Source organism: Balaenoptera ricei, chromosome 1, assembly GCF_028023285.1.
Source record: "Balaenoptera ricei isolate mBalRic1 chromosome 1, mBalRic1.hap2, whole genome shotgun sequence".
In the NCBI taxonomy this organism is placed as follows: domain Eukaryota; kingdom Metazoa; phylum Chordata; class Mammalia; order Artiodactyla; family Balaenopteridae; genus Balaenoptera; species Balaenoptera ricei.
In genome coordinates, this window is record NC_082639.1 from 114960232 (window position 1) to 115032320 (window position 72089).

Consider the following 72089-nt stretch of genomic DNA (forward strand, 5'->3'; position numbering starts at 1 on the left):
ACTAGGAAATAAATAATTTTTTTAAAAGGCAGCGTTTGTCATCAGTTTGTACTAACATTTCCAATTCAAATTTAGGTTTTTGGGGTTACTTAAAGTTACTTACTTAACTTTTTAATTTTATATTTGTATTTCTTGTCTCCAGTGTTAAAAACTTTGTCCCTAATAACATTAACGTAATTAGCTTTTGCTTTTGGAAACCTAGTCTAGAGCCTGCTTCTTCAACTCTTCTAATGATTTTCCGAAGTAGTTAATATAAACTTTTAAATTCCTTTATCTGTAAACCACTTGGAATGAATTCTTCTGTCTGCAACTGAATCTTGACAGTGTAAACAGTGTAAGCAGGAGGGATGGGGTTATGCATTGCTTGTAAAGTATACATGCAGTCACTCATAGTGAAACTAATTGATGCAGCTGATTCCCCAGTGGGAGAATTGTTGAAGATGTATTAAACAGAGACCTGAGTCACTTGGTCCTTTCTGTCTAGATGCAAATCCCAGTTCTCCAAAATTTGTGCTTCTGTTTTTCAGCAGCAGTCCTTCTGCCTCCTTATTCCTTTCCCCTAAATCACACCCTAGGGAACACATTAGGTTAGGCTCAGAGCAGGTACACAGGCTCTTCTTTAACCATGGACCCTGGTCATTTCAGTGACGTCTCTGAGGGGCTTTCCCATCACGGCATCAGAGTGGGTGAATCAGAAGTCCTGGGAGTGAATGCACATGGGCAAGAAGAACCGGAAAGTTGGAACTAGTTGGTCACTCTAGAGACCTCAAGGACTGCACTGAGTTGGGTCTTGGGATCAGGGACAAGTCACATTAGTAGGACACCCTTGTGATTTTCCATGATATCTTCATCTTTAGAGCTGACCTTTCCAGTTGAATCATCTTGGAGCTGTGTCTTCACCTCAGAGTAGACAATTGAGGCATTCTGGGGTGGAAAGAAGATAGAAGAAGAACTGGAAGGAGAAGGCGTATGGGGCTATAAGCAGTAGTGGGAGAGAAAACAGTCAGAAAATGAAACTCACCTGGTCCTCTAGAGATGTTCTGAAGGTATTTCCTGTGGAAGAAAAGGAAACCACTGAACTATGAGTATTTATTTGGATCCACTCAGAACTCAGTCTTATAGCTTATTTCCCAGAATCTGGGAGTCACTGGGCCTTTTGCATTGATTGTCATGTTTTCTCCTCCCTGACCCCCAACATGTCCTACAACACGTGTGACTTTGTTTTACCATTTCTTAACCCAGCCCTCTGCATGTCCTTGTCAGGCTCCCTTGATCTATAATGTTCTCCCTCAATACCACAGAAAGGAACCTCACTCCCTTCCTTTACCAGATGTTAAGAGATAATTTCTCTCTTAGTTACAATTCTTGCCTCTCTTAACTTCCATCTTACCGACCTTGAAGTCCAACCCCTGCTTGTTCTGCAAGTTCCCACTAGACCTCTTCAAATGTATGCCCTGTGAGAAAAATTCTCTTACATTAGCATGTTCTGGTTATTGATTTTATTGCCAAAGTTTCTTAGAGATGGAGCCATAGTGAGAGAAAAGTTTAGCAGGTGTGATTTGTCACATCCTGCATATTAGAAATTAAGAATCTCAGAGAAGTTAGAATCATGAGAGCTATATATAGTAATTTTATGGAGAGATAGAGCTTGGGAAAAAAGGTACATCCTGGAACTCTCTCTTTTTCATTATATTTTTACCGTAGACCTTTTGGGTTTACAGATCTTTTTAATGACCTGATGGAAGCTATATACTCCCTCCCCAGAACAATAGACATATGCACGGAAATTTGCATACAATTTCAGGGGCTTCATGCAAACACTGAGGCACTGGTGAAGAAATCTTGCTACAGATCATCAACACATAAAGTGCCTAAAATAGAACTCGTCCACCAACAGAGTGCTCAGCTTCAGTGGTGTTTTGACAAATATGTCAAGGACAGAATGTGAAGAGCAGCAACTGATCAAGGTGACTCTATAAGATGTACCCAATTAACCCAATCAAATTGATGGCAGTTCTAATTCTATCATTCAAAATGTCCTGATTAGTGGGGATGGCTGAGAAATCAAAGTAACAGACAAAGCAGGTGTTCAGATGATGCATGTTAGTCAAATATAGCAATAGGCACTTTATGCAGCAAATATTATAGCAAAACAGAAGACTTAGTCTTTTACTGGCTTATGACCTTGTAAAAGTCCTTAACCTCATTTGTAAACCAAGTTCAGGATCAAGTTACAACTGAAATTTCTACTAGGCACAAAAATACTGGAGAGGTGCTACAGGTGGAAAAGGCAGCTTACAAAATACTTGCAAACCATATATCAGATAAGGGTTTCATACGCAAAATATATAAGGAATTCGTACGACTCAATAGCTAAAATAACAACAATAACAATAACCCAATTTTATAATGGGCAAAGGTTCTGAATAGATGTTTCTATAAAGAAGACGTACAAATGGCCAACAGTTATTGAAGAGGTGCTCAACATCAGTAATCACACAAATCAAAACCACAGTGAGATATCACCTCGCACCTGTTAGGATAGCTATCATTAAAAAGACAAAAGATAACAAGTGTTGGCAAGGATGTGGAGAAAAAGAAATTCTGGTACACTTTTGGTGGGAGTGTAAATTGGTACTGCTACTATGGAAAACTGTATGGAGGTTTCTTAAAAATTTAAAAATAAAACTCTCATGTGATCCAGCAATCCCACTTCTGAGTACATATCCAAGGGAATTGAAATCAGGATCTTGAAGAGATCACAGCACTATTCATAATAACCAAGATATGGAAACAACTTAAATGTTTATTGATGGATGAATGCATAAAGGAAGTATGATACACACAGACACACACAGAGACACACAGACACACACACACAACGGAATATTGTTCCACCTTAAAAAAGAAGGAAATCCTGTCTTTCGTGACAACACAGATGGACCTGGAGGACATTATTCTAAGAAAAATAAGCCAGTTACAGAAAGACAAATACTGTCTGTTCTCAAACACATAGAAGCAGAGAGTAGAATGGTGGTTCCAAGGGGCTGAGGGAAAGGAGGCTAGAGGTATTGCTCAAAAGGTACAAAGTTTGAGTTACGAAGGATGAATAAATTCTGGAGATCTACTATACAGCATAGTGCCTACAGCTAACTATATTCTATTGTATACTTAAAGTTTGCTAAGAAGGTAAATCTTATGTTAAGTGTTCTTACCACACATCATCATCATCATCATTATCAAGTGTGTGGAAGGAAACTTTGGAAGATGATGCATATATCTGTGGCCTTAATGGTGGTGATGGTTTCCTTGGTGTTTGTTAATTGATCTCCAAACTCATGAGTTGTATACATTAAATGTGCATAGCTTTTTACATGACAAAAAAAATAGTGAACTACTTATAATATGCTAGAATATGGATGAATTGCAAAACATTATGTTAAGTGAAAGAATCCAGACCTAAAGACTACATTACATAAGATTCCATTTATATGAAATTATAGAAAAGCAAAACTATAGGACAGAAGGCAGATCCGTGGTTGCCAGGGGTGGAGCTGGGGGGAGATTAACTGCAAAGGAGCATGAAAGGATTTTCTGGGCTGTTGGAAATGTTCGACCTGGTGATTGTGGTGGTGGTTCTGTGAGTGGATGCATTTATTAAAATAATTTGAACTGTATGTTTAAATGTAGAGAATTATATTGTATGTCGATTATACCTCAATAAAGCTGATTAAAACAATCAATGAGTGGAATAGAAAACAGAGTGCATCACACTAAGTATTGTCTCCTAAAACTTTAGTTCAGTTATGTGTGTGTTTGTGTGTGTGAGTGTGTGCACATTCACACTGCTTAACAGTACAATTTGCATTTCTTACTGCAGATAACAATAAAAAATATTTCAACACCCTTATCAAGAGCGTTGAGAGTTCTGACTCATGACTGCTGGTGGGATCAGAAGAAAGCTGCTGGGTTAGCAAGGACCTGAAATTCCCAGGTGTCCCCAAGGACAGATGTGGTCCACGTGGGAGACAGAACAAGCAGGAGTATGGTCACTTTGGGTCCTGTTCAGTAGGGCCTCCAGGTACCAAGGGAATCCAGCAGCAGGAAGCTGGATGTGATTGACTGGAGGTGAGGCCAGTGAATGAGTCACACACAACTCCTGGAATTCGAAATGCACCAGCTGTGCCAAAGGAATTTTAGGAAGGAGGGATCCAGCAAGAAACCTCAAGAGACCACACATGTACCTTATACTGGGGAGTGCCTCCTTAACCATCTGCCATCCCAGAGGGGCAGAAGCCAGCTTCCAAAATACCAGCTGGAGTAACTCCTTTCCCACTCATTTCTCCAGGCTAATTAGGGGAAGTCAACCAAAGAAACAGAGAAGCCAACTCTGCCTGGTCCTCCCCCTCATCCCTACCATTGCCAGCTTCCATTCTGAAATTTGCCTGAACTAGGAGAGGGGAAAGTTTTTCTTAACATCTTCAAACTAGGTGTTCTAGTTACTTAATAGAGACTATGACATAAAGTGTCCACCTACTGTCTATTGTCTAAGATAATGTTTTGTAAAGACTTTGGCTGCCAGAATTTTCATCCTGATTGCCAGAGAAGATCTCTCACAGAAGAAAGTTTAAAGAGACAGTGGGAGACAGAAGATTTTTGTAATTAAGTCATGAGTCCTGCTTGTTCAGTACACTGGTTACACAAGGTTGTTATATGGATTAACTAAACATATACATACATATGTATATTTATATATATTATAATGCATATATATCCTTATCACATAATAGGTGCTTTGCAATCATTCATTCATTACTTAAGGGAGATCTTTGTACATACACCTTCATGATTACAGTATCTGTTAGAAGGATGTTCAGTTTTTGTTCTGATCATGAGCAAAGATATGTTATGAAGTTTTCTGTGTTTGTCTTCTCTTTTCAGAATCTAAGCATCACACTGTAGGGATTTTTATCTGCCTTGTTCACTGATTTACTCCCTTTACTTAAAGCAGTACCCATCACATAGGAGGTGCTCAGTAAATATGTGTCGAATGAATGAATATAGTTTGCAGCAAGAATCTCTCCCCAGTGACTTACCTTCTCCTTCTTCCCCAGGCTGAATAATCTGGACCTCAGAATATACCAGGTCTCTTTCTTTGGGGTGCACTGAGAACAAAAAAAGCAACACTTTCTAAGCCTTCCCAGTCAGTGAGGTATGCTGCAGATGCTTCTTCCTAAGCAATTATTTATTGGGAATGTCTGGGTTTGGGATAGTTAGGGAGACCAGGGGCCTTTGCCAGGCCTCAAAACAAAGTATCTCTCCCTGGCTCAGGCTGGGAGCAGTTTCCTACCAGGAAATCCTTACCATTGCCATACAACTGCTGCAGCTCCACTGGAGCAGGGCACATGGGATGGAAGGACACTCCTGGGTCTAGGGTTAGGGGTCTCCTGTGAGGCACAGAAACACATGATCATCCTTGGAACATTATAATATGCACAAGAGTGGGACAGACAGAGACAAAAAGGAATGGGGAGAAGTCAGCAGAACAAGGCCAGAAGAGTCTCTAACATCATAGGAATGATGATCTCATAGATAGAATGGTCACTCTTAGTTGGTTAAAAAAACCCAGCCTCATCATCAGGAGGAAGTGTCCTCAAAGCATTCTACCTGGACAATTCAAGAAGAAATTAGACATAATCCATGCTCCAAGTCCCTGACTATAAGACTGAGGCACTGACACAGACAGAAGAAGACCATATTTTCCAAACCAAATGTAAAAACACAAAATCTGATGAGTATATGAGCACATGTGGGGCAAAAAGAAGATTCCTAGAAGCTGAGCTTCCTCTAGAAAGTCTAGAATTAATAGTCATTTTATACATAGTTATAGTAACACATTGCCTAACTATAGGACTATTTGCACCAGAAATATTCTGTGGCAACCTAGAAAATCTATAACCTTTGGTATCTTCCATTCAGATAAATGGATAAATTTCAAATAAGAAACTGATCTAAATACATGCAAAATCCATTATATAAACTATTAGAAGGATTCTAGGAAGCTGTGATTGTGGCCATTTCAAGGAATGTGAAAATGGGAGTATCTAGACACAGGGACACAGAGAAATCACTTGGCCTAAACTTTCAGCCCCACAGTTCTGCAAATTTTATTCTTGGGAAACCAGAAGGCTGAGGCCTCACCTGGTTGTGTCTCCCAGAGAACCATCTCCTGCAAAATAAAACGAAGGCAGATTTGTGTCAGCAGAGGGAGCTCATTCTCAAATATTTCACACACATGCACTGCCTAAGAGAGGTCATCAGAAAGTTATTTCAAACATGGGCCCAGTCCCATATTCTCATGAAAACGATGTGAAAAAGAACTGAACAAAGCATATAACTTGCTGGGGACAGGGCTACACATTTCTATGTTGAATGTGCAATTACTTGAGACTTGATTAAAGTTCAAGGCTGTGTTGATATACCTCAGGAAATACTAAGTATAGCCAAATTGTCTTTCTTGCAGAGTAGTGAGGAGCTGTAGATGGATTTCCAGGAGCATCTGTGGTTATGCTCAGAGGAACCTCAGGCTCAAGCTCGTTAAGGAGACTCATGGTCAAAGGTCCAAATCTCCCTACATTCAGCCCAGTGCAGGGCACATAGCAGGTGCTCAGAAGGATCTGGTGAGTTGAGTTGAATTGAATTAAATTAAGAGACAGGGATGAAGGATGGGTAATTATACTAGAGCTGAAAAAGTTTCTGTGCCTGTCTTCTACACCAGGTTTCCTGGCATCTGAAACTAGCCTGACCTGGGTTAAAGCAAGAAGCCTTTGGAAGCACATGGCAGATAGTACCAGGGAAAAACTCTCTCCACCAGGTAGAGGGGGAGGCAGCGGTCTGACCTGTGGAGAGCAGAGCCATTGGAGCACAAGGTGCTGGTTTCGGGCTTTGACTCTGGGAAGTCTCTGAGGAAGAAGAAGGATAAAGATTAGCCAGCTCCCATTCTCAGTCATTTCTTCAGAGGGGCTTTCAGTTTATTTTGATTGTCCACTTATAGGGGATGTAGGATGGGCTGAAGCATCTAGCTGACCAGTCTGTTTGGACCAAAGAAACCACCCAAGGAAACCATTTAAAGTTTTTGAAACTTTACATTAAAATGTTTATTTCCTCCCTACCTTTCACTTGAGGCTTAGTAAATTAGAGTAGATACCTATTAAGGAAACTGCCATTTCAAGAAAGAGTATGAGTGTGTCTGTGAGCGCTGGGGTGGGGAGGTGGAGGACGGTGGTGTGGCTGTTACCGAGGTTGGGGTGAGCTGGGATGTCTGAGGCAGGGACAGGGCATGGACTCCAGCAAAAGGTAAGAGAGAACACAAACCTAGTTTCCTCTGGTGCCAGCAGTAAAACAGCAGGGCCACAGCCAGGAGAACGCCGAATGTCCCCCCAGTGGTTCCCGCCGCAACAAGGCCTCTTCTTTTCCCTGGGGTGCCTGGAGGGGAAAAGCCTGTATGAGCCTCCGGGGGAGGGGTCTAGGGCCTGGAGCCCTGGAACCTTTCCTCGGCTTGGCTGGGGTCCTGAGCCCTGGTAGAGGGAAGAATCTAAAAGATGAGGACTCATGGGGGCCTTTGAGGACTAGGCTAGGACTGGTGTGGCACAGGAAGCAGGTTTCTACTTGTGGCCAGCACAGCCGTGAGCCTGTATGTGACAGGAAGTGACTCACTGTGAAGGGGTAGAAGACAAGAGCCTGGGTGGATTGTGGCAAAGGGGAGAAAGCTAGACAGCTCCCTCCACCGACCCCCAGACATCATTTCAGAGATTAATATTTGGGGGAGAATCTACATCTGCCTCTCTATCTCTCTATCTATTCTGTACTTTGGCCTTTTGGAAACTTCCCCTAGACTTCTGGACGGATGTTATGCGACAGCGGCTTGGCAGCACCTAACTTTGGAACAGCAGCCTGCCTGAGAAAGAAAACAAATATCACCACCGATTAGGGCACTAGCTGAACCAGCAGTAACTCTGAGATTGCTCTCCATTAAAAAAATATATTGGGGGCTTCCCTAGTGGCACAGTGGTTGAGAATCTGCCTGCCAATGCAGGGGACACGGGTTCAAGCCCTGGTCTGGGAAGATCCCACATGCCGCGGAGCAACTGGGCCCGTGAGCCACAATTACTGAGCCTGCGCATCTGGAGCCTGTGCTCCGCAACAAGAGAGGCCGCGACAGTGAAAGGCCTGCACACTGCGATGAAGAGTGGCCCCCACTTGCTGCAACTAGAGAAAGCCCTCGCACAGAAACGAAGACCCAACACAGCCAAAAATAAATAAATAAATAAATAAAATTTAAAAATATATATATATATATATTGGGTCACCACAATGAAATGCCACCAGTTTCCTTCCTCATAGAAGCCTGAGTCTTACGTGCTTTGAAGGGGAGGTGGGAAAGAAACTGATGGAAGGAATAAACTAAATTGTTGGGGAATTCTGATTTTTCCATTGGATCCATTCTCCAAGGCAAGGGTGTCCTCTCTCACCACTCCTATTCAACATAGTTCTAGAAGTCCTAACCAGAACAATCAGGCAAGAAAAAAATAATAGAAGGCCTCCAAATTGGAAAGGAAGAAGAAAAATTGTCTCTGTTTGCAGATGACATGATCTTATATAAAGAAAATCCTAAAGACTCCACAAAAAATCTGTTAGAGCTAATAAACAAATTCACTACAGTTGCAGGATACCAAATCAACATACAAAATCAGCTGTGTTTCTATTCATGTAACAATGAATTACCTAAAGAAGAAATAAAGAAAACAATCCCATTTTCAATAACATCAAAAATAATACAATACTTACTAGTAAATTTAACCAAGGAGGTGAAAGATCTGTATATTGAAAACTATAAGATATTGTTGAAAAAAATTGAAGAAGACACAAATATAGAAAGATATCCCATGTTTGTGGATTGGAAGAATTAAAATTGTTAAAATGTCCGTACCATCCAAAGTCATCTACAGATCCACTGCCATCCCTATCAAGATTCCAACGGCAGTTTTTACAGAAATTAAAAAAAAAAATTGTATGGAACCACAAAAGACAACAAATAGCTAAAGCAATCCTGCAACAAAAGAACAAAGTTGGAGGCTTCACACTTCTTGATTTCAAACTATATAACAAAACTAGAGTAACCAAAACAAATTGGTGTTAGCATAAAAACAGATACATAAATCAGTGGAACAGAATCAAGAGTCCAGACATAAACCCATGCATATACCGTCAACTAATAGTGGATAAGAGAGCCAAGAATACTCAGTGGAGAAGATAATCTCTTAATAAATGGTGCTGGGGAAACTTGATATTCACATGCAAAAGAATGAAACTGGACCTCCATCTTATACCACTCACAAAAATTAACTTGAAATGTATTAAAGACTTAAATGGAAGACCTGAAACCATAAAACTCCTAGAAGAAAACATAGGGAAAAAGCTCCTTGACATTAGCCTTGGCAATGACTTTTTGGATACGATACTGTAAGCACAAGCAACAAAAGTGAAAATACACAAATAGTACTACATCAAATTAAAAAGTTTCTGCACAACAAAAGAAATAATCAGCAAAATGAAAAAGCAATCTATAGAATGGGAGAAAATACATGGAAATCATGTATCTGATAAGGGGTTAATATATAATAGTATAAGGAAGTCATACAACTCCATAGCAAAAAAACCCTCAAATAATCCAATTTAAAAATGGACAAAGGATTTGAATAGACATTTTTACAAAGAAGACATGCAAAAGCCAACAGGTTCATGAAAAGGTGTTCAACCTCACTAATCATTGGGGAAATGCAAATTAAAACCACAGTGAGGTAGCACCTCACACCTGTTACAATGGCTTTTTTATAAAGTTTGTTTAGAATCAGAGCGTAAGCAAAAACAGTAAAATTAAATTTCAGCATTTCAGTTTAATAAAGCAGTCTACGTTATGGTGATTCAGCAGAACATAGGAAAGCAAGAAAATGTGTCACACTTACACTAAATTAAGGATGTTGAGTTATATTACTAATGTATGCAATTTTAATTTTGTTTAACACTCTCTGCCAAAATAAACTTTATTCCCTATAACTTAAAAAAAAAAGACTAGAAATAACAAGTGTTGGTAAGGATGTGGAGAGAAAAAAACCCTTGTACACTGTTGGTCAGAATGTAAACCTGTGCAACCACGATGGAAAACAGTATGCAGGATCCTCAAAAATTTTTTAAAAATAGAACTACTATATGATCTAGCAATCCCACTTCTACGTATATATCCAAAGGAAATGGAATTACTGTCTTGAAGAGATATCTGCATCCCCATGTTTACTGCAGCATTATTTACAATAACCAAGACATGTGCAACCTAAGTGTCCATCGATGTATGAATGGACAAAGAAAATCTGGTATATATATATATAATATTCCATCATGATGGAATGTGAATATGATGCAATATTATACAGCCATAAGAAGGAAAATTCTGCCATTTGCAACAACATGAATGAAGCTTGAGGGCATTATGCTAAGTATGACAAGTCAGACAGAGGGAAAGATCTCTGTCTCTTTGAGCTAAAAGATTGTGTCGAGGTTCAGATCTGGGCTGCCAGGTATAAACTTTGTGACCATAGGCAAATTACCAAACCTTTCTGAGTTTCACACTCCTTTTCTGTAGAATGGAGATGATAATATCTTTATTTTCTAGGATTATTACTACGATAAGCAAAAATGATATGTGTAAAACTTATTCATTCAGCAAATATTTACTGAATGCCTAATATGAGCTAATCAGTAGAATAGGCACTTGGGATAAAATATGGTCAAAATAGAGATTTACCTTTATGAGGCTACTATGGGAGGTGTGGAAAGAGACAGAAAAAGACTGCATGGCATGGCAGTTGGTGACACATGCTGTGAGGAAGAATCAAGCAAGACTTGGAGAGGGAGGGCCTTGGTGAAGAGCTGCTATGTTGTATAGGGTGGCTGGGAAGGTCTCATTGAGAAGGTGAGTGAGGTCCTGGAGGAAGTGAGGGGATGAGCATGAAGATATTGGGGAAGAGCAGTGCAAAGGCCCTGAGGTTGGAGTGTGACTGGAAGTTTTGAAGAAGAGACAGGGGGCCATGGTGGCTAGAGTGGAGAAGGTGAGGAGAGAGTGGTGGGCCATCAGGTCAGAATAGTAGGACAGCCAGATCATCAGGACCTGGTGGGACATTGAGAGGACATTGGCTCTCCCTTTGAAGGAGAAGGGAAGCCATGGGAGGATATTGAGCAGAAGAGTAACATGATCTGATTTATGATTTAGAGAGTTCCTTCTGATACTGTGTTGAGAATAGGTTGTGTGGAGCAACAGGTGAAGCAGAAAATCAGAGTGTTATTGCAGTCATCCAGGTGGCTTGGATCAGGTGGTAGCAGTGGAAGTGGTGGGAATTAGTCATATTCTGGTGATACTTTGAATGTAGAGTTATCTGGACTTGCAGGTGTATTAGAGTTGGAGGATCTAGAGAATCCACCTGCCAATGCAGTGGACATGGGTTCGAGCCCTGGTCCAGGAAGATCCCACGTGCCACAGAGCAATCAAGCCCGTGCACCACAACTACTGAGCCTGAGCTCTAGAGCCCACGAACCACAACTACTGAGCCCACGCGCCACAACTACTGAAGCCCTCGCACCTAGATCCCGTGCTCTGCAACAAGAGAAGCCACTGCAATGAGAAGCCCCCACACCGCAACGAAGAGTAGCCCCTGCTCACCACAACTAGAGAAAGCCCGCACGCAGCAACAAAGACCCAACGCAGCCAAAATTAAAATAAATAAATTTATTTAAAAAAAATATGATGGGGATCCAGTAAAAAAAAAAAACAAAAAACCTTAAAAGAGGTATCTGATGAATAGATATAGAAGTACCATTGGAGTGAGGCAAGCCTCAGGGTGATGGGTTTGAGAGAAAATAGAAGTGAAGACAGTGAGTAGAGATAACTCTTTTAAGGGGTTTTACTGTAAAGGAAAGCGGGGAAATCTAGCTTTCCAGTAGTTCCTCCATAACAGCTAGCTTTATTGGATAGCCTGGGATGCAACTGAACCTGGGATAGAGGATGAACTGAAGCCCCATAGAAACCATTTCTTTAGTGCCAGGGGAGCTGAGTGGGAACCTGGCTTGACCTAGTATGACTCCTTGGAGACAGAGGAAGGTAAAGATATAAGCTACGACTGTACTATCGCAAAGGAAGGCTTATCTCCTCTGTGGACATAATGGGGCTCTGTATTCGCTCTTGGTACTTGTAAGTTTCCTGACCTGCATACAAGTTGGTACTGAGACACTCTTAGACCTACAGTAATGGAGTAAAGGGATGTTTTATGTCTTTCGTCCTGTGGAGGATTACCAAAAGGAGAGTACAGTTGACGCTTAGGATGAAGGAGCTATACCCTACCCTAAAACACTGCTGATGACATAAGACTGCTCTTTGAGAGTGACACACAATGGATCAGCATACAGGCGCACAGAATCATCCCCAAGAGATGAAATGGCCCCTGGCCAGCATTACCTCACTGTAGTACCACTTTATAACCTGAATTATTGACATTTAATGGAAAAAAAGTGAACGTCGCAGTGGAAAATGGCAAAATGGAAATAGAAAAACGAGAATCACAAAGATAGTGTTGGTTGTGCCCACCCCTAATTTGAGAAATCTGAGAATAAATAAGGTCAATGGGGGTTAAAACTTACTTCTCACAGAGACGTTCACCGCCTCGCTCTGGATGATGCCGTAGCCGTTGTCAGCTGTGCAGTAGTAGCCCCCTGCGTGGCCCTCCCTGATAACAGGGATCTCCAGCTCTGCTCTCTGGGAACGCTGACTTTTCTGCCCCAGACTCTCCCTCGTGTCCTCTCTGTGCCAGGAGAATGTGGTGTTCCCCGTGCCTTCAGCCACAGAGCAGACAAGGACCAGTATCTCCCCTTCAAGCACTGGGTCCCCCTGGGGCTGGGTCTCCAGGAACACTCCAGACACGGGGATTCCTGTACGAACACAGACAACAGGTGAGGGCATGATGAGAGGAGGACAGGGGTGGGATGTTGGACAGGGTCACTTTTTATGAGACTTTAAGATATACTCTTCTGCAGGTGTTAGCACTGTAGCTCGTAGACTGTGGATTTGGGACCTAGAGTATCATTAAATGTAGTAACCTTTCCATCCTGATGCACAGGCTCCAGGAGAGAAAAATTGGGTCTCCCTGATAAAGCATTTGGGTTTTATGTCATGTCCTAGTTGTCAGTGTGAATTATTTTGACCTGGGATAAGTAATAACAATAGTGGCTATCGTCACACTGACCTAGACCACATCCGTTTCCAGAAGTCCTGCTTTGGTACCTAAGACAAGCTGATATTTATTGTATTTATCTTTGTGTGTATGTATGTCCTTCTCTTCTGCTTTACACATCACACTGTTGTTGTTTCTGGTTAGGGTCCAGCTCTGTGGATATGTGTCTTCTAAATAGTTTGCCCCAAGATCTGACATCCTAGAATCTGTCGATTCAGTAGCAGAGAATTTTGTTTCTTGTTTTCATTTTGTTTTGCCCAACTGTTGTATCTGCCTCCATGAATCACCTCTGTCATGTCAAGGTGCTAGAATTTCAAAGAAAGACTAAGTTTTTAGAGAAATAGAGGTGGAAACGAAATCCTGTGTTTCCTTTATTATCCACCTCACTTCTCAGTCTAAGCCTGGTGCCTCTGTTAGGATGACAGAATCCATCTGCACTGGGCAGTCCCTACCCTCACTGGGCCAGAAGGAGCGGTCAGGGGAGATGCCACAGCCCGGCTCTCCAACACTCACTCTGCACGTCAATCTGAAGCGGGAGGCTGCGTTTGTGGATGCCACTGGTCACGGCCCCACACCAGTATGATCCTGAGTCTTCTCTCCAGATGGCTGTGACCTGGAGTTCCGGGGACACACTCCAGTTTGAGAGGATGACCCCATGGTCTCTGAAGAAGACAAAGCGAAGCCGAACGTCTGGCCGCTCTAGAGGAAGCTGTGTTTTACAGCTCAGGTTTACAGAATTCCCCTCTGTAGGCTGGGAGTCTGTGACTTTCAGCTTTGGACGTGAAAATAGCTCTGATTGGAGAGAAGAGGTGAATCAAGTTCTCAGTATGAGGCAGGCTTGGATTCTCGGTTCTGGAAAACTTCAGACACCCAGCAAGACAAACTTATTGACCCCTCTATCACATTTTTCTTTCCCAGGATTATTTAAGTCAAATTGCTCCACTTTCTCTGCCTCTTAGAGGACATAGGTCTCAAATATTTCCAGAGTTTGTTATGATATCAACTTATATAGGGAATTCCCTGGAGGTCCAGTGGTTAGGACACTGTGATTTCACCGCCGAGGACCCTGGTTCGATCCTGGTCAGGGAACTAAGAAGATCTCACAAGCCGAGCGGCACAGCCAAAAACAACAAAAACCAAAAAACACCACTTACATAGATCCCCGCGGATGTGCCCAATTTACCCTGCCCTGACATTGCTAAGCAAATTTGTATGAAATGAAGTGTTTACCTTGAATTCGAATATTTGTGAGACTTGTTCTCAATACATGCTTGTTTTCCAAGGATCCAATGCATTGGTAACAGCCACTGTTGTTTAATCTTGCTTGTGATATCAGAAGATCCAAGCTTTTATTAGAATCAGAAATAACTTTTCTATTCCAAAAGTACCTCACAGCAGTCAGTTTCTCTTTCCCCCTTTTCCGGCATCTCAGAACCAACTCGTCACCTTCAAACACAGAATGTGGGGCCTGGAGGATGAAGGATGCTGGAAACCACACACAGATAAGACATTGTCATTGAGGCACTCCTTCCTCTGTGCATTCTGAATTACAGAGATTTTTTTTCTTCCCCAGGATTTAGTCTCCTGACTCAAGTTCACTCATTTCCTTCCAAATCAGTTGACCTGCTTCAGATACAATTCCTAAATAAATCCTAAACACATCTATTTAACCATTCAGGGACAGATTCAAAAATATAAGGATTCTAATGTGGAGAGGAAAAGCTGAGAGGAGGTGTGACCGAAATCTCTGATGTCATTGATTACAGAGAAGATCAACACCAACTTGCTCACCAAATAACAGAACAAGAGTCATCAAAGACGTAGTTCTTGGAGAAATACACTAGGAATTGTTACAGCGCATTGGAGTGCGCTCTGCAGAGGGCTTATGGTCACAGATACAAATTCAGGGTCAAGGGACAGTGAATGTGGTCCACTCATGAAACTGTCATGCTCTTCAGATTCTGATTAGAGACTATTTCCATCCTTTCTCTCTGAGATGATGCAGTGAATGCCTGCTCCTGTAGACCAATGCCTGAGGAGTGATCTAAATTTTCTGAAATAGAGAAGGGACAGATCCTAAGACAGGTGAAGACCCAAGCCCTGAGGCTGGAGATTTCCCACCTCTGAATTCTTATTTTATGGAGCTTTTCACTTTCTATTTTGTGCTTAGTGCCTTCATGTATACATAAATTCTCCCCAAGGAGGCTGTAAAGCCCTTGAAGGCAGGACCTAAGACAGCTTCACTTTTGAATCCCCTAAAACTAAAACTTCTTTCTTTAATTATGTGTGTAAGAATGTCTGTTGATTAATATTAGACATTTAAACTCTAATGTCAATAGTAGTTTGAAAAACACTTATAGACAGTGAGAGAGGACATGAACCTGAAAGATCAAAGTTAGAGTAGAATGAAGGGCCTCAGTTCTTGGACAATCCAGGGAGCTAAGATGTACTGCAACCACTTCCAATGTTTTAACTAATTCACCTTCTTTCTCACCTGTAGAAAAGAGCAAGTGTACAGGTCTACTCGGGAGTGAGCCTGGGGCCTGGCAACCGTACTGTCCAGAATCACGAACCTCGAGGGTGTTTCCTGGGGTTTCACTTGGATGTTGTTTCCCAGAGTACCAACGGTACCATTTTATTTTCTCTGGTGCATAGAAGTGAAATCCGTTGCAAGTCAGATTCACTCTCTCTCCATGGAAGACAGTGGTCCACGGAGGCTGGAGGGAAATCATGGATCTGGGCACAGTAGCTGGGGAGAAGAGAAATGAGTCTGAGGTGGAGGTGTCTGCAGTCCCCACTGCAGTGGTTTGTGTGGAATGGACTGAAGCACCTAGCTTGGGAGAGTCTCTGAAAGGCCCCCTGGGGAGGCTGCTGCTTCCCCAGGTTTCAAGTTTTCCAGCTGTGTTCACCTTGCCCAGGAGTGCAGCAACTGCTCTGTGATCTACGGGAACACACTAACCTTTCGGAGGGCAACCCCAGCAGGACCTACTCACCACAGAAGATCAGTGATGGGAGGCTCGCAAACCCCCTTACCTTTTCCAACAGGCCAGGTCCTCAAGTAGATTCCTCCTGAACTCCCTCCCACCCGGGGTTCTTCATGTTACACACACCTCTCTAGGATGAGCATTTGTGTGGCGTGGCCATATGGTGGGGTGAGGGATTGTAGAGGGAGGGAGTATAGGAATTTGGGGTCAATTACGCAGTTATGGAAAAGGGTCCATAGTATTTTTTTCCAACAAGAAGTAGGTAGGGGAGGGGTGAGCAGGCTGTTGTCTGAAGTGAAAATTATATTGAAATAACTACAAAGAGTATAAGTGCTGGGAACTAGGTGCTTCTAACTCCCCACACCACAAAGATACTCTTTCATGAAAATAAAATGTGGACACTGCATAAAATCAGGCCTTAAGATCTTTGAATTATTGATGGACAGAAGCTGGAGAATGTAAGGGTAAATATCAATACAAATTAAGGATAAGAGGTTTAATTCTCCCTGTTGAAAATAAGGGAAACAACTTCTCCCTCTCTTTTTTTCTTTCAGAATTTCTTTCAAATGTACGTGAATCTTTACAATGGCTAAAAAGCCTCTTGCCAGTCTCATAACTCAGGAACATCTTTCTCAAGAAGGAGCCATCTTTTTGAAATGCAGACATCTAGGGGGGTAGCTCCCCTGGATCCTGTCTCCCCATTCCTGCGGAAGGGTAAGCATTTACCTTTGGTAGGTACCTTGTTGCAGTATGCAAGACTACCTCCAGTCCTAAAGATATGAGATGTTTATTCCTCCTCTGGATAAAAACCAATAACCATGATAATTTTAGGATAAACTATGTGTGACAAAAGGTGCTGTCAAGTCCTCCTACTTGAGAACTAGTTACTGTTTAATCTTGAAAACATGTATGTAATGGGCTGAATCCCCTTGGCAATATAAGAGTGGGAGATCCTTTTCTGCCTTTGCAGTCTCTTGGTGGATCGCCTGTGATGGGCATGCTTATTATTAAGTGTATGGTTTAATGCTTATTCAATACTAAAAGTGTTTGCTTTCTTTATTACCTTTGTGGAGAGGATTTCTCGGTTGGGAGATTTTGTTTTTAACTTTATTTCCTGCAGCCGTTACTGTGGCTCTTTCTTATCTGAGTGTTTATTTCCTAAGTTTTGTAGCTTCAAGGTGTGAGAGTTAGTAACTGAAGGGTGAATCCACCACTGTGGCATAAAAATTATTTTGAGCTGAAGGCATTTGAGAATAGATTTTATTTTTTTAATTCTGAATTCCCTTATCTGCCTAAAAGCAAAGCCTCTGAAGAGTTCAATTGTCATAAATCACCTCTCCAGGAGCAAATAAATGATCAGCTCTTATCACCAGACACTGGAAGTTGGCACCACACCTAAAGCAGAAGTTGTCACAAAACTAGCATAGCTCCCATCTATGCTCTTAAGGGCCAATTTATCTTTCCTAAAAATCATGTGTTTTCCAGTAAGTGGCCTTCTCACCTGCCCCTTTCCCTATCCAGATGTTATATAAGTCTCAAATTCTAACTGCCTCCTTAGTTTATATTTTTCTGTGTATTCCCGTTAAGTTTTGAATAAAAAATTTGTCTTTTCTGTTGCTAGTTTTGCCTTTTGTCAGTTTAATTTGCAGGCCCTCATTAGAAAACTTAAGAGGATAGAAAAAAAATTTTTCTTCCTTGACATAATAAATGTAATCACAGACCAAATTATTCACTATTGGAAACACCCACTCAAACATTCTTACCCCTTTAACACTACTATTTTCTAGCCTGCACAAAGATCAATGCTTTGATAGGCTAATCCTTCATTGTGTACACAATGAAAATTGATTGTAAAGTGATACTTCAGATTCTGCCAAAGATGCAGTAATTCATGAAGGTGGTAAAAGTGTTGTGGGACCACTGCTCTGATGGCTCCCAAAGTCACTGACAAGTGTAGTAAAGCAAGATCTGTTAACAGTTGAAGAGGAGCAAACAATGATAGGGAAAATGTTTGTTTGGCTCCTGAAAGTTAGTCCCAATGCCCTTCTATTGAGCCTGTTGCCCACCAGTGGGTATGAAAAACTGAAGTACTAACTTGCCCAGCCATGTGACACAGTTCTGAGTAAGGAGATGTCAGAGGAATAAAGCTAGGAGTGAACTAAGGAGTGAGGATTCTGGGGGAAGATTTTTCCTTTATGATGAAAGGAGAGAAGCATAGCAGGGGAGCTCTTTTGCAGTTTTAGTTTCCTACAGCTATCACATACAAAAAAACAAAACAAAAAAAAAAGAACACAAAAAACAACATTTGATTCATGCTTTGTTCTACAAATTGCCTTGGTAATCTAAATTCTGTGATGCAGGAAATAAAACACATTATTTCCATTTGTATTGTCTTTTTTCCAAAAATAAAATCTCACTGTTGGGGATACGCAGTTTACCATAAAATCATTAGTGGAATCAATTAAGTGTGTTTTTATCTTAGTACTTTTTATACTCAGGTAAGGAGGACTGTCTGTATTCAAGGGTGTACAAGCAATTGTTTTTTTTAAAGCTTGAGACTTTAAATATTCTCACCTTTTTCTGTAAGAACTGCTCCAAATACGCCTTAGAATTGTACCCAAATGTAATGGAAATACTCTGTTTGGGGGCAAAAACTGTAGAGTAACCTGAACACTTGTTTTAAATAAAGAAATTAAATGTTCTGTTTGGTTATAGAAACATTCATGTGTCTCTGCAGACTTTTTTTCCTTTCTCTTTCTCTAGAGGTTTATACAGATATACTACATCCCAGTGAGTATGGGGTTGTGTTTCTCTTGAAGAGAATAGAAATCTGCACTGTCTATGTTCCTGGGAAGCACCTGGGGTTAGGGAAATGGAGACTGGGCAGTAAGTCTTGTACTGGAGGGAAGGGAGAACTTCTTTGGTGTATGCAGCTTTATTCCTCGCTGGTCCAAGTAAGTTGCCCCTGCTATGTGCAGGTGGCCCGGTGGTCAGGGGCAGACACATCTTGCCGGCATCTTTATGAGGTTGGGACTGAGTCAATGGGTTCTGAGATTAGCCACATCTACTAGCTGACACTCTCTGTATTTTATTTCTCCATCCTAGAATGTTTAACAAAACCTAGTCAAGTTAAGATCTCCTCCCAGTTAGGCAGAGATTTGTGGGAAATGGGCTGTAGCCACAGCACTGATGGGGAGAATCACAGGCCCAGAAGCTACAGGAGACGGTGTGCATCAAGGGGCAGTGGCTCCCACTGGCTGGAGCTGGCTGACCAAAAGCAGCTCCCTGGATGGCGGGGGGGGGGGGGGGGGGGGAAGTGGGCTGGACAAATCCGCAGGGATTGCCAAAACTCGTGGAGACAGCTCCCAATACAAGGCTGGACTTTCTGCTGACCAGTAGGATGGGGGCTCAAAGTTATCATGATCTGAGCTTATTAATAGAGAAATGTCTACACAGAATGCTGACGTTTGGGATGAGTTGGTTGCACGTGGCTCTGTCAAGCTGGGGGAGACGTGGGGAAGCCGGCAAGTTGGTTGAACCTCAGCCTCCCCCAATGAGGTAATGGCTTATTTCTATCCTTCCCCTCTCAGGATTCTATGCATTCTGTCAAGTTGGCTAGAATCCCACATCAGGTGGGGACACCCCCTTTCCTTGAATTCTGTGACATATATCCCAGCCCTGCCTCCAAGATCATCCAGCACGATGCCAGGTTTCATCCAGGAGTGTGACTCCCAAACTCTTAGGGTCAGAGTCCTAAGACGTGTTTTCACCTGCCCGTAGTCCTCAAGAAAATGATGCGGGCACAACAAGCCCTCTTTTTTACAAGTATTTGAGATACAGGATGGTTATTAGGATATCCAGAAACATAAAAGAGAAAGGGAAAGAAAAGAGGGACTTACCAAGTGGTCCACTGACTGGAGCTGCTGCAAGAGAGTCAAGAGCCAGGCATCAGCACAAGGCAAACCACAAGTCCCAAACCATTCTACCGTAAGAGTCCACCCGCCCATTTTCGACTTCCTGCCAAACGGAGGAGAAACATGCCCAGTTCCACCCACCCTGGAGAAACAAGGTAACGCCACGGCCAAAAGCTCAGGCTGCAGACTCAGGCAGAAACAGGTTTGAATTTTAGCTGTGTGGCCCTGGGCAAACTACACAAAACCTCCAAGGCTCAGTTTTCTCATCTGTAAGATGGGGGCCATGAAACTGACCTCATGGCCGTATTTTAATGAGTTAAATTAGTAAGTCGTCAATTAAGCGTTGCTGTAATTATTTTTTTGACATGACTGTGGCTGCTGCTGAGGCTTGGCTTCACTATCTTCTTGCCTGGAGTGTTATTCTCCTCCTTCATTATGAAGCAAAAGCAAGTTACACCCATGTATCAAAACCCAGATGAAATCCCACCTCCTCCATGAAGCCCTCTGAGATACCTCTAGGCTGCAGCACCTCACTTTTCTATTGATTCAGAACCCCTCCCATTCCAGCTCAGTTGAAACTCATAACTGGACATGCAGTACGGGGCAGTGGTTAAAAGCACAGCTCCAGTGACAGATTACGGGTTTGAATCCTGACTCTGCCACTTTACTACTGCATGAAACTTAAGGCAAAAGACCATCTCTATGCCTTAGATTCCTTATCTGTAAAAGAGGATTTATAGAAGTTCCAGCTCATCGATTGTTAGAGGATTGGATACATTAATACAATGGGATATTCTTAGAAGACTGTCTGACATAGGGCTCAGCAAGAATTAATTCTTATCAGCAAGAATTAATTATCATTATCCTATGATCCATTGTGTAATATTTTTCTTGTATTGCCAAGTCAAATGCTCTTTCATTTGTCCTTTGATTTCCTTATCAGAATGTCAGTTCTTGAGGGCAGAGGCCGTGTCCTCCGTGTCCCTGCATCCTCTCTGCATTGTCCAGCACCATGCTATGCCCCATATAGCCATTCATTCACTGTTTACTGAGTTCCCCTAATGTGCCAGTCACACTAATAACTCTTCCTTTCTTAATTGGAGTCTGGAGATATAGCTGAGAACAAGGCAAACACATTTAACAAAATTCAGTGTACAAATGACTTTATTTTTTTAATTCCCTAAGCTTGAGCTACTAGAAAATCAGTGTCTCATTTGGACAAATGTTGGCAAGCAGGGAAGAAAAATCAAAGGGAAATTGTCTTAGTTCTCCTCTTCTCAGGCTCTTTGCAAACATCAGAGCAGGTTTGATCTTAGAATACAAGAAAGAAATAACTATTCTCAGCAGAAAATCATTCTACATCAGCTCACGGTCAGAACATGGTCCTTTCACAAGGGACTCAGTTCATCTTTCACTCTTGGTTTTCATGATCTGTGATTAGAAAGGTAACCAAATTTAATTGTAGTTTTCTGCATGGAAAAATAAGCCCACTTTTGGGGGGGGGGGGTAAGAGGAATTTTTCATAGGCAATTAAAAGCAAACAAGGAACACATTATTAGAAATATTTTTTTTCCCTCTCATTCCATTATATCAATATCTTTCCCCTTTGTTCATTTTCTGCTGTTCTAAATGGGAGTAAAATCCATTTTTTCAGCAGCACAGAGGAGAGGTCTTTTGCCTGTGGAGAGGCTCAGTTTTCCCAGCAAACAGAGGCCTCCCCCCACTACTTACCGAGGACCAGCAAGGATGCCCACAGTAGCATGGAAGTCTGCTCTGGGATCTTGAAGAGCATCTCATAGGAGACAGGCCAGTTCCCAGTGCTGGAGAGTGAGTTCAGCAAGTTGTTCCTCTGAGTATAGCTGGTTGAGTTAATGAAGTTAATGAAGTGAAAGGGGGAAGTAGGGGAATCTTTCTTAAAATACCGAACAGTTACGTTACCTGGTGTAAGAAAATCTCAATGACGGAAGTCAACATTTGATAAAAAAATATTTAAGTACTGCTCTGATATATTGGTCTGAATAGCTCCTCAAGGCTTTAGTTGTCTCATTTTCAGAAAGCTCCAGTCTCTGCCTTCCAAGGAAACTGCAACTTATTCTCTCTGCTACCAGATATCAGGTTAAGACTGCAGTTCTGTTGAGATTCACATAATCCAAGGATGTGTCTAAATCACTCCTGAGCTGGAAAACTTCTCATTCAATACAGAAATGCCCTTCTCTGACCCCTGACAGACTCTGCTGGACCACCTCCAGATGACCATCTGTATATGATGAAGTATCTGAATCATAAGACAACTTGCACCTTGTCTGACATATATGAAAATATCCTGACTCATTTGTCTCAGAGGAAGCCGCAAACTTTGATCTGAGTAGGCAGCAACGAATAAATTGTAGTCCCATCACGTTCTTCCTGGAGAATGGACTGTGAAATTTTTAACTTAAGGTCTTAGAACCCAAAATTTGCTACAGGAATGTCTCAACAAATACATATTGATTATATAACTGTATGTTAGGCATGGTGCCAGGTGATGGGAACACAGTGGTAAGCAAGACTCTATAAGCTTTCATTCCAGTGGGGAAACAGAAGAGCCAACAGGGAGTTAAATACAGAGGGAAAAGTGCTCCTAGAGTTCAGTAGGAGGGAAATCTGACCCAGTTCTGGGGAATCAGGAGAGGCTTCCCTGTGGAAGAGACACCCAAGTTGACTGAGAGATGAGCAAGGACAAAGGTGAATGCAGAAACATCACTGTCATCATCATACTCATGATATCTGTGAATAAATGACCCTTGGCCTTCCTAGGAGGGGAAGATAACAGACATAGGATGAATTATGTGGAATGGTCTGTATTCTTCTCTTACAGCAACATTTTTTTATGTATCTATAATAGTTTCTTTCTCTAATTAGGGGTTTGTATTGAACATCAATTCCAGGCAATGTCCATGAACTTAGAAGTATCAGAAAATAAATAAAATGCATCTCCTTTAAAGACTTTGTAAAATGTGGTAAGGGCCAAAGTAGACATAGACATGAGGCACAATGGGAACATAAAGAGTGTCAAGGTGGCACTTATGTCCTTTGTCACCTAGCCCTGGGACCTTTCTATCATCTTTCAGCTCCGGAGGGGTGAGACATGATGAACCTGGATTCATATCTTGGCCCCAACTTTTATTAGTTGTGTGACTTTGTTCAAGTACTTAGCCTCTTTAGGCCTCAACTTCAACACTGGTATAAAGAAGATAAAAATAATATCCACTAGGGCTTCCCTGGTGGCGCAGTGGTTGAGAGTCTGCCTGCCGATGCAGGGGACATGGGTTCGAGCCCTGGTCTGGGAGGATCCCACGTGCCGCGGAGCAGCTAGGCCCGTGAGCCACAATTACTGAGCCTGCGTGTCTGGAGCCTGTGCTCCGCAGCAAGAGAGGCCGCGATAGTGAGAGGCCCGCGCACTGCGACGAAGAGCGGCCCCCGCTTGCCGCAACTAGAGAAAGCCCTCGTGCAGAAACGAAGACCCAACACAGCCAAAAAAAATAAATAAATAAAAATAAATAAATAATAAAAATAAGTAAATTTAAAAAAAAATATCCACTTTAAGGCGATGTTGCTATTGATGTGTGTATGAATGCAGTAATGATGTAGAACTCGTGGCCCAGGGCCTGGCACCATGTAAACACTCAATAAATCACTATTATTATTTTAGGACCATGGGCTGGAGAGCACTTTATAAATGATGCAATATTCTACAAAGAGTATTTTAGACTAAGCACTAATAATATTGATTGAGTAAAGGTTGAGGGGAAGTTGAAATTACATCTTCTGTTTTCTCGTTTCTGGCATAAATTTTGTTGAATGAAGGATTTTCAATTAGCAAATAAAATTTTATATTTATGACGTTATATAAGATGTCCAAACACAAAAATCATATTGGCAACCACTGTGTAAAATTTTAAATAGTTTAAGTCAGGTACTATTTTTGTTGTTGTGTTTAAGTCACTGATATAAATGCCTCAGTTATTGGTATCAAAACTGTAGTTTCATTTCAGAACACCAGCATATACCACAATTTATTAGGCAATTGCTTAACTAATCAGGGACAACTTTTAGATTTTATATTAACGAGGGAAAGTAATACTTGTATTTAGTGACAGCGTAAGAAACTGTGAAAAGTCTGACCTTTTTCATATATGAAAAAAGAAGCATTTAAAACTCTACATTTTAAAAATAAATTTTTAATTTTGGAATAATTTTAGATTTACAGAAAAGTTGCAAATATAGTACAGAGGGTTCCTATGTATCCCTCACCCCATTTCAGTTTCCTGTAATGGTATCGTCTCATGTTATAGTGGTATATTTGTCAACTACTAACTCCACGCTTTACTCAGATTTCACCAATTTTCCCTTTACTATCCTTTCTCTCTTATAGTATCCCATCTAAAATACCACATTACATTTAGATATTTCTGCTTAGTCTACCCTGGTCTGTGACAGCTTATCAGTCTTTCTTTGTTTTTCATGACTTTGACAGCTTTAAGGATCATTGGCCAGATATTCTGTAATGCCCTTCAATTTGGGTTTGTCTGATGTTTTTCTCATGACTCAACTGGGGTTATGGGTTTGCAGAGGGAATGCCACAGAGGTGGAGTGCATTTCTCATCTCATCATATCAAGGGATACGTGATATCAACATGCCTTACTGCAAGTACTATTTATCTCAATCACTGAGTTATGGTAGCGTTTGTCAGCTTTCTTCAATGTAAAGTTACTATCTATCCCTTTCCATACTCTAATGTCTGGAAGCAAGTCCCTAAGTCCAGCCCACACTCAGGAAGTGGGGCTGGGAGGAGATTAAGTTCCACCTTTGTAATGAAGATTTGTCTTTTCTCCCCCATTTATTTACTGTTTGTCTGTTTGTGTGTGTTCATTTGTTCATTCATTCATTCATTCATTCAATCTTTGTGTATATCCCTACGGGCTCATGTGCATTTATTTTATACTTTAGGTAATAATCCAGTGCTACGTCATTGCTTAAACTGTTTCAGCTTTGGCCATTGGGAGCTCTTTCAATTGAGCCTCTATTTCCCTTTGACGTGGATTGTGCTGTGGGATGGAGCTGGGTTTGGGGAGAGAAGGAGGAAGCTGCAGGCTTGGGACCTGCAACCAGAGCTTGCATTTCTTATGGTTCTATGTTCCAGTATGGAATTCCAAAGATCCAAGAATTTTATATTTGAACCTAGACTACCAGGTCATTATAAAGGTATATTTGTCAAGGTGTAGGATAAAAATATTTTATTAGTTCACTAGATTGATTGATAACTTTTAAACCTCTGGATATATACAATGAAGGCCTCCATTTCTACTCTTGTCTTGGACCACACATGTTAGGGGTTCTCTAACATGTATTTGGAAGGGAAAGTGAGATACTGCTTTTCCAATGATTTTGTTTATATGTAGAAGTTGATTTTCTTACTACTTCACTTCCACTGGCCAAAACATTTTGAAAAAGAATAAACAAAATAAAAATTTTAAAGCCATAACTTTCAGTTAGATTTTGTAATTTTCCAAGCCAGGCAACTCATTAGGAGGCTGTATATTAAAGAATTTAAAATTTAGGTACCAAAGTAAAATCACCCATCACTGGTAAACAGCATTAAACTATGCATCTGGTTCTAAATTTTGTCTGTAACTACCCATTTTTAGCTGCAACTGCACATCACAAAAACCTTGATGGAGAGAAGGCTGCTTTTTCAAGAGGCATAGTCTTAAAAAATTACATGGGAGGGTGCTCTCTACTTTATGGGAGTGGGGCAAGTTTACATTTTACCAATTTACTCTGTTTTAATTGCTTTTCATAGATTGGTGCCTTTGGCATGTTTTAATCTGACTCAGCCTATTTCAAGGGGTGTGAATTCAAAGCCTATGGGAGTCAGGCAGGCAGTGTAGAGTGAAGAAAGTCAGGTGTGAGAAAAATCAATTACCATAATGCAATAAAAGTTTAATTATTTTACCAAACTATTGGATATGTGTGTAACATAATATAAGCATGTGTGAAACTAGAGATTATATTTTTAAATCCAAACTTGAAAACTACAAATTGGAATGCAGACATAATTCATTATTTTTTCTCTTACATTATTTATTATTTCTCCATTGGGAACTGGAAACTTGACATCTTTTCTTCTGCACCAAGAAATCAGTATCAGAATTTACATTTCACATTGTATATGCAACATAAGATTCAGTTTTGTAAACCTTGTAACCTTTAAATGGCATGGAGAGTCCTTAAAAAAATTAAAAATAGAACTACCATATGATCCAGCAATTCTATTCCTGGATATTATCAGAAGAAAATGAAAATACTAATTCAAAAAAAATATGCAGCCTTATGGTCATTGCACTATTATTTTCAGTAGCCAAGATATGGATACTACCTAAGTGCCCATCAGTAGATGAATGGATAAAGAAGATGTGAGATATATATATATATATATATATATATATATATATATATATACACACACACACACACACAATGAAGTATTATGTATATATGTATATGTATACATATAAATACACAGTGAAATATTACTCAGCCATAAAGAAGAACGAAATCTTGCCATTTGTGACAACATGTATGGACCCAGAGGTATTATGCTAAGTGCAGCAAGTCAGACAAAGACCAGTACTGTATAATTCACTTATGTATGGAATCTAAAAACAAAATAAATGAACAAACATAAGTAAACATAAATAGTCATAGATATACAGAACAAAAATGTGGTTGCCAGAGGGAAAGGGGGTGGGGGGAGGAGAGAAATAGATGAGGGAGATTAAGAGGTACAAACTTCCAGTTTCAAAATAAGTGAGTCTGGTTTCTAAGTCGGACCTAGGCCAACTCCAGTTGGTTTTGGAATCCAGTTTGGAAAAAAAAAAATGCTCAGAGTCTGAAAGCTCATGAAGCAAAACTGCTAAACAAGGACCAGATTCCTAGGGGACATCCCCACACCTCCAGAGGCAGCAGGCAGGCAACAGCTCCAGGGGGCTCGGCAGTTTAAATATTTCATCTATTCTCTTCATGCCTGTATGGTTTCTGAGGAGAAGCTGAACGTAATTCTTCTCTTTGTTCTTCTATAGCTGTGTGGCTGACAGGGTCTTGGTGCTCTGGCCGGGTGTTAGGCCTGAGCCCCTGGGGTGGGAGAGCTAAGTTCAGATGATTGGTTCACCAAAGACCTCCCAGATCCATGTAACATCAAATGGTGAAAGCTCTCCCAGAGATCTCCATCTCAATGCTAAGACCCAGCTCCACTCAATGACCAGCAAGGTACAGTGCTGGAAACCCCATGCCAAACAACTAGCAAGACAGGAACACAACAGCACCCATTAGCAGAGAGGCTGCCTAAAATCATAATAAACTCACAGACACCCCAAAACATACCACCGGACACGGTCCTGCCCACCAGAAAGAAAAGATCCAGCCTCATCCACCAGAACACAGGCACCAGTCCCCTCCACGAGGAAGCCTACACAACCCGCGGAACCAACCTTACCCGCTGGGGGCAGACAACAAAAACAACAGGAACTATGAACCAGCAGCCTGCAAAAAGGAGACCCCAAACACAGTAAGTTAAGCACAATGAGATGAAGGAGCAAGGTAAAAACCCACCAGACCAAACAAATGAAGAGGAAATAGACAGTCTACCTGAAAAAGGATTCGGAGTAATGATAATAAAGATGATCCAAAATCTTGGAAATAGAATGGAGAAAATACAAGAAATGTTTAACAAGGATTTAGAAGAACTAAACGGCAAACAATGATGAACAACACAATAAATGAAATTAAAAATTCTCTAGAAGGAACAAATAGCAGAATAACTGAGGCAGAAGAACGGATAAGTGACCTGGAAGATAAAATAGTGGAAATAACTACCACAGAGCAGAATAAAGAAAAAAGAATGAAAAGAATTGAGGACAGTCTCAGAGACCTCTGGGACAACATTAAATGCATCAAAATTCGAATTATAGGGGTCCCAAAGAAGAAGAGAAAAAAAAAGAGACTGAGAAAATATTTGAAGAGATTATAGTTGAAAACTTCCCTTATATGGGAAAGGAAATAGTTAATCAAGTCCAGGAAGTGCAGAAAGTCCCATACAGGATAAATCCAAGGAGAAACACGCCAAGACACATATTAATCAAACTATCAAAAATTAAATACAAAGAAAAAATATTAAAATCAGCAAGGGAAAAACATCAAATAACATACAAGGGAATCCCCATAAGGTTAACAGCTGATCTTTCAGCAGAAACTCTGCAAGCCAGAAGGGAGTAGCAGGACATATTTAAAGTGATGAAAGGGAAAAACCTACAACAAACATTACTCTACCCAGCAAGGATCTCATTCAGATTTGACAGAGAAATTAACACCTTTACAGACAAGCAAAAGCTAAGAGAATTCAGCACCACCAAACCAGCTTTACAACAAATGCTACAGGAACTTCTCTAGGCAGGAAACACAAGAGAAGGAAAAGAACTACAATAACAAACCCAAAAAAATTAAGAAAATGGTAATAGGGAAATACATATCTATAACTATCTTAAATGTAAACGGATTAAATGCTCCAACCAAAAGATATACACTGGCTGAATGGATACAAAAACAAGACCCGTATATATGCTGTCTACAAGAGACCCACTTCAGACCTAGGGACACATACAGACTGAAAGTGAGGGGATGGAAAAAGATATTCCATGCAAATGGAAATCAAAAGAAAGATGGAGTAGCAATTCTGATATCAGACTAAATAGACTTTCAAATAAAGACTATTACAAGAGACAAAGAAGAACACTACATAATGATCAAAGAATCAATCCAAGAAGAAGATATAACAATTGCAAATATTTATACACCCAACAAAGGAGCACCTCAATACATAAGGCAAATGCTAACAGCCATAAAAGGGGAAATTGTCAGTAACACAATCATAGTAGGGGACTTTAACATCCCACTTTCACCAATGGACAGATCATTCAAAATGAAAATAAATAAGGAAACACAAGCTTTAAATGATACATTAAATAAGATGGACTTAGTTGTTAGTTATAGTACATTTCATCCAAAAACAACAGAATACACTTTCTTCTCAAGTGCTCATGGAACATTCTCCAGGACTGATCATATCTTGGGTCACAAATCAAGCTTTGGTAAATTTAAGAAAATTGAAATTGTATCAAGTACCTTTTCCAACCACAACACTATGAGACTAGACATCAATTACAGGAAAAAAGTCTGTTAAAAATACAAACACATGGAGGCTAAACAATACACTACTAGATAACCAAGAGATCACTGAAGAAATCAAAGAGGAAATAAAAAAATACCTAGAAACAAATGAAAATGAAAACACGATGACCCAAAACCTATGGGATGCAGCAAAAGCAGTTCTAAGATGGAAGTTCACAGCAATACAATCCTACCTCAAGAAACAAGGAACATCTCAAATAAACAACCTAACCTTACACCTAAAGCAATTAGAGGAAGAAGAACAAAAAACCCCAAAGTTAGCAGAAGGAAAGAAATCATAAAGATCAGATCAGAAATAAATTAAAAAGAAATGGAATGATAGCAAAGAACAATAAAACTAAAAGCTGGTTCTTTGAGAAGATTAAAAAAATTGATAAACTTTAGCCAGACTCATCAAGAAAAAAAGGGAGAAGACTCAAATCAATAGAATTAGAAAGGAAAATGGAGAAGTAATAACTGACACTGCAGAAATACAAAGGATCATGAGAGATTACTGCAAGCAACTATATGCCAATAAAATGGACAACCTGGAAGAAATGGACAAATTCTTAGAAAACTACAACCTTCCAAGACTGGACCAGGAAGAAATAAAATATGAACAGACAAATCAGAAACACTGAAAATGAAACTGTGATTAAAAATCTTCCAACAAACAAAAGCCCAGGACCAGATGGCTTCACAGGTGAATTCTATCAAACATTTAGAGAACAGCTAACACCTATCCTTCTCAAACTCTTCCAAAATATAGCAGAGGGAGGAACACTCCCAAACTCATTCTATAGTGGTGATGGAGCCACCATCAGCCTGATACCAAAACCAGACAAAGATGTCACAAAAAAAGAAAACTACAGGCCAATATCACTGATGAACATAGATGCAAAAATCCTCAACAAAATACTAGCAAACAGAATCCAACAACACATTAAAAGGATCATACACCATGATCAAGTGGGGTTTAACCCAGGAATGCAAGGATTCTTCAATATACACAAATCAATCAATGTGATAAACCATATTAACAAAATTGAAGGAGAAAAACCATATGATCATCTCAATAGATGTAGAAAAAGCTTTCAACAAAATTCAACACCCATTTATGATAAAAACCCTCCAGAAAGTAGGCATAGAGGGAACTTACCTCAACATAATAAGGCCATATATGACAAACTCATAGCCAACATCATTCTCAATGATGAAAAACTGAAATCATTTCCACTAAGATCAGGAACAAGACAAGGTTGCCCACTCTCACCACTATTATTCAACATAGTTTTGGAAGTTTTAGCCACAGCAATCAGAGAAGAAAAAGAAATAAAAGGAATTCAAATTGGAAAAAAAGTAAAGCTGTTACTGATTGCAGATGACATGATACTATACATAGAGAATCCTAAAGATGCCACCAGAAAACTACTAGAGCTAATCAATGAATTTGGTAAAGTAGCAGGATACAAAATTAATGCACAGGAATAACTTGCATTCCTATACACTATAGATGAAAAATCTGAAAGAGAAATTAAGGAAACACTCCCATTTACCATTGCAACAAATAGAATAAAATACCTAGGAATAAACCTACCTAAGGAGACAAAAGACCTGTATGCAGAAAACTATAAGACACTGATGAAAGAAATTAAAGATGATACAAACAGTTGGAGAGATATACCATGTTCTCGGATTGGAAGAATCAACATTGTGAAAATGGCTATACTACCCAAAGCAATCTACAGAATCAATGCAATCCCTATCAAACTACCAATAGCATTTTTCACAGAACTAGAACAAAAAATTTCACAATTTGTATGGAAACACAAAAGACCCCGAATAACCAAAGCAATCTTGAGAAAGAAAAGCAGAGCTGGAGGAATCAGGCTCCCTGACTTCAGACTATACTACAAAGCTACAGTAATCAAGACATTATGGTACTGGCACTAAAACAGAAATATAGATCAATGGAACAGGATAGAAAGCTCAGAGATAAACCCACACACATATAGTCACCTTATCTTTGATAAAGGAGGCAAGAATATACAATGGAGAAAAGACAGACTCTTCAATAAGTGATGCTGGGAAAACTGGACAGGTACACGTGAAAGAATGAAATTAGAACACTTGCTAACACCATACACAAAAATAAACTCAAAATAGATTAAAGACCTAAATGTAAGGCCTGACACTATAAAACTCTTAGAGGAAAACATAGGAAGAACACTCTATGACATAAATCACAGCAAGATCCTTTTTGACCCACTTCCTAGAGAAATGGAAATAAAAACACAAATAAACAAATGGGAGCTAATGAAACTTAAAAGCTTTTGCACAGCAAAGGAAACCATAAACAAGACCAAAAGACAATCCTCAGAATGGGAGAAAGTATTCATAAATGAAGCAACTGACAAAGGATTAATCTCCAAAATATACAAGCAGCTCATGCAGTTCAGTATCAAAGAAACAAACAACCCAATCCAAAAATGGGCAGAAGACCTAAATAGACATTTCTCCAAAGAAGATATACAGATTGCCAACAAACACATGAAAGGATGCTCAACATCACTAATCATTAGAGAAATGCAAATCAAAACTACAATGAGGTATCACCTCACACCAGTCAGAATGGCCATCATCAAAACATCTACAAACAATAAATGCTGGAGAGGGTGTGGAGAAAAGGGAACCCTCTTGCACTGTTGGTGGGAATGTAAATTGATACAGCCACTATGGAGAACAGTATGGAGGTTCCTTAAAAAACTACAAATAGAACTACCATACGACCCAGCAATCCCACTACTGGGCATATACGCTGAGAAAACCTTAATTCAAAAAGAGTCATGTACCACAATGTTCATTGCAGCTCTATTCACAATAGCCAGGACATGGAAGCAACCTAAGTGTCCATCGACAGATGAATGGATAAAGAAGATGTGGCACATATATACAATGAAATATTCCTCAGCCATAAAAAGAAATGAAATTGAGTTATTTGTAGTGAGTTGGATGGACCTAGAGATTGTCATACCTAGTGAAGTAAGTCAGAAAGAGAAAAACAAATACCGTATGCTAACATATATATATGGAATCTTAAAAAAAAGAAAAAAATGGTTCTGAAGAACCTAGGAGCAGGACAGGAATAAAGACGCAGACGTAGAGAGTGGACTTGAGGACACAAGGAGGAGGAAGGGTAAGCTGGCACAAAGTGAGAGAGTGGCATGGACGTATATACATTACCAAATGTAAAACAGATAGCTAGTGGGAAACAGCCGCATAGCACAGGGAGATCAGCTTGGTGCTTTGTGACCACCTAGAGGGGTGGGATAAGGAGGATAGGGAGGAGATGACAGAGGGAGGAGATATGGGGATATATGTACACATATAGCTGATTCACTTTGTTACACAGCAGAAACTAACACACTATTGTAAAGCAATTATACTCCAATAAAGATGTTAAAAAAAAAATAAGTGAGTCATGGGTATGAAATGTACAGTGTGGGGATATAGTCAATAATTATGTAATATCTTTGTATGGTGACAGATGGTAATTAGATTTTTCATGGAGATCATTTTGAAATGTATGGAAATATCAAATCACTATGTTCTGTAACAGTAACTAATAGTATTTTATGTCAATTATACTTCAAAAACAAACAAACAAACAGACAAACAGATTCATAGAAATGAGATCATATTTGTAGTTACCAGAGGCAGGGGGGTAGGGTGGGGGTGTGGGAGGGGGAATTGGATGAAGGCAGTCAAAAGGTACAAACTTTCATGAAATGGAAAAAAAATTTTTTCTACTTCTTTAATTTTGTATTTTTATGAGATAATGGATGTTTACTAAACTTATGGTAATTATTTCATGATGTATGTAAATCAAATCATTATGTGGCATACCTTAAACTTGTACAGTGCTGTATGTCAATTACATCTCAATAAAACTGGAAGAAATAAATAAATGATCACAATATTTAGTTTTTTTTTTTTATAAGGTCAAATAGCTATTTGCAATTATAAGCACATCTGATCATGGGTAGAAACTTTGCACAGTGGTTTTTGTATTTAGAAGGACTACTTCTTGGATGTTTGGAATTCTGTTGTTCCTACATTGCCATATTTGTTGTTCAGTTATATTGCTTTACTCTTCAATTATTTCTATTTGTAACTCTTGAACCCAACTGTCACATTCACTGGAAAAGGCCAATCTAACCATGCTGGTTTATTTTTACATTTTTTTTCCAAATATACTTTTCAGCTCCATAATTTGGGATAGATAGTTCTATCTATCCCTTTTGTTTCTAGAAACTGATTTCAGTGAATGGGATCATCATTTTGGGTAATTACTAATGAATGCCTCCCTGAGAAAATAGTGTTTAAATGAATTGTATCATTCACTAAAAAGACCAAGTATTTGATCTAATCTTTGGTGGGGAGCCAAGGTCGATGACATGAACGAGTTAATTTTTTTCAATTCTCCTTTGTACCCTGTTACAAGTAAGTCACCTAAAATTCGTGTATAAATGACCACCATACTCTGCCTTTTATTCATCAAGTAAAGTGCTAATCTGTCTGTGTTCCTAAATCCTAGGAATTTATCTGGCTTATGGTTTTAATGACTGAATTTGAGATATGTTCTTTTTCAGCACAGAGTGATTTCTCGTGAATGGTGCTATGAAAGAATTTAGTTCTTTACATAACAAGTTCAACATTAGTACTGGCCACTGTAGGAGCACATTTATATTTGTCTTACTAATTTTGACCAGCCTATTTTCAACTTTTCAAGACTTGTGGTAGATGCAAAAATGGCCACAAACTCTTCCCAAACCTGCATCAGTGTCCTTATAATGTGACTTGGTAGCTTCTCTCATAAAAGAGGGGGAAATCTATTTCTTTACCTCTTGAATACAGTCTGGCCTTGTGTCTTGCTTTGGCCAATAAAGAGTGGCAGAAGAAATGATATGAAAATCATAAATGTCTCAAGATGTTTTGCATGCTTCTGCTTTCACTGATTCATCATAAACCAGACAGTCCAAACCCAGCCATCAGCTGACGGCAGAAATGCATAAGTGAGTTCAGCCAATAACAGTCCAGCACCGCCCAGGCCAGAACAGCTGTCGAGATAAATCCAGGCGGAGTTACCATACTGCCAAATCATAAGATAAATAAATGGATGTTGGTTTAAGCCATTAAGTTTTAGGGTGGTCTTTTACACAGAATTACTATCTGATATGACTTATCTCAATACACTATAAGCATCATGACCAAAGTTTTTAGTTCCATCTTAATTCTTAATGATATTGAAATAAATATAGTTATTCCAGGTGGTAGTATTTATACTTTTATAAACTGCTGTAGAAAATGCCATGCATTGGTTAAAAATATCACACACTTAGCCTTTCAGCTCTTAAACCATATTTTCAACTTCCTGAACATCAGCCAATGCTTGATTCTCTTCAGGAAACATAATATTTTTGCCCTCAAGAGACGTTCTTTTATAGATTTACCCTCTGTGAAAGTTTTTGTACTTGGAAACTTTTTGTTACTTACTGAGCACATAACTGCATTTTATAGTGGTAGTATTTAATTTATGAACACTAAAAAGAGGTCCTCTTTAAAGTTCAGTTCTTAATTTTTTTAGTTCATTAAGTTCTTCAATGTGCATCTTTCTCTAGTCTGTCATAATTCTTGCTATAATTTGTTTTATAATGGTACCTTTATTTGCATTTAATAAAAAAAAGACACACTGGAAACTCCCTGGTGGTCTAGTGATTAGGATTCAGCGCGTTCACTGCTGTGGCCCGGGTTCAATCCCTGGTCAGGGAACTGAGATCTCACAAACCTCGGGTAGTGGCCAAAAAGGAAAAAAGAAAAAAAAAAAAGACACATTTTATTTGCATATATATGTAGGAATACTTTTTACTTTTATAAAGAAATGATCTCTTCTTCTTGAAACCACAAGTTCTTCTCGAAACCACAAGTTCTTCTCATTCTGTCTTCTGTTTTCCTACTTTTGGTAGAGACATAGGTAAAAAAGTCACTCTTTTCTTAAATCTACTGTAAGTAAACAGTTGGACATTTGAGAGAATAAATGGAAACTGCCATTTGGCTTAGATTCAATGAAACAAAGGGAATAACAGATACTCTGGTCAATTGGAGAGCATGTGCTCCATTTGAAAGCAGAAGCTGATATTCAACTCTAGAATATTGTCACCAAATCTGAAAATCTGTTATCTGATTTTTCAAACTTCTTAAGAGAAGCTCCAAATACAGATTTTTGTGTGAAACCTCCTGAGTTCTAAATTACAACTGATTTAAACCGTAACTTTAAACACTGTGTGAGTCAAGGATGTGCACCAGATGAACATGAGCATGGTGGGATTTTTACATTTCTCCTCCCGGTCAATACATAGTATTAAGCAAAGTGGCCTAAACACAGATTAGATGAATGAATGTATAAATGAATGATAGGATAGTATAAAATAGGGGCACAAAATAGGGAAGGACAAAACCTTTTCAGGGTTTTGCTCCAGGATTTGGTAAAGTAATTCAGGGAGGAAAAAGAAAAGACAAAAGTAGCAGGAGGCCGACTGAGGAGGCATTTTGAAGGAGGCTTGATCTCAAGAAAGAAGAAAAAATCTCCCTCTCCCATAGCTTCCTCATGCTCTGCACGATAAAACACTCTACCTCTTTGACAGAGATGCTCTTCTTTAATGGGATCCTAAAGTCTGAACTCCTTTTGAAGCAAGCCCTCTTGCATCCTCTCCAGATTATGGAAAGGGTTATGGTTGGAAGAAAAAAAAAAAAGATGGGATACCCAAAGAGATGAAGAACACTGAACCATCAATTTTCCAAGAAAGGGTTCTGCTTGGGGGAGTAGGACAGGATCCAAGGACCCTTTCTTCTCTCCCTTCTCCATTCATCCTGTTACTTCTGAATATAATGGTCTCTCAAGCCCAAGAAGACATTTCTTAGGTTCAGATAGTTGGAGGATTTCCTAAGCTTATCTCCTGGTCCAGTTCTTGGCAACTGGGTGGAGTTCCTACCTTGAAGAACTTCAGAATTTAAAAAAAAAGAAAAAAAAAAATCTCAGCATATGTGTGGTTGCCAGAGCTGGATTGAGTTTATTGTTGGTTTGTGGGAGTTAATGGTGGTATAAATTGAGAGAAAAGCAAGAAGAAATTGATCCTTCTGTATCAGGGTAAGTCACACCAGCAAGGTATTTTTATAAGGATCACAAAATACCTCTAATCACAAATCTTCCATTCCATAGTAGAAAGTAGAGTTAAGAAAACACTCTGATTAATCAAATAAATCTGTGATTGGAACGTATAGAATCCAGAACTTCTGAGATGCAAGTTCTTTTAATGTCCTAGTTTTCCAGTCAGGAATGGAACTTGGTGAGTGTGGGTATGCGTGGCGGTAAGGGGTGAGGTGTGGGGTGCTAAAGCAGGCCATACACAAATAATTTTAGTTATCTGTGGAGCTGGGACCAGCAGAACTTGGCACTCTCATGAAGATGTCCAGGGGTAAATACTGGAATATAAATAGTATCACTGACTTGCAAACTCTCGATGCCCCAAAGCTGCTATGAGAGTTGTGGTTATTGACGTTCTCATGAAGTTAGGATGAAAAATTTATAAGAAGTGGATGTTCAAAGAATCATATCCCCATGGATATTCTCTGCAATTTAAGGAGAAAAATAAGGGTATAGACCCAATTAGTCATATTCTACAATGCCCAAGTTACTATATTTAGTAGACTCTTGTTATTTACTTATTTATTTGATCTCTTGAGTACAACACACACTTCTTACCATCACTTTGATTTCCTTTTAGGTGGACTAACCCAATGTATGGTCTTGGTGGGAAATAGGGCAGCCTCTCCTTTTAAAAGCCCAGTGAACAAGATTATTCCACCCCCTATTCCTGGGTTGTCAAGAGATGGATGTGTGACCTAGGCTCGGTCAGTCAGTCCTTTGCCCCGGGACTTTGCAGCTTGAGCTGGTGGCGTTAGGGTGCAGGGTTGCTGCGGTGGACAGGTCCGTGTGTGGATCACAACATTTCTGTAGCACGACATTTGCTGTGGTCCCTACTGCTTGGGCCTCCCACTCTCTCTTGTTCCTATTCATTTCCTAAGCCCAGTCCTCCCATTTTCTGAGTCTCTGACATACTTTCAGTAAAGTATCCCCTTTTTGAAAAGAGAGCCAGAATTGACTTCTGTTGCTAGAACCAAGAACCCTGACTAAAATATTACCTGAAGACTGGAGAAGAGACGTGAGCTTTCTGCAAAGTCTACTCCATTGATTAGAATACATAAGGGTATGTAGAATGCATGTAGGGTTTTAGGTATGTGCCTATGTTTGAAAAAAGGGGGTAGTAGCAACATGGGTAAAATTCACTAGAAACCTCTTGATAAATTGTTTTTGGAATGTCTGTAAGAGACAATCTTTCCCATAATAATGATGATAACAATAATTCAAATATTAAAATTACCATTTATTACATGCCTTCTTTACAAAAGACATTTATTTCTTAGAAGGTCTCAATCTTTTAATAGCCCTATGAGATAAGAGCATTTACTCCCATTTTATAGGTAAGATAACCGAGGTTCAGAGAGGATAAGAATTTCCCAAGGTCAGACAACTGGTAAAAAATCAGTCAACATTCCCCTCCAGTCCAAATCTTGTTCTCTTTTTGTTCTACAAGGTCATCTCTCTTCCAAAAACAGAGGGGGGAAGATTCTAGCCCAAAATATACCTTGTGAACCTCATATTGCTAAGTCTCTGCAGTTATCTTTTTTAACCACTGTGTCAACCAGACATTCTCAGACCCTCATTTTATTTTTAGATCTCACTGGTTTGTAACTTACTGGCGGTTGCATGTCAGGATTGCTAGCTCCAGAGCACAGCGGCAAGTGCTGCTAGGTGGAGTATGCATGCTTTTATTCCAAACACACCATCCTCCTTTTTGTTGACCTAGATAGTCCTTTGTGCTTTGTATTTTTGTTAGGGTTCTCCAGAGAAACAGAACCAGTAGAATATATGTAGGTATATCAAAAGAGATTTATTATGAGGGATGGACTCACATGATTAAGAAAGCTAAGAAGTCTCATGATCTACTGTCTGCAAGCTGGGAGCCCAGGAAAGCCAGTGGTGTAGTTCCAGTCCAAACCTGACGGCCTGAGAGCCACTGGAGCCAGTGGTGTAACCAATCTGAGTCTGAAGGTCCAAGAACCAGGAGTGCTGAGGTCCGAAGGCAGGAGCAGATCAATGTCCCAACTCAAGCCCTTTCTCCACCTTCTTGTTCTAATCTGGCAGTCAACAGATTTCATGATGCTCACCTGCATTGATGAGGCTGGGTCTTTTATACTCAGTCTACTGATTCAAATGCTAACCTCTCCCAGAAACACCTTCACAGATACACCCACAATTAATATTCTACCAGTGATCTGGGCATCCCTGAGCCCAGTCCTGTCGACAAATAAAGTTAACCATTGCTTATCTCAACTTCAACAGAGGTAGTTGTCAGGTTTTCCTTTCTTCTTTTTTTTTTCTCCTTCCCTTTGTCTGTGACCTTTTTATTATTTCTGCAGTGACCAGGGGCTGTTTGACTCATCATTTCTCCTTTTTAGAATTTATTTTCCTCCCTTTTGTTTCAGAAATATATGTCTTGTCTAATTTGCCTAAAGTTTCTGGAAACATTTCAAAGATTTAAATTTTTCATGCAATCCAGAGCAAAGAGACTGAAGGTAGTGTAGGGTAGGAGGTAAAGGTGGGGATAAGGAAGATAGGAGAGACAGTCTGTGGTATTTGGGGGACCATGGGCTTTGAAAATTTTGGAATAAAAGGGACAGGTCTCTGCTTTCAGGGACAGTGCAGTAAACTTTCTGTAAAGGCAGATTTATATTGGTCTCAATTATTTTGTATTTCTTGGTATGAAAGCCTTATTTCATAACTATTCGAAATCTCTAGGACTAGGGATTAAATGGATATGAAATTAAGGCTGATGGTATCTAAAGAACGATTCTGGAAAGAATATTTACACTTAAATTGCCTAAGAAAGTCATTTCTTTTTCTTTTAAATTTATGTGAAGTTAAAAGTTAATCTAGAAGCAGTTTTAAGAATTAATTTGGGTTTTGGTGGGGGGGGAATGGGAAGTAGAAGGTACAGAGTGAGGAAAGAAACCCTTTAGCTAGGAACTTAATGGCTTTAAGGTAGTTTTTCATATAATTAAGCTACATTAATGTAATATAATGTAGTCTGACTACATTACTGTAGTAGAAGCAGATGAATATAAAAATATATTACCATTGATACAGGAAGTCATTGCAAGAGTTTGTTTTTCACAACTAGTTTTTTTATTCCAATTAGAATTACTTATGCTACATTATTATGTTTAATTTATTGATTTATTCTAGCCTCATGAAGCTAGAATATATATAAAAATATATATGACGATCAAGACTTAAATGGATGTCGAAAGATGAAAGGTGAAGAAATGGGGTAAACTAGTAAACCAAAGCCAGGAGTGGAATTAGAACATGACACACATACCGCAAGGTCTTGCCTGATGGTAAAAGTGCTTGAAAGTTCAGGTCTTGGTTTCTTGTGACCAAAGCAAAGAGGGCAAGATCATGAGTTGACGCTGTTCAGGAATGTTGTTAAGAGAAATCAGATCTTGCTCTGGCACGAGGATTCACTGGACAGCAGAATCACAGTTTCTGACAGGGACACCAATTTTGCAGTGTGAGTTGCTGAGTCTACATCTCCTCCCACTGCTTGCCAAGTCGAGAGCCCTCTCTCACAATTAAACTCAAGGATTCTTCAAGGTCTCCCCCACGGGCCCTGCAACTTGCTAACGGAGGCCCAAGGCTTCTGCTCACTGTGTGCAGGTGCTGACTGCAAAGCTGGCCCTCAGGGGATTTGTGGGCAGCTCCTACTCACAAGGGTCCCCTTGCCTTTGTGTCCTGTCTGTGACCTGGGTCTCCTGGCTGAGGGCCCCTGGCCTGTTCTGGCTCCACCTCAGGGTGGGATAGGGATAGTCCAGGTGAGGGCATGAAGAAAACTGGAAAGACGGCTCCAACAGCAACGCCTGGTCCCTGAAGGAAACTCAGGGTCTGGGTCACAAGCAGGTCATGGGGACTGGATATTCTCATAACCTTCTCTAGCATCCTCGTGGCGTACTTCTTAGCCCTGACTTTCCTTGCTCAATCCCTGGCAAATAATCCTTTTCCTTGAAATAATGGCTGAGGAGTCCTGGGAGAGAAGTACACGGTTATCCTGGTGGGCACCTGAAGACCCCAGTGATCTGAGTCAAGGTCAAGACATGCCTGCAGGACCTGTTCTGACTCACTGCAGGTGCCTCTCAGGCTCCTTTCATGCTCAGCTGAGGCTTCTGGAGGCTACCCTTTCCCCACCTTAGGACAGACAACGGAGGAATTCTGAGGGGAAAAAGCTCATGAGAGAAAGGAAGTTACTGTTTTTGTTGAGGGCCCACTGTGTCTAATGCATTGAACTACGTGCTTCATTAAGGGAGAATAAGTCCTGGGAAGAGACAAGCCAGAAACATGGACCCACTTGCCTTCCAGACGTGTTTCTAGGTGCTCTGCTGGGGAGGAAATTAGAAAGTCATGAGCGGTGAAAAACAGCAAGCCCCTTACAGCCCAGTCCTTAAACCGTCCCCCAGCGTTTCAACCTCTCTCCCAAGACAGGAAAGAGATACAATAGCAGCAGGCTCTGAAAGATTCAGCCATCAGGAGAGACCCACGTTGTCTTCTCATGTGCAGGGCGATGACTGCTATCAGTGCCAAGGGACAGACATTGCTGCTCTGGAAAGCTCTGCTGTGCCTAACAGCCCACTTACCCCCTCAGCTCCAGTGAAGACAACAGCATTGCCCCAAAGCTTACCTGTACCCTTCTGTCCCTGCTGGGTGCTCCAGACCTGGGAGTAAACCATGCACGGACACACTGGATTCACTGAAAGAGGGGACAAGATTAGACAGGTGGTGGTGGTCAAGGACTCACACAGGCGCTTTTCCCGACCACATGCTTCATACTTACCTTGACAACCCCAAATGAGTCTCCGCAGGACCTGGGATGTCAAGGACATCCCTACAAGCCTCACCTCATTGGCCCTTTCCCTACACCTTTCCTCACCTGGAGCCCTGACCTAACAGCAGTGTTCACCATTGCTATACATGGGCTCCTGGTCCCTGGCTGGGGCAGGTGAGCTAGAGTAGAGGCATCCCAGGAGACCTGGGCTGAAAGTTTCTGAAAGCACAGAAATATGTGTCAGTCCTTGGGACAGTGAATTAGGAGGAGAAGAAAGGTTGGCCAGGGGGCTAAAGTGTAGACAGAGTTTCAGAGGATTCAGTACCCAGAAAGGCATAGAGTGTTGCAAGGTAGGGTTAGAAAGGGGGAGGGATGCAGAACATGGCACGTTCAAATTTCTATTTTTGAGCCATTTTCCAAGTTCTCCATTTTGAGTGTTAAATAAGTCAGAAGGAGAGTTCCAGCATCCTTTGCACACTAGATGTTGAATAAATGAACCAACACATAAATATGGACTAGACACAGAGACCTCACCTGTGGGGGTCGGCACCAGAACCTGCTCCTGTGAGGCGGGGAAGAACTAGTGTTTGCCAAGGGGAAGGTCTCTCTAGGATGGATTTGGCATAAAAGGCGTCCACTCATTTCACGTATCAGTAGATGACGGTCTGGAAGTCCCCTTGCTGGGAAGTTTGCAGTCAGAATAAGCATCCCACAATCTACGTGACCCCCTGCTCCTGGCACAGTGCCTGGCATTGAATTAGTGCTTAATATATGTTAGTGGAATGAATGAAAAATGTGAAATGCCTGTCTTCCCAGGGGCAGACAGCAGGTGCTTTACACCTGGAAAATTTAGCGATTTGGCTACTGGCTGTGTAACCTAAACGAATCACTTAGCTTCTGTAGACCTTGGTGTGCTCTTTATGAGTATAGTGTAGTGCATTAAACATGAGCTCTGGGGCCACACTTCTTCAGCCAGCCTGTAGTTGGGTCACTTTAAGGTCACTCATCATTCCTGTACCTCTTGTTTCTGTATTTGTGAAATGGGGAAAACAGTAATAATAATAATACCTCTCAAATGAAGATTAAATTAGTCAATGCATGCTAAAGTGACGGTAACAGCATTTGACACACGGTGAAGATATTGCTACTATTTTTTTTATTATTATTATTTTGTTAGTTTTACGAATTAGCCCAAACCTGGCTGTGCTTTTGAGTTACTCAGGGAATTAAATAAATACCATTTCTTGATCCTCATTTCCAAAAATTCAGATTCAGTAAGTCTGGGCTGGGATCAGATATTTGTTTATTCTATGGCTGATTCTGTTGTGCAGCCAGATTTATTGACTCCAGGGCTATGCTACTTAACCCTATGGGATGCTGTCTCTGTAGACTACCATGTGAATGGCATCCCCTGGAGTTGTACTGTGTGGTGACTCTGACCTGGTTTCTTCCAGTCCTAAGAGGCTGTGATTCTGTTCTGTGTCCCAGATAGGCAGAGTTCAGGGTAATCTTATAGCATATATTCAGGACATACTTGATTTTGAAATTAAAGGACCCACAATTTTGAATTCTTGAGGATTTTAATTATTTGGCCATCACTGATTTGCTTTGCACAAGTAATATACAGTCTTGCCTGGAAGGTTTAAAAAGTGAATATTTAAATGAAGTAAACATGAACTTTAACAGGTACCCTTAGCAGGCAGGGTAGTTTTCATCCTGCTGGAGTCTATATTCTTCCTTCCTCTGTCCTGAAAATAAGGCGCTTTAAAACACTCTAAATACCCTTCAAGGCCATGGAGATCTGCAACCACTTGTTTGGTGTGTGCCAGGCTCCCTTCTGTCCCTCTGGTTAGTATCTTCATGGGGACATTTCGCTCTGAAGGTCTTCTGCAGTCTCTTGGCACAGGGCATTTTAATAGGCTGCTTTTGTGACTGGGGATATTAAGTGAGGGCCGGGGTCCTTTTCCTTCCCTGTGTTAGGATTTTCTCTAATTTTGACATTGTCTTTATGTGAGCTTGCTGGATATCTGGAGGGCTCCTAAGGATGGAAGTGCTGTCCTTGGCTCCAATATGCTGGGCGTCCCTAATCCATCTAGTAAGTGCATTATGGCATAATATTACAAGAGCCTTTTTTTAAAAAGGTAAAAGTAGTGGAAAGACTCCCCAGAGAGAAACATCAAAAGCCTCTCTTGGGATTAACAGCTCTTCTTAGGGCATAAGAATTGAAAAAGGTGATGGAAACGGGCTGAATTGGGAGAGGAAATGTGATTATTCCATTGTGGGTAAAGGACCTAGCCTATATTAATTTTGGAACAAGTGACTTCTTGGAGTCAAGGTAGTGATATTGGATTGTCTATTGTCAAGATTTTAGCTGGCTTTGTGTGTCCAATAAAGTCTTCTTCTGGGGGGAGGCACCCCTCACCTATTAGATGACAATTGTGCTTGGTTCATGAGGTTTGGGTGAGGTTGCCTCCTCCTTCCTTACTCCTGTGAAGGGTGGGACATGTGCCATTCATGCTCCAGGCTGGCTCGTCCCAAGTTCTCCTGAGACTTCTGCAGGAGCCATCTGGATCCTGAGCATTAAACAAGAGCCAGGCTTGGAGTAGCCAGCACCCTCCTGCTACCAAGAGGGCAGCCTAGGACCTGTCTCTGTGTGAGTACAAGCTGAGGTAAGCAAGCTGTGGCTGACTTCCATCTATTTATGTTTTCCACGGGCTTGATTCTCTACTTGCACTTCATTCTTCTCTAATTGTCAATGTTTTTGTCACAAGCTTTCTCAAGTCCTTCTTGCAATGAATTAGAGGTATAACTAAATGAGTAAATGAAGTAAAAGACATTTTATATAAAATGATTGTGTACTTCATGTTATCCTCAGAATGCCTCTATGTGAGGGCAAGGAGAGGATGCATTAATATCCCCATTTTCAGAGAAAGAAAAAGAAGGTCCGAGAGATAAAATCATTGTCTTGGTAGGTTTTTAATATATCCCACCCAGCAAGTGGCAGAACTGTGGCTAGAACTCATCTCTTTACTTCCAATCCAAGGCTCTTTCTATTATATTATACATTATCATATATAATTATGCATAATATAGTATATTATAATATATTATAATTAATATGCCAGTTATACTGTACTTAATATACCCATTGTATTATATTCTATAGTACTTAGAATACTCAGATTATTTCTTTTCAAATCTAGTTCCCTGTTGTATTTCTCTTGTCTATGCCTCTTCATGGAGATTGTTTCTAACGCATAGCTACTTTGTCAGAGTTCTATTGAATAAACAAATGTAAATGGGCAATCAGTCTCACTTGAACTCACATATGTAAAGCACTTTCTTGGAGGGTTGAATTACTTTAACTGACAGCCTCACCCACTGGGTGGCAGCTTCCAGACTACGTGTATGCCACCTGCTGCACCCAAGGAGCATTTTGGGTGATAATCAATGATAGAGCAACAAAGAGTAAAAGCAGAAGTTACAAACCTGACTTCCTCTGGAACCTTAAGTAAAAAACAGAGCAGCAGTTGCCAGGAAACCAAGCAGTGACTCCCCCCACCTCCCCGCCATCACTGCCTCCGGAAGGTGGCTCTTGTCCTCTGCAGGTTCTGAAGAGAGAGGCCTGGGACTCAGGCTGGAAATCTGCAGATACTGCGGGGGAGGGGGCGTGAGGTCGGGGATGGGGCAGGGGTCCCAGTGAGTTTTGCCTTAGTTTGAAATGGTTAAGTGGATGTTCAGTTATTTGTCCAATGACCTGGAGTGTAGTCCACTCCTCTCAGGCTAGTGTGAGGCTGGCTGCTAACTTTCACAATTTCTAGTAGTCTCTATTTCCAGTATGAGTCACTGAGGAACCCCAATTTTTTTTTTTTTTTTTTTTTTTTTTGGCTGTGGCACATGGCTTGTGGGATCTCAGTTGCCTGACCAGGGACTGAACCTGGGCCATGGCAGTGAAAGTGCGGAGGCCTAACCACTGGACCACCAGGGAATTCCCGAGGAGCCCCAATCTTAACCAAATGCCCTTTCTCATTGACCGGCACGCTTAGAGTCTTTCCTCTGGAAGGGAAGTGTGTAACCCAGGCTCAAGCAACACACAAATGCCATTGAATAGCAGTGCCTCACTGCGCTGGGCCCCCAGGCCATTGTCAGCCTCACAGAGTAGTTTCCAGCATGTTCTGTGGTCAGAGAGAGAATGAAGGATGCTCCTCCTCCAAATGGGGCCGAGCTGGTCCCCAGGCTGACATCCTCATGACAAAACCAGTACAAGATGGGGGAGAGCCTCTCCGGGCCTCACGGGGAAGCTCCATCGCGTTCCCCACCACAGCCTGGGCTCCGGGAGCCCTGAGGGTGAGGACAGGGTGACACACAGGACCTGAGGGGGACCGCGGGCTGTCAGAGAGGGTCTCTTCCTCTTGACAGTTCACCACCTACCCCTGCCTCTGTTCCCACATTCCAGATTTAATCCTTAGATCAGGGCTGTCCAACAGAACTTCCTGCAATGGTGGAAATGCTCTATTTCCGTGCTGCTCAGTATGGCAGCCACTACCCCATATGGCTGTTGTGCACTTGAAATGTGACTAGTGTGAATAAAAGAGAAAATTTCTTATTTTAATTAATTTAAATGTAAACAGCCAAATGTGATGAGCGGCCACTGTATTGAACAGCACAGCTGTAGAGGCATTTACCCCAGAGCTGTGAGGATGAATTCCAGGAAGCCTTTCTCCGGCTGGCTGACAGCATCAGTGTTCTTTCATCTCTTTCATCTTACTATCTTATTTTTTTTCTACCGAATTTGTAGTTCCCCTAAAGCAGCTGTTCATTTTGGAAGGTCTGCCTTTGTCAGAAAAGAATTATCTCTTCATAGCTCTGGTCCCTATGATCACCTTAAAGTGTTCTCATGACCCAAAGGATCCCTGAGTCCAGTTTGAGTACCTCTGACTGAACTGTGGGTGGGTGAAACTCACTTCTCACAGTGATATTTACTGCCTCACTCTGGATGAGGCCATAGCTGTTGTCAGCTGTAGAGTAGTATCCCCCAGCCTGGCCCTCCGTGATAACAAGGATTTACAGCTCTGCTCCCTGGAAATGCCATGTTTTTGTCCCCAAACTCTCCTTCACGTCCCCTCTGTGTCAGCAAAAGGTGATGTCCCCTGCGCCTTCAGACACAGAGCAGACAAGGACCAGTGCCTTCCTTTCAATCACCTGCCCTTTGGGGGCAGAGTTTCCATGGAGACACAAGACACAGGGATCCCTGTGTGAATAGGAGACAGCAGGTGAGGCTTGACTCTTGGGAACATCAAGGCTGAAGTGGTTGGTATCACCCTAAAAGTGACAGCAGATGGAGTTGGAAATTTTGAGCAAGATCAGAAAAGAGAGATCTTTGTAGAGTACGAATTGAGGATGCTGGGTGTCAATCCTGAGTATATTTCTGTGGGAGGCAAGATTCTCACTTCTCAGCCTTCAGTCACATGAGGTTCCTCATCTCATAATGTACTCATTTCAGGAGCTTATTTCCCCTAGGGGGCCAGGGTGGGCAACACCAGGGAAAAAATCCTTGGGCTTGTGCTTGGTGACAATGGGTAGAAGTCTTGTGCTGAGAACTAGGAAGAATAATGGAAAATATTAGCCCTCCTTTAAAGGGACATCACGCAAGATGATAAACTGCTTCTCTCCCTTCTTTTCAGACCTACATGAAGACCCTCTGCTTCAATACTATCTTCTCTAATTGCTCCGATATAAAACGGATCTCTCTGTTCTCTCAAATCCTATTGTATTGGATTTGGTACTAGGCTACTCTCTAGCTGACTGTCAGCTCCCTGCAAAGCCTCTATAGCATAATAATAGGCACCCAGTATATAGCTGATTATATTACAATAGGAAAGGTAAAGTTAAGAGGAATGTGGTGGACATTCTGAAGTTTTATGATTCTTGAAGCCTCTCGGTAACCATTCCAGTCCTAAAGCACTATTAGAAATGAGAGGAGCTCAGGATAGCCTCAGGATCTCTCTGGAACAGACCCCCATCCCCATCTTATGGGAAAAGAAGGAACTAAGGTCTGAATAATGCCCTGCCCTACCTCCCTTTTCCAGCCCCAGTGTCCCTTTTCACCAAAACTCACTCTGCACATAAATTTGGAATCTCTGGCTCTGTTACCAGACACAGGAAGTCACTTCTGTACCTTGTACCAGGAAGACCCTGAGTCTTCTTTCCACCTGGCAGTGATCTGGAGCTTTGGGGAGCTGCTCCAGCATGACCCTAGGTCCTAGACATCTCTGAAGAGGTGAAATTGAAGTTGGGCATCTGACTCTGTGGACAGAGCGGAGTCTCACAGGTTAGGGTTACTAGACTCTCCTTGGTGGGCCAGACGGTGTTAGCTGTCAGCACAGGAGGTGGAAACAGCTCTAAAGAGAAGAACAGACATAATCCCAGGGCAGCGAGGCTCAGAGCACCTGGAGAGACTCATCTATGTTCTCAGCACTATCAGATAAGTCTTACAAAACCAAGTCAGTAGAATCACCACCCAACTCCCTGGCACAACTGAAGTATCATAATTTCTACCCATGGCTTTCTAGGGAAGCTTGATGAGCACACCCTCTGCCTCCCCGCTCCTTGACGAGCCTTGTTTGCACCCAACCTTGCTATACCTGGAGTGTAGTCATTACCTTGAATTTTGACCCTTACAAGGTTTGAAGTTCTTTGCCACAGAGATACATAACCTTTCTCAGAAAGCAGCGCAATTATATAAGCCATTGTATCTGGAGACCACTTTTGGTATGCTGAAGCTTGAGTTCCTTGTAAAAGCAGCAAGTTTTTTCTTTTTTTTTTTTAACATCTTTATTGGAGTATAATTGCTTTACAACGGTGTGTTAGTTTCTGCTTTATAACAAAGTGAATCAGCTATACATATAGGTATACCCCCATATCTCCTCCCTCTTGCGTCTCCCTCCCACCCTCCCTATCCCACCCCTCTAGGTGGTCACAGAGCACCTAGCTGATCTCCCTGTGCTATGCGGCTGTTTCCCACTAGCTAGCTATTTTACATTTGGTAGTGTATATATGTCCATGCCACTCTCTCACTTCATCCCAGCTTACCCTTCCTCCTCCCCGTGTCCTCAAGTCCATTCTCTATGTCAAGCAGCAAGTTTTTTCCCATCCTTGTAGTAAATCATTTCATTCAGTTCCCCTCCCTCCCTTCCCCAGCAACTCAGAATCACTCTATCCCCTTCAAAGACAGAGTGTGGGACCTGGAGAACCAGCCAGTCTGCAACAGACAGTAGACATTCAATTCACTCCTTGATTTTCCATCCTCTGGGTGCCTGTTGATATCTTGCACTCCCTTTCCCCACAAAACCTATCCATTCATAGTTTCTTCAATGACAGTTTTGCTTTTTCCTCATGAATTTTACCCTTCACTCAGGAGCAGATGATTTCTGAAGACTGACCCTCCTCTCCCTCACCTGAAGAGTCTACCAGGTACACAGGGTCACTGGGACTCAAGTTCAGGGTACAGCACTGGTGCTTTCCAGCACGTGTCTCTCTTTTTTTTTTTTTAAACATCTTTATTGCAGTATAATTGCCTTACAATGGTGTGTTAGCTTCTGCTTTATAACAGAGTTAATCAGTTATACATATACAATATGTTCCCATATCTCTTCCCTCTTGCATCTCCCTCCCTCCCACCCTCCCCATCCCACCCCTCTAGGTGGTCACAAAGCACCGAGCTGATCTCCCTGTGCTATGCGGCTGCTTCCCACTAGCTATCTATTTTACATTTGGTAGTGTATATATGTCCATGACACTCTCTCACCCTGTCACATCTCACCCCACCCCCTCCCCATATCCTCAAGTCCATTCTCTAGTAGGTCTGTGTCTTTATTCCCGTCTTGCCACTAGGTTCTTCATGGCCTTTTTTTTTTTTTTCCTTAGATTCTGTATATATGTGTTAGCATACTGTATTTGTTTTTCTCTTTCTGACTTACTTCACTCTGTATGACAGACTCTAACTCCATCCACCTCATTACAAATACCTCCATTTCATTTCTTTTTATGGCTGAGTAATATTCCATTGTGTATATGTGCCACATCTTCTTTATCCATTCATCTGTCGATGGACATTTAGGTTGCTTCCATGTCCTGGCTATTGTAAATAGAGCTGCAATGAACATTTTGGTACATGACTCTTTTTGAACTATGGTTTTCTCAGGGTATATGCCCAGTAGTGGGATTGCTGGATCGTATGGTAGTTCTATTTGTAGTTTTTTAAGGAACCTCCATACTGTTCTCCATAGTGGCTGTATCAATTTACATTCCCACCAACAGTGCAAGAGAGTTCCCTTTCCTCCACACCCTCTCCAGCATTTATTGTTTCTAGATTTTTTGATGATGGCCACTCTGACCGGTGTGAGATGATATCTCATTGTAGTTTTGATTTGCATTTCTCTAATGATTAATGATGTTGAGCATTCTTTCATGTGTCTGTAGGCCATCTGTATATCTTCTTTGGAGAAATGTCTATTTAGGTCTTCTGCCCATTTTTGGATTGGGTTGTTCGTTTTTTTGTTATTGAGCTGCATGAGCTGCTTGTAAATCTTGGAGATTAATCCTTTGTCAGTTGCTTCATTTGCAAATATTTTCTCCCATTCTGATGGTTGTCTTTTGGTCTTGTTTATGGTTTCCTTTGCTGTGCAAAAGCTTTTAAGTTTCATTAGGTCCCATTTGTTTATTTGTGTTCTTATTTCCATTTCTCTGGGAGCTGGGTCAAAAAGAATCTTGCTGTGATGTATGTCATAGAGTGTTCTGCCTATGTTTTCCTCTAAGAGTTTGATAGTGTCTGGTCCTACACTTAGGTCTTTAATCCATTTGGAGTTTATTTTTGTGCATGGTGTCAGGGAGTGTTCTAATTTCATACTTTTACATGTATCTGTCCAATTTTCCCAGCACCACTTATTGAAGAGGCTGTCTTTTCTCCACTGTATATGCTTGCCTCCTTTATCAAAGATAAGGTGACCATATGTGCGTGGGTTTATCTCTGGGCTTTCTATCCTGTTCCATTGATCTATATTTCTGTTTTTGTGCCAGTACCAAACTGTCTTGATTACTGTAGCTTTGTAATATCGTCTGAAGTCAGGGAGCCTGATTCCCCCAGCTCCATTTTTCGTTCTCAAGATTGCTTTGGCTATTCGGGGTCTTTTGTGTTTCCATACAAATTGTGAAATTTTTTGTTCTAGTTCTGTGAAAAATGCCAGTGGTAGTTTGATAGGGATTGCATTGAATCTGTAGATTGCTTTGGGTAGTAGAGTCATTTTCACAATGTTGATTCTTCCAATCCAGGAACATGGTATATCTTTCCATCTATTTGTATCATCTTTAATTTCTTTCATCAGTGTCTTATAATTTTCTGCATACAGGTCTTTTGTCTCCTTAGGTAGGTTTATTCCTAGATATTTTATTCTTTTTGTTGCAATGGTAAACGGGAGTGTTTTCTTAATTTCACTTTCAGATTTTTCGTCATTAGTGTATAGAAATGCAAGAGATTTCTGTGCATTAATTTTGTATCCTGCTACTTTACCAAATTCATTGATTAGCTCTAGTAGTTTTCTGGTAGCATCTTTAGGATTCTCTATGTATAGTATCATGTCATCTGCAAACAGTGACAGCTTTACTTCTTCTTTTCCGATTTGGATTCCTTTTATTTCTTTGTCTTCTCTGATTGCTGTGGCTAACACTTCCAAAACTATGTTGAATAATAGTGGTGACAGTGGGCAACCTTGTCTTGTTCCTGATCTTAGTGGAAATGGTTTCAGTTTTTCACCATTGAGGACAATGTTGGCTGTGGGTTTGTCATATATGGCCTTTATTATGTTGAGGAAAGTTCCCTCTATGCCTACTTTCTGCAGGGCTTTTATCATAAATGGGTGTTGAATTTTGTCGAAAGCTTTCTCTGCATCTATTGAGATGATCATATGGTTTTTCTCCTTCAATTTGTTAATATGGTGTATCACACTGATTGATTTGCGTATATTGAAGAATCCTTGCATTCCTGGGATAAACCCCACTTGATCATGGTGTATGATCCTTTTAATGTGCTGTTGGATTCTGTTTGCGAGTATTTTGTTGAGGATTTTTGCATCTATGTTCATCAGTGATATTGGCCTGTAGTTTTCTTTCTTTGTGACATCTTTGTCTGGTTTTGGTATCAGGGTGATGGTGGCCTCGTAGAATGAGTTTGGGAGTGTTCCTCCCTCTGCAATATTTTGGAAGAGTTTGAGAAGGATAGGTGTTAGCTGTTCTCTAAATGTTTGATAGAATTCACCTGTGAAGCCATCTGGTCCTGGTCTTTTGTTTGTTGGAAGGTTTTTAATCACAGTTTCAATTTCAGTGCTTGTGATTGGTCTGTTCATATTTTCTATTTCTTCCTGGTTCAGTCTCGGCAGTTTGTGCATTTCTAAGAATCTGTCCATTTCTTCCCAGCACGTGTCTCTTAAATAGCATTTGAAATGAAATTTTTAGTCCATATTCTTCCATAGGCTCATCATGCTCTCTCTGTTCCTGGGTAGAGGGATGCTTTGCAAGTCATTGTTACCACTGTGCCTTGGAAGATGGTGGTCCATGGAGGATGGAAGAGAGCACAGCTTTTGGTTGGGCAGCAGATGGAAGGAACCTGTCATGAATCAAGTTTCCACTGGGCGCCAGGCACCTAGTTATACTCTTTACATGAGGTCACTGAATCCTCACGAATACCCATGGGGTCATTATCATCATGTCTTATTTGTAAACATGTAAGTCAGTGGGGGATCAGGCCATTTTGCCCATGGTCACAGAGCTAGAGTGTAGCAAAGATAGGATTTGAACCTCATTCGCTGAATTTTAAGGCCATAGTCTTTCTACTAAACCATGCTGTCTGCCTGAGAAAGAAAGAGACAGAGAAAGAAAGAGAAAGAGACCCTACGTTTGGATTGGCTGCCAAAACCCTCATCCCTTGCTTGGCTGGTGCCAAGGAAGTGAGGAGCCCACATTGCTCTGGGGTAGTTATGGGACTTTCTCGTATGATTCTTTATGAGTATCAGGGCCTGAAATGAATCAGACAAATGAGTAAACAGTTCCTCCTCCCACACCCCAAAACAGCTCTGACTCTTGCTCAGACCAGGAAATAACAAGTTGAGACAGGGTCAATATGAAATATTGAGTTTGTAGGTAAAAAGGATGGAAATGACAGGAGTTTGTTCTGAGCCTGGATCAAAGATTTGGGTGAGACATTTCCTGTGAATATTTCTGTCCGAGCTGCCTCCCTGTTCCTAAAATGGACTTCCAGCTGGGGTGCTCCCAGGAGACTTCATGCACCTGCAGCCAGGTGAAGACACTGTCTCCTTACCTGCCTTTCCTTTGTCAGGTGCGTCCTCCTCCTTTTGCAGAAAAGGTCAGAAAGTAAACTCTCGAGCAGAGCAGAGCAGGAAGGTGCCAGGAACAGAGAGGTAGATAGGACTAGAATGACGGCCTAGGGGAAAGGGGGACACTTCCCTGCCGCTGTGGGGAGAAGGATTGCTACAATCTTCCCCAGGCTCCTGTGCCAGGCACTATAACTCCAAGGCCATGAAGAAGAAACAAAGAGGAACTTGCAGGACTCTCCTCAGCCAGGAACTGCAAGAGAGAGAGACATGAGAAATTAGCACAGTACAGGGATCCCGTTCTCAGCTGCACACTCACACTTTATCTGCCTTTCTTTGCCTTCTCTATGTTGCCCTGTCCCTACCCAAACAGCCGATGGACACTTCTGCAGTTCATCATCAGGACCTATTGGCTACTCAGCAGTTCTCTTTTTTGGTCCCAGACGCTAGTGTGGAATAGCCCAGAGGCAAGAAGGACAGTGGAGAAAGACGTCTAGCCGTTCCCTTTCCTCGGCACTGGTCTCCCTTACCTGCTCTCTGGTTTGACTTTGTTGCCCAGAGAAGGGCTTAGCAGAAGTCTGATCTCACCAAGTTCTCATCTGGGGGATTGTCCCTTTATAAGGGCACTCAGTGGAAGCAACTTCCTTGTTCACGCACTCATTTATTCAACAAGCGTTTGGTAAATACTTACTGTGCCAGGAGTGGGTCTAAATATTAGAGTTACCAAGAATAAGACACTGCCCCTACCCTCAAGAAAATTACAGTCTAATGGAGGAGATGTTAAGTTGATAAGAAATTACAATACAGTGTGATAGGGCTATGACAGTGGGAAGAGAGAGAATTATTAAGAACACAGAAGTGGGTATCAAATTTCTCCTTTTTAAATAAAAAAAGACCATTTATGTAGTTTTGCAATGTAACAGGGATATATCAGAGTAAAAATGCTAAGCCTACTATCAGAATTGAAGTTTGAAACTCTTATTTTTCAAATGTTTTAAATATTATTTATATTTAAAAAAATATAACTGCCCATATATATTTTCAATTCCACTGCTCATCAGATTTCACTATTTCCTTCCAAACATTTTTCTTGTATGTGTATTATCTTAACCTAATTTTAGTGCTTGTTAAGGTACAGTTTAGAATTCTGCTTTCATTTCTTTGATATTATCATATTATAATAAATACAGTGAACATCATGGTGCATATTTTCTTCTCCATGCTCACCCCTTTACTTTAGATTCCCAGAACTGGGATTCCTAGGTCAACATACATGCCATTTTTTAACTGGCTTTCCAGATATGCTTTACCACTTCCGCTGTCAGGAGCAATGTGACTGCATTTGCTTCACTCAATCTTACCGCACTGGGAAACTAGCATGTAGCCTTCTGGGATTATTGTTGCTGTTGCAAATTTATTGACTGTAAACTGTACCGCCATGTTTTAATCTGTGTTTCTTGAATGGATTTACTCATTCATACAAGAAATATTAATTGAGTGCAGCTATGTGCCAGGCACTCTGCTAGGTTTTAGGGATCAACAATGGTTTTTGTGAAGCGGATGATCAAGTAAGCAGCTGCTGCAGGAAGTGTCTTTTAGTAGATCATCATGATCTTTATCCATTTACCCAAAACATTTTCAAGTTTTTTTGCCAATTTATATGAATTCTTTACATCATATCTCAGCTCTTTGCCTTATTAGCTGTAAATATTTTCCAAAGGTAATACTCATTTTTATTATAGTTGTATTAGTATCATAAAACAGAAATATCAAATGTTTATTTTAGAAAATCTTCTCTGAATTTTCTACTACTTCAATATTTAGGAAGACATAATCTGTATAAAAATCCAATACAGTTTTAATTCATTTTCCATGTTTCTGAGAATTAAAAAAATACACTTATTTCTTAATTATCTGGTTTATTTTAAAATTTACAGTGGAATCTGTAAATATCTATTGTGTGATGATGTCTACTTACCATAAATTAAGCTAATATGTAATTGAACGTATTTCTAGATTTCTATTATTTTCCATTGATCTATATTTATATCTTGTACCCATAACATCATCTTTTTATATTGTTCTAGAATCTATTTTTAAAATATATGAATTAGATTTCCAATGTTACTCTTTTAAAAAAAAAATCTATTCTTTGATACTCTCACCAATAGATTTTTCCTGATAAGTTTTTGAACATTTTATTGAATTCCCAGGAAAATTCTGCAGGTAGTTTGATTGAAATTATATGGAATCTATAAATCAACTTGGGGAGAACTGACATCTTTATAACACTTCTACCTTAGTGTTCCTATCCAGACTAATGACATGTCTTCATTCATTGAAGTTTTCTTTGTACAGTTTTATAGATTTCCTTTTATAAGTCAAAAAACATTTTTAGCACTCCTATTTTTTCACTTTTATGGCTATTTTAGATGGCATTTCTTTGCTATAATCTCAAACTAATATTTGATAATATTCAAGGATGTCACTGTTTTGGTTGTTTATCTTGAATCTTCCTAATTAATTCATATTCATGTACTTCAAACTATACCACATGAATGATATAATCAAGAATAGAGGCTGCATAGTTCATAACACAATAGCAAACAAGCAAGTGCCAAATAAGTGTGGTGGGAATGAATAAAGAATGAATAATATATTTTAAATCTTGCCTTCCAATGTGTATGCCTCTTACTTTTGCTACTAATGTTAGTGTATTGGCAAAATTTAAAAACTATTACAAATAATAATGATAGCAAGCATCTTGGTTCTAGCTCCAATTTGAATGGCAATTTTAGTGTTGTTCTGTTATGTATAATATTGGCTGTCAATCTAGAACAGGTATTCTTTGTTATGTTAAGTAGGCAATCTTCTGTTCTGTGATACTTATTTTAGGAATAGATATTGATTTTTTATACCTATTCTAATAATATTGGCACCTGTTGTCACCATAATTTTTCTCCTATTTAGCATTTTGATGTGGTTAATTATATAATAACCATCGATTTATCTATTCTTCAATTCTGACACAAATTCTACTCGGTAGTATTTAGTGTAAGATGAAAATACTAGCAAATTGCTAGTGAGCACTCAAAAAATATTAACATTTCTATTGTCATAATTTTTATTTTGACACGCTGCTAAATTCTTATTTAAGAAGATAGGGGCCCACATTCCAAGGAAAGCTTTCCCAGTCCATTTTACCCCTAGAGAATGCCTGAGGGCAGAGCCCAAGGGAATTTTTATGGGCATCTGAGACTAGTGCTCTGGGGACGCTGAACAATCCATCCCATCCAGGTCTTGCTCTGTGGTGCCCACTCACCTAGAACCAGCAACAAATCCACAGCAGCATGGAGTCTTATTCCAGGAGACTCAGATGCAGTTCCTCTTGGAAATTGACAGTTGTACTTGGATCTGAGGACAGAGGCTGTCCACAGTGGCACCAATAAGCATGGTCCAGAAGATTCTGAAAAGGGGAAGCCGAGGACACTGCTATTTGCTAATTGCCATTTCCTCTGCTGTGGGTCCGAAGGAAGTGAAATTGTTCTCTTGTTTATATATCTGCTTAAATATAGGTCAACAATGTAGCTAAAATAGTCAAGAAGTCATCCAGGAACTGTAAGACTTGGTATCCCATTATAACAGTTCAAGTCTCCCTAGTTTCTGTGTCTGGGGGATTTCATTCATTCCTTTAACAATTATCTATTGCTTATTTACTGTGTCTCATGGGCTGAGTTATATAGGTGACCTATATCTCCCTGGCCATGTGGTGTTGAACGAAGCTAACGATCCCTGCCCTCATACAGTTTCTAGTCTAATGAGGGGAGAAAGCCTTGATAGGGAATGACATATCTATTTTCCTGTTAGGATCAAAACACTTACTTGAACCTAAATGTAAGGCCAGACACTATCAAACTCTTAGAGGAAAACATAGGCAGAACACTCTATGACATAAATCACAGCAAGATCCTTTTGACCCATCTCCTAGAGAAATGGAAATAAAAACAAAAATAAACAAATGGGACCTAATGAAACTTCAAAGCTTTTGCACAGCAAAGGAAACCATAAACAAGACCAAAAGACAACCTTCAGAATGGGAGAAAATATTTGCAAATGAAGCAACTGACAAAGGATTAGTCTCCAAAATTTACAAGCAGCTCATGCAGCTCAATAACAAAAAAACAAACAACCCAATCCAAACATGGGCAGAAGACCTAAATAGACATTTCTCCAAAGAAGATATACAGATTGCCAACAAACACGTGAAAGAATGCTCAACATCATTAATCATTAGAGAAATGCAAATCAAAACTACAATGAGATATCATCTCACACCAGTCAGAATGGCCATCATCAAAAAATCTAGAAACAATAAATGCTGGAAAGGGTGTGGAGAAAAGGAAACACTCTTGCACTGTTGGTGGGAATGTAAATTGATACAGCCACTATGGAGAACAGTATGGAGGTTCCTTAAAAAACTACAAATAGAACTACCATACGACCCAGCAATCCCACTACTGGGCATATACCCTGAGAAAACCATAATTCAAAAAGAGTCATGTACCAAAATGTTCATTGCAGCTCTATTTACAATAGCCAGGACATGGAAGCAACCTAAGTGTCCATAAACAGATGAATGGATAAAGAAGATGTGGCACATATATACAATGGAATATTACTCAGCCATAAAAAGAAATGAAATTGAGTTATTTGTAGTGAGGTGGATGGAGTTAGAGTCTGTCATACAGAGTGAAGTAAGTCAGAAAGAGAAAAAGAAATACCGTATGCTAACACGTATATATGGAATCGAAGAAAAAAAAAAAAAAAAAGGTCATGAAGAACCTAGTGGCAAGACGGGAATAAAGACACAGACCTTCTAGAGAATGGACTTGAGGATATGGGGAGGGGGAAGGGTAAGCTGTGACAAAGTGAGAGAGTGGCATAGACATATATACACTACCAAACGTAAAATAGATAGCTAGTGGGAAGCAGCCGCATAGCACAGGGAGATCAGCTTGGTGCTTTGTGACCACCTAGAGGGGTGGGACAGAAAGGGTGGGAGGGAGGGAGACGCAAGAGGGAAGAGATATGGGAACATATGTATATGTATAACTGACTCACTTTGTTATAAAGCAGAAACTAACATACCATTGTAAAGCAATTATACTCCAATAAAGATGTTAAAAGAAAAAAAAAACTTACTTGATGTCTTTCAACAGAATGCTTCTTATCTATCACTTGTTTATACTCCATGTGGTTCCTTATACGTAGTTTCTACTCTGCTCACACCCTGCAAACACACTCATGTGTTCTAAGGCCTATTGGCTCTCACTTTGAGCAGAAATCTCAACTTCTCCATTAAATGTTACTATGTGAAAACACTTAAACTAGCACCTGACACATATAAGAAATAAATGAATGAAAAGGGAATATCTGTCTGTCCCATACTCGGCATGCACCAAATTGTTTCAGTTCACCTCCAGAGTGTATGTGTTACCGAATTAGGTCCGGCTGCTCGCCGCTCAAAAATCAAACTCAAGAAAGACAAATGTTGGTAAAAAGGAAAGTTGCTTTTAATCAGAATGCCGGCAATCTGGGGAGATGGTAGACTCAGCTTCCCCAAAAAATCACCTCCAAAGACTCTGCTCGACCATGAAAGTTTTAAAGGAAAAAAAGGAAATAATCTCAGTTAATCTTTGAGATAGGGGATCAGAGTCATCGCTATCCCCCATGGCATGCAGGCCCGTTTACTTCTTGTGATCGTCTTCTAGATGTTATCTTGTTTACACAGTTTGGTCGTAAAGTTTGTTCACGATATTACTGAAGACAAGCTAGGGAAGAGATATGGTCATCTGTTAATTACTTATTCTTCATTTCTATTTCTTTGATCTAGGAAAGAACCAACGAAGTATTGTGCGATCAAAAGATTTGAAAGGTCTGCTAGAGCCAGAGATGCGTAGAGCAAGGGGGTGCTTGGTTTAAAAGTTAGTAACAATATAGCTTTGCTAAAGTGACAAGAAAAGGGGTTTCCTGCTGAGGGCAGTTTCCTGCAGAGAGCTGCTTACATATGCACTCCAACTCCTTCTCCACCCAGTGGGTCTTAGTGATCACATAGATCTTACAAGTCCTGGGATGTGTCCTATTGCAGTTCCACAGTAAGTGGTGCTCAGTACGCTGAAGCCCGTGGGTGACCATGTTATCACTCATGTAGTAGGAGCGCTTCCTTGGAAAGAGTACCTCTGGGATGGGTCCTCTGTTTTACCACCACTGCTGGACACTTTCAAGATGTCCCTCCCAGTAGTAGAGCCTATGGTTGATTGACCCTGGGACATCCTGGGACACAGACAGATCCTGAAAACAGTGTGAGGGAGACGTTCAGGAGCTCCATCTGTTCAGGAGCAGATAACTACCTCTTTCCTTGACGCAAAGCCTCTGTTTCTTTTCCTTCCCCTTATTCTCACACCAGCTCTACCACTGCCTTTGCCTTTTGAACTCAAAGTATTCATTTCCTTCTTGAAAGTAAAAATTAAATTGTCTGTTAGGAAGGTTTTAGCCCACAGGAACCCGGAAAGACCTGTTTATTCTTTCTAGGATTATGGAGGGTTTGGTACTTAGGAACCCAAAGGCCTGTTATCCTCCTGGGGATGGAGGTCACTGTACCCGCCCCCTGTCCTTCCCCACACCCCTGCCCTGATGCACATTCACACAAACATACACAGCAAGTATGGACCAAGGATACTTCTTGTCACTTTCTTGCTAAAAACTGTAAAACAAATTGTCTAGGACTTCACTGGAATATAGCTACATATAAAATGACTTAGACACACAACGGCTGTTTGTACTGTTGACCTGAAACAAATAGACCACCAGGTATTTCTCCAGCAAAGGTGGGATTATTTGGGATCAGCAGAGAATTACAATTCAGGGTCTGCAACCACGGTTAGCCACATGCAAGTCCCCACACAGCGAGGGAAGGAGAATGCTTTTCTAGAGGGAAAAGGAAGCTGAGAGGGCTGCAGTAAAAAGAGTCCATGACTTCATTAGCTGCTGAGTCCTTGCTAAAAGAGAAGTCTTTTTTCTTCCTGGTCGGCTCTGCTGCTATCACAGGGTGTGAGAGCTCCCCCTGCTGGTCTTCTGACTTTATTTAATCGCAGTTCCTGTTCATTAACTTTTTACAGGAGAGATCTAAGCTGGCTTCTTGAATTTGATAGCTGCTTTTTATAATAGATATGAATACAGTTATGGCTACTTCAAATGTCATCTCTACCCTTTTCTGACTCTGCTGATTGCGGTGTGCAGTGGTGAGGGGTGGAAGAAAGAAAGTTTTTAAAAGTCTGAAAAGGCATTCTCTATGCAGTCTTGCTGAAATAATAAACAGAATCATCATCACCCCCATCATCCTCTGATCTAATACTTACTAAGGACTTACTAAATGCCATACATTGTGCCAGGTATCTCATGTTCTCCTCCCGAAACCTCTGTAAGTTAGATGATATTATTATCCTCATTTCAGGACATCGCCAAAGCCAATTATTGCACCTCACACCCCCTTATCACTAAAGAAGAGGCAAAATCCTTGGTAGATTTTCTTTTTTATTTTGGAGGCAACGTATTCCTCATTTAAATGTACTGCTCTGACCCAATCACTGAGTAGCCCAGACGACTGTCAGTTTTGAGTGAGGGCCAGGGCAAAAGACGGGTCTGCAACAAGTCCGCGTTGCCATGGAAACTGCTCCACCATGGGAGGGGTACAGTCCTGCAGATCTGATGTTGCCTGAGATGACTGTGGCAAGTATGGATGTTGCACGGGGCATCCGAGGAGCCAGGAGAGGAGAATTACAGCATAGCGTCCTAAGATTTTAGACAAAAACTATGTACTCTCTTCTAGAGATAACTCCTGAGATAACTCTTCTTCTTTTGAGAAGTAGCATCTGATTTGTTACTGGGTCTTACTGGAAATTGAATGCTTAACCATGGGACATCAAGTGACCACAAAATCTGAACTTCTCATCATGAGATAGATGTTATATAATCATATTGTATATGCACAGCAGCAATCCATCCTCAAGAGTAAAAACAAAAAAACAAAAAACACAAAAAAGCAAAACAAAACACAAAACGAAACAAAACTAGGCTCAAGCAGGCATAAGTAAGTTGTGTGATGTGTGAGCAGGTAGCTCAGGCTGCTATGGCACCGACTTTTGCCTCATTTCCTCCTCTCTCTCAGTCCACATGTAGCGTTCCTTACAACTAGTTAACTAAAGAAGAAAAACTAGGGCTTGTTTCATGACGATTTTGCACAAAGTGCTGAAATTAATTGGAAGTGAACTGCTATAGCATTACCACTCCAACTAGGATTGTTCCTGAAAAAAAGTGATGAAGGGAATCCTTACAAGGGACAGAACTTCAAGCATTATAAATGGTCATCTTCTCAGCCTGACTTGAAACCAAATGAATTCTGATTAATTCATCTTTACAGTTGAGGGTCAAGGAGCTCCCCTCCTTGGGGTAGGAAGTCCAGCATTTAGCTAGGGAGATAGAACCAGCCCTGGGGATGAGACACTGTTACAGTTTCCAGAGTACAAGTCTGGGTAAGAAACAAGCTGAGAGTTCTCAGCACCAGCAAACAGGGCACACAGCAGGACACCCACTGTCCTTGAGGTTGTGAAGAAACTTACATACTAGCGGAGAAGGCAAATATTATACCAATAAACGATTATGTAAATGAGATAGTTTCAGATAGTGGGGCTTTCTATGAAAGAAACAAAATAGACATCAAAATATGTGGTTAGATAAAATGCAGCAAGCAACAACAATAGCAACAGCAGCAACAGCTACTATTTGAGTGTTTAGTAAATTTCAGACATAGTTCTAAGCCCTTGGAACAAGTTAACTCATTTCATCCTCACAAAATCTTGTTATTCTCATTTTAATATGAGGAAACTGAGGCATAAGGAAGTTGAGTATTTGTCCAAGGACACAGGGGGCTGGTGGACAAGTCTGCCTGGTTTCAGGGGCAGGTTAGTGCTGAGGTTCCCACAGCATCCCACTTTCTGATTCCAATTTGTTTCTGACCTTTCTGATCAGTATTCTAAAAGCAATTGTTTTATAATAATAATTTCCCACTTCTATTTAAGGTCACATAAGTTGGTCCACATTCCCTGATACCAAAAGAGTCCTATCGGTATTTTATGAGTAAAGAGCAATTTCCACTTTCAGTAGACTGAAACCTGTGTGGAGAGCAAGGTTCTCCTCTTTACCATATTAGTGTTAGGGGCCTTTCTTTCCATTAGGTACTGAGGGACCAAAAAAATAAAAAGTTTATATGAAGAACTAGTTGAGGCACCTGGTTAATGGGAAGCTAAAGCTAAATGGCTGCGTTGGCTATTGAAAGCAGATGATGATCGCAAGGATACTACTTTATTCTGGACATGGATCGTGGATTTATCTGCGAGATTCTCTTTGTTTTCAGGATCCATCTCACCGAAGTCTGTCATTTGCCAAACCCCAAGGAGATTGATGGCACAGACACTGTTCCATCAATAGCCACCTGTAAAACCTGCCCTTCTATTTGAAGAGCTCTTATCCCTCCCTCATTAGCATTCCTCAGCAGATAGGTTTACCTTTTAGGGCAGGCCCTGCTCACACAGAATGACAGGCAGGAGACTGGGGTGCAGATGGGTGTAACCACAGAGGTCTCTTGGCCTCAAGTGGTGGGAGCCTCACTCTTGTAGCTGTTAGAGAGAAGGGGCTTAGATGGATATATATGAGTGTTCTCGGTGCTGATAAAGGGAGTGGACCTTGCCTGGAGACCATAAAGCAGGAAAAGAAGTCACAGATTTTTTTTTTTTTTCTTCTGCCTGGAACTGCCAAAGAAAAGAAACCAGAGACTTGCACAGAATTGCTCATTTTCCAATCTTTTCAATTTGCAAACTTCTGAGAACTTTCTCAGCAACCTACTAACCACTACTTCTTCCTTTTGTGCTTACTTCCCTCTGTTCCTTTTTTACCCCTCACACCATATGTAAAGCAGCCCAGTCCCTGCTGAAAGGCTGAAGAAATTAGCAGTTGTTGAAGCAGAATCACATTAATTATCCATCGATAGAGAAGAGGGGAGAGATTTATTTTAAGAGTGGCTTGTGTAGATAGATCCATTCAACTTCCTTCAAACCAAGGAAGGGAGAGAGAAGAATTTACAGTTGTCAGAGAGAGTAATGTGTAAATATGATTTCATATTTACACATTACACATTCATAGGACAGTACTGGGAGGAAACTGAAATGTCAAAGGGACCTGTGAGAGGCTATTTCATTGTAAGTTATAATACTTGATATAAATGTCTCTTTATTCTCCAACAAGGCACTGCTTTTGGCTTGCATCTTAAGAGTATGTCCCCTGTAAGTGTGTAGCATGGACAAAAGTGGATGCTCCAATATATATTCCACCATGCTGGCTTTTGGAAGAATGAAGCTGTTCTCTAGACTGAATGACTCAAGGATTATGGTTCTTTTAAGCAGTAACCCTTAGTCCATGATTCTGAAATCGTCCTTTGTTGTTAGGTTGTTTGCAGTTAGGGGTCCCTATCTTTAATTCTTTCTGTCTGACACTTAATTTTCAGAGATTTTTGAGCATCAAGACACCCTGCTTTGGAGAACGCAATTCAAGAAGTGGCATGTCTTCCACATTACACATGGGTATTTCCTCTCTTCAGACCAAGTTTTGGTTTCATGTTTAGAGAAATTTAGAGAAGTGTCAGCAGATGTCCTGTCTCTTCACCCATGGCTGGAAGAGGGCATTTTCATAAATGAATATATCTTTATATTCTATTAGATAACTTTGGCATATTAAAATACCATGAACAAAAGTATAAGGCAAAGGACACACCATGAATATCTACATCACACATAATAAGTAAAGGATTAGTATCATTAGTTCATAAAGTAATCACACAGTTCACTAGGAAAAGACAGTTCCAACTGCTAGAAAAAAATATAAAAATATTATCACAAATTGACTATTGGTTTAAAGAAAAAGAACACTACCCCACACACATAAAATGATATTCAACTTCGCTAATAACCAAATAAAATGTAAACCATCAAGTATAGCTTCTGTTATCATATTTGTAAAAAAAAAAACAAAAAACACCACCCAGTGTTGGAACACATGCACGTTTCTGGAACAATAAAATATAAAGTTGTACTGGATTAAGAGCTTTAACATTCTTTATAATCCATTTCCCAATAAGAATTTAGTGTGAGAAAATAATCGGAGATACAGAAAAAAGTTACACCTCAAAGTTTTTACAAAAGTAGAAAAAAAATGAAATATCCTAAAATGGGAGAATCTATATCATGCAATACTATATAGTTATTAAATTCATGTTTTAGAATAATACGTAAGAGCATGAAAAATGTCCAAATATATTAAGTACTGAAGGAAAATTATATCAGAGGGAAAACTGGATCTTCAGGAAAAGTTAAGAGCATTGAAATATCTGGAGAAAAATAAAAGATTACAATTTTCTACTTGTTATTTAAAATAGGTGTGACTACTTAAAACATAAATTACAACAATCACTTATGTGATTTTTTTACATGTATGTAAATGTAGTACCTATGACAAATATCACATAAAGAATTCAAGGAGCTGGGATATAAAGATACCTATATGGTTTCATTTCTCCGTTTTATATGGAGAAGCAGAATACTAATTTCAAGCAGATCAGGAAAGATTAAGAATGTATATTGTAATCTCTAGATCAGCCTTTAAAAATAATATAAAGACATATAGGTAACAAGATAATAAAATTGCCATATTTAACACACTAAAATAGGATACTAAAAATATTCAAATAATTCGAAAGAGGGAAAGGGAAAAACAAAGGAACAAAAAAAACAGTAGAGAAAAACAGGAAGCAAAAAATAAAATTATTACGTCCAATCATATCAATAATTATCTGAAATATTAGTGGTCTAAACACTAATGAAATGAAAGAAATTATATGAATAGTTAAAAGAGTGAGACCCAACTATACACTGCTTACAAGAAACACACTTGGAATATAAAGACACTGATTGAAAGTAAATGGATAGAAACATATACATTATTCAAACAATAGCGTAAGAGAACTGGAGTGGTTACACTAATATTGGATAAAATAGATCTCAAGACAGATTATTATTAGAGATAAAATGGAATTTCATGATGAAAGAGACAACTTCAGGAATCCATAATTATTAATGTGTATACATCTAGTACGAGAGCCTCAAATACATGACACAAAAATTGATGGTAAAAAGGGAAAAATACATAATTCCACAATCATAGTAGGAAATTTTAACATTCTTCTCTCAGCTCTTGAAAGAACGTTAGACAAAAACTCAATAAAGACACAGAAAATTTGAACAACACTCTCAACTTCCTCGACTTAATTGATATTTATAGAATAGGGCACTCCAAAATTGCAGAATATATATTATTTTCAAGTGCACATGGTATACTCATCGAGACAGATTATATACTGGGTCATAAAACTAGTCCCAATAGGTCTGAAATGACTGAAATAATAGAATGTTCTCCAATAACAATGCAATTAAATTAGAAATCAGTATTGAAATCATGTACATACCCCTGTGACCTTGTCTTTTGAAGTAAAAGGCTGACTCAAGAGTTAATGATTGGAAAATGTGAAGATGTAGAAACAAGGAGTAGCTGTTGGGCTGGGGAACTGGTAACAATTTAGACTATAAATCCACCACATCAAATTAAAAATGTTTGCTTTTGAAAGGTATAGTTAAGAAAATGTAAAGGCAAGTCATGTATCAGGAGAAAATATTTGCTAAGCATTTGTGACAAAGGTATACATATCCCAAATACATAAAGAACTCCAGTAACTCAGTAATAGGAAGACAAAGAACTCAAATTATAAAGAGGCAAAAGAAAGTTTACTCAGCAAATTATGCTGGAACAACTGGATATTCACAAGAAAAAAATGAACATTTTTCCTCACACAGTACACACACACAAATTTTCAGTCTAAATGGCTCTTAGGTCTATATGTAAGGGTTAAACTATAAAATTTCTAGAAAACGAAATAGGAAAGAATCTTTTGACTTTGTGGTATACTTTCTTATATAAAAAACACAAAGCTTACCCATAAAATGAAAAAGTAGATAAATTGGATTTTATCAAAAATAAAAGAATATCTTCTCTTCAAAACACACCATTAAGAAAATGAAGGGCAAGTGACAGACATGGAGAAAACATTTGCAACGCATAAATCAGACCAGGATATATAAACAAACAAACAAAAAAAACTCTTGCAACTCAACCATAAAAAAGACTATCCAATAAAGGAGAGGTAAAATGTGTGAACAGACACTTCACAAAAGAAGACCTACAAAGCGCTAATAGGGAATTGAGAAGATAATCAACGTCATTGATTATCAGCGAAATCAAAACCACAATGAGATAACACTATACCACACGACAAACTCCTTAGAGTGACCAAAATTAAAAACTGAAAATGCCAAGTGTTGACAAGGATGTGGAGCAACTGTAACTATCAAACACTGTTTATGGGAATGTAAAACGGTACAGCCATTTTGGAAAAGAGTATTGCAGCCTCTTAAAATGTTAAGCATCAATCTACTATGTGACCCAGCAATTACACTCCAGAGTGTTTACAAGGGAGTGATGGAAACATATGTCCACACAAAGAATTGTACATGAATTTTCATAGCAGTTTTATTTTTAATAATGACAAATGAAACAACCCAAATGTCCATTAAGAGGTAAATGGATAACCAAAAGTGGTATATACATATAATGGAATATTTACTCAGCAATAAAAAATATATATATACTATGGATTCATGAAGCAATGTGAATGAATCTCAAAATCTTTCTGCTTGGTGAAAGAAACCAGGCACAAAAGAGTATATACTCTATGGTTCTATTTATATAATATCTTAGAGAATACACTGTAATCTACGGTGACAGAAAGCATATCAATGATTGCATAAGATAAAGGTGGAGGGAAAGAAGTATTATGTACAGGATAAGGAAACTTAGGGGGGTGATGGAGATATTTGGGATCTTGATTGTAGTAGTGTCTTCATGGATGCATATATTTGTCAAAATTCATCAAATTGTATACTTTAAATCCACGCAGTTTACTCCACATAAATTATTCAATTATTTGTAAAAAAAAATAAAATAAATGTAAAGAAAGAAATTATATTAATGTCTTGAATCTTAATGCCTCAACTGTTACCTTCCTGACTAGTTGGGAAAATAATTTCCTCATGAATCTTCTCCCAAATATTCCTTAGACTCTCCCTGACTGCTTACAGGTACTACTATTTGCCCTTAGTTTGAAGACCTGCATAAGGGGTTCTGGGAGGGAGGTCCTCCATACACTCGGAACTATTCTGTGGGCTGTACAGCCCCTCTGGTGTCCCCATTTCTTGCTGGCATTTCCTGATTCTGTCCATCTTAGAGGTTGCTGTCCTTGGTGCTGCTTGCACCTCTTGCATGCACTCCTGGAGAGTGACTCTCACTGTCCATGGGAAGCTACCTCAATCCTGTCTTTCTCCCTTAGGGACTTTTTTCTCTCTTGAATCAATAGAGAAAACCTGCCTTTTGTCACCACTCTTTTAGATGGGTTTCCCACAGCTGGATCTAGTGTCATGTTCCCCTTCTCCTGTATACCTTATTCATTCTGGAGCTCAAGGTGGGGAGGCATTTGGAGCAAAATTTAAGCACAGACACAGACGACACCTAGATTCCTTGCTCCCTCTAAAGGCCAGGCATACATTATGGATTGCATGTTGTACCTACTAATATGGAAACTAGAATGGTAAGTCCCTCTTTCATAATAAAAATATGTATTTCCTCTTTAAGAAGGCAATCATTTTTTCCCTTGGCAAATGATCTTGTTAGTTGAATTCATTAGTCAAGGCTAAAAGCCTCAAGTCAGATTGCATTTTGATATATGTTATACTTCCTGATGTCTAAGCTTCTGACACCCAAGGGGAAAAACATAAAATTTGAAATACACAATACTTTTATGCTTGACTTGTTTTCAAGGTTTGCAAAGCACCATTTCATTATTTACTTAACGTTATCAGCAATGGCTGGTGTAAAATCAATGATGTCCATAAATCGGATCAGTTGAGGTGCATCAGTCCTCAGTGAACTTCTAGCTTCTTTCCTTAAGGTCTATTGTTTTCAAAGCTAAAAAAGTTCAGTGTAACACTAGGTGATAGAGGCTAACAATTTCAATTATTCCTTTTCTGCCTCAGCAGAACTTATGAATAAAACTGCTTCTGACATTTTTTGCTGGCATACTTAAAAAATGTTTTTTCTTCATTGGTAGACACCCAATATCTGTCAGTCAATTGAGGAATTGATTAGGAGTCACTGAGCAATGGAAGGGGATGTCCTCCTTTGAGCCTACTAATTGCCTTGCATCTCTCTCTACATCCACTGCCAGCTCAGGTCATGAGGGCTCCTGAGTGACACTAAGCTTTACCATCTGAATCATGTGAATCATTGGCTCTACTGACCTTCCAAGATTGATGTTGATGCTTCTGTAGCCAACAAATAGTGGATGTTGAATAATTAAACAGTAAAACTGAGCTGCAACTGGTAGGAGGAATGTTTGATCTTATGAGAGATGAAGTATCTTGAAGACTACAAATTCTGTGTGGGCTGGGGTGTGTATGTGTGTGTGTGTCATATACCTGCATCTATCTTTATCTGTCTATTTATCTATCATCATCATCATCATCATCAATCATTTATCATCTATGTATCTATGTATAAATTTGTGTTAGTCTGCTCTGGCTGCCATAACAAAATACCACAGACTAGATAGCTTAAATATCAGATATCTATTTTCTCACAGTTCTAGAAGTCCAAGATCAAGGTGCTGGCAGAGTTGGTTCCTGGTGAGACCTCTCTTCCTGCCACCTTCTGGCTTTGCAGATATCTGTCTTGCTGTGTCTTCACAAGGCCTTTCTTCTGTGTGCATGAAGAAATATAGAGAGGGCTCTGGTGTCTCCTCTTCTTCTTAGAAAGACACCAGTCCAATTCAATTAGGGGCCACCCTTATGACCTCATTTAACCGTAATTATCTCCTTAAAGGTCCTATCTCCAAGTATAGTCAGATTGAATTTTGAGAGAATACAATTCAGTCCATTATACTATCTAATCAGACAGTTTGGAAGCTCTCTCCCATTAAATAGAATGTGTTATTTGAAAAAATCTTAATACTGATATATATTTCATGAAGAAATAGTATATATGTGGATAGAACATAGCTTTTTGTTGTTTCCAATTTGGTAGCTGGAACAAAGCATGTACAACAGAACATCAGCAATGCCACAATCAACCACACAAAAATGGAAACAAGATGTTTAAAACAAACTGTTTATGTAGAGATAGTACGTTAAAAGATTTTGATCCCACTTAGATCAACCGGTCACAATGGCATCCTTGTGATCCTGGCTAGATCGTTTCTCCCTTCTCATCAACAACCCCGGGAGCTGAAGACCCAACTGCCCTGCCTTCACACGTGTCTCTACTGTGAAAAGAATGCAGAATTTACTCAAATGCTGCTCACTATGTTCCTAGAGAACAAACAGACTCAGGCACAGAGGAAGTTGGCAGAACTTTCACCCAGCCTGATGTCCGCAATAGCCCAGCCTCTTGGGATGCTGAGCCCTGGAGGGAAAGAGGTAGCATGGCTGGAGATAACAGAGATAATGACATAGGCTGCTTCTCAGGGTCTCTGTGAGCCACTATGGGTACGGAGCTAGTGGTCTATGGCTGAAAATGCACATGGGACATTCTCATAGTTTTCTGCAGCATCTTCAAGGTCCCTGTCTTGATTGATGGCCAGCCCTGCAGAATCATCTAGATGTGCCTTCTTCAACTCTGAATAGATGACTGCAGGCTCCTAGTGGAAAAAAAAAAAAACAAAACACAAATAGTAAGTACCTAAATGTAGGTGAGGAAGAGCAGAGGGGAAAGCAAGCCAGAAAATATGACCCACCTTATCCTCCCAGTGTTTCTTTGGTGAATTTGCTGTTGGATGGGAAGAGGAAAGAAAAGTATTAAACTGTGGGTAATACATTGTAACTTACAACCTACTCACAGTGCATTCCAAGCCAATCTTTCCTCTGCTGACTCATTTCCTAACTGTCTCCTCTGCTGAATTCTTCCAAGCCCTCACAGACCAAGAATCTCATCCTCACACAAACAATAAAGCCTTTCCTCTGCCCATAAAATGCCCAGAATGACTTTCCTGAAAATATCTTTCTTTTTCCACTGCTCATCACAACCCCAGCTGAGCAACTCTGTTATTTCCACCTCCCTACCACTATTTAGGGCCTCTATGGCTACATTGATCATCTGGGAGAAGGAAGTAAATATGATTCACTTCACTTTGCACAGAGAAATTGGAGGAGGCAGCTCCAATAGGGACTTGGTATTCTAAGGCCAAACAGAAAATGCCCAGTAAGGCAAAGATATGCAGTGCTAACATTGAGAAAATTCAGTGTGTGTATTTCTCCTATTCTTCCAAGGGATTCTTTGGATCTCTTTCATTTAGTTATTCAGCCAACAAGCATTCAGTGAACAATGACCTTCTATTAAGCATTGGTAAGCTATAAAGAGGCAAAAATGACATAAACTCAGTCCATACAATTAAGAATCTTATATTTTTAAGGAGAGGAATAGAGAAATAGACATGGAAACAAATGCAACAAGTATTATGAGCACCAAGATAAAAATACATATTAAACTATGCTGTTGCCAGAAAGGGTAATCAGTTCCTCTCAGGTCAGGAGATAGGGAGGGCTGGTAGGAATTATTGAGTTTCACGATGGTAACTGAATTATTTCTTGAAATGTGAGCAAGGGTCACAGACAAACTAGAGGCAAGAACATTACAAGACAAATAAGAAGCACGAGCACCAAAGCACAAAACAACCCAGTTTGATCAAGGAAATGCTAAGAGTTCAATATGGCTAAAGTAAGGACATAAGGCAGAGCTTAGAGGAGGGACAAAATCACAGGGGGAGGCAAGGGTCATGCTTTAAAATGGAGAATCACTGAGGGCAGTTAACCTAGACAATGATGTGATCAACTCTGCATCTCAGAGGGATCACGCTGGAAACAGGTAGTTAGAAGGTTGGAAGGAGAATGAGATTAGAAATAAAGAGACCAGTTAAGAGAATTACAATTGTCTACACATTAGATAATTAGAGGCTTAATTTAGCAATTATGTTCATTCATTCATTAAAAAAAATTTGAGGGGGCCTATCGTTTTCTAAGCATAACACTATATGCTACTGATATATTAGCAAAGAAATAAGGTGTCTGTCCTTAAAGAGTTTATGGGGTAATGGTGGCAGTGTAGACAGGTAAGAGGGAATGGATGTGATTATAGGATTGGTAATATAAGAGGAGCAGTTAATGCCTCTCATGTTGGATTCATATTGAGATGACTCTTTGATCAAAAACCCCTTGCTGGATTTGATAAAACACTGCCACCTTACCTCTACTTGTGTCTCACCTGAATTTTCTTTTTTATCTTGGATGCTCCAGATCTGGGAATAAACCAGGTTGTTCTCACCAAGATCCACTGCAAAAGAATAGATCACAGTTGGCTGTAGTCAAGAGCTCACACTATAAACTCTTCTTCCCAGTCACCAAGTTTATAACCACCTTCTAACCTTGATATAGTGCGAGAAATGACATTTTTATATTGAATATGACTGAGCCATGGACTGTTGCTCAATCTCTCTTCCCTCCCTGGTTCATCCCTGGAGCCCTCTGTTCCTTAGGAAGTTCTCACCATTGCTGTACACTGGCTGCAGTTCCATTGGGTCTGGTGGTTCAGAGTAACTGGGCTCTTGGGGGTCTGTATTGGAGGTTCTAGAAGGTTCCCTAAACTCCCTGGGACTGTAACTGTGACAGAAGGGGAGAGAGATAAAAACGAGAAAAGTATTTGTGGATTATATAGAATCTCAGGAAAATCAATATCCAGGAAGAGCTCAGCATGGTTCATGTGAAAATATCATGGCTGCTGCTCTAAGAGTCTTCATGGCTCTTTTGAGAAAACGTCAGAAGTATG

At 40.1% G+C, this 72089-nt stretch overlaps 2 protein-coding genes across 2 annotated transcripts in view; both read right to left on the reverse strand.

Moving 5' to 3' along the window:
* Positions 1-807: 807 nt before the first annotated feature.
* FCRL4 (Fc receptor like 4) lies at positions 808-22027 on the reverse strand. Its single transcript, XM_059902446.1, has 12 exons — positions 21967-22027; positions 20221-20244; positions 15832-16086; positions 14568-14822; positions 13851-14129; positions 12748-13035; positions 7375-7485; positions 6202-6229; positions 5365-5447; positions 5097-5165; positions 1022-1053; positions 808-924 (listed from the first exon to the last, which is right to left on the reverse strand). Exons 1-12 carry the CDS (start codon positions 22025-22027, stop codon positions 808-810), a joined length of 1602 nt encoding a protein of 533 aa, XP_059758429.1.
* Positions 22028-69765: 47738 nt separating this feature from the next.
* FCRL3 (Fc receptor like 3) overlaps positions 69766-72089 on the reverse strand; it is a 19572-nt gene continuing 17248 nt past the window's right edge. The window contains exons 10-13 of the mRNA XM_059902447.1: positions 71811-71923; positions 71529-71597; positions 70006-70037; positions 69766-69909 (exon numbers count right to left, since the gene is read on the reverse strand). Coding sequence (XP_059758430.1) covers positions 69766-69909; positions 70006-70037; positions 71529-71597; positions 71811-71923 — 358 coding nt within the window. The remainder of the gene's footprint in view (positions 69910-70005; positions 70038-71528; positions 71598-71810; positions 71924-72089) is intronic.

Excerpts from the sequence above, each read along its gene's own strand:
- FCRL4 (XM_059902446.1), bottom strand. The coding sequence starts at position 22,027 with ATGCTCTTCAAGATCCCAGAGCAGACTTCCATGCTACTGTGGGCATCC. Across the intron at positions 20,245-21,966 it reads GGCATCCTTGCTGGTCCTCG|CAGCTCCAGTCAGTGGACCA; the intron begins GTAAGTAGTGGG and ends ACTCTCTTGCAG. Across the intron at positions 5,448-6,201 it reads TCTCTGGGAGACACAACCAG|GAGACCCCTAACCCTAGACC; the intron begins GTGAGGCCTCAG and ends TGTGCCTCACAG.